Genomic DNA, 71,501 nt, shown 5'->3' with positions numbered 1-71,501 from the left:
TCCATAATTTAGATATCACTCAAATATTTTGCTTCATTCCAAGGGTTTCTTTTTTATTTTATTAATATTTCCTTTGTTGTGCAGAAAACCTTTAGTTCAAATTCAGTTCCTTAGTGACATCTGTTCTCAAACATTTTTATTTTTAGTTGTTGTAAATGGACTTGCTTTGTCCTTCTTTTTGATAGTTCAAGGTTAACATTTGAACATGGAACTACATTTTTCACAATAATTTGCTGTTTGGATTAACCTAGAACTAGAAGTCCTTGCCTGAGGTAGTTGACCTTTGGGTGTAGATTAAGGGAAGTCCTGGTAAACAAAATCCTCAGATTCCTGAGAAATGCTGAATTTAGGCTCCTGTTTACCTAATAACAATTCTTTTATTTATCCAGACAGAATCCTCCTGTTTAGAACATTGTGACCAGTATCACCATTCTCAGAGCCTGATTTGGACCTAATATTTGTATCCTAAGACTGAATTCAATTATTATATTATTTAATTATAACTCATACATTATCTCTGCCCAGAGAAATGAGCCAGTTCAAACCAAATAAAGACAGGTTTACTGATCTCTCAGGAGGAGGTCAGGGACGCCTCCACACAGATGGGAAGAGTGGGAGGGTAGAGAAAGAAAGTACATGCACAGAAAGAGAACAGAGGAGAGAAGAAACAAGAGGAAGAAGGAAGATGGGAGAGAAAGGAGGGAGGGAGGGAGGGAGGGAGGGAGGGAGGGAGGGAGGGAGGGAGGGAGGGAGAGATGGGGGATGCTGGGAGATCCTAGAAGATGTTAAATATATACCTCATCCGTTTGCCCAGGGTCTGAAACCCTGCATTGATGACTAGTTTAAACATTTTGTTCAAGGTAGACCACTTTAATTTTTTCTATCAAAGACTATTTTATTTAAAGAGACAGTAACTTTTCTGAGTTGAAGGTCCAGGATGTATTGATTTGGGGGTGGGGGGGTTACCTAATTGACCTGGCAGTGAATTCTTGAATGACAAGAATGAATAAAAGATCATAGATGAATAGATTCATAGACAGACAGACAGGAAGATGGATGGATCGATCGATAGAACTGGTGATCGGCAGTTGAGGACTACAATTTTTTTAAAGATTTGTTTTTATTTATGTGTATTTGCGTGCTTGTGTGAGTTTATGCTTATCCTGGGAGGGCAGATGCCTGCGAGTATTGTGTTTTATAAAAATAAAGAGAAAAAGAAGAGGTATATTTGTTGGAGGCACGGTAAGGTGTGGGGGGAAAGGGGTGCCTCAGCAGGCCATGCTGAGGCATCCCTTCTCCCTGTGGTACCAGCCATGTGACAGTATAGTATGGAATAGAGTTTATTTGGGGCGGAAGGGGGGGAGAGGGAGAGGGGGAGGGGGAGAGGGAGAGAGGGAGAGGGAGAGAGGGAGAGAGGGAGAGAGGGAGAGAGGGAGAGAGAGAGAGAGAGAGAGAGAGAGAGAGAGAGAGAGAGAGAGAGAGAGAGAGAGAGAGAGAGAGAGAGAGAAAAGGAGGAGGAGAGGCTAGCCAAGAGCAGAGAGAGGAGGGAGAGGAATGGGGAGAGAGGAGAAGAGAGCAATAGAGTGAGGAGAGGCAAGCAGCCCCTTTTCTAGTGAGTCAGTCACACCTGGCTGTTGTCAGGTAACTGTGGGGCAGAGCCTAGGCAGAATGTCAAGTGCAGGAGCCAGGTTACATCCATAATTTCTGGACCTGGAGTTCTGGGCTATTGTGTCCCACCTGATAAGGGTGCTGGGAAACCAGCCTGAGTCCCTACCTCCCAACCACAGTTTCCCTTTTCTCCACTCCTTCCAGTTCCAAAATAACAAACATAACATATACACAAAGGACCCAACGTAGACCCATGCAGGCTCCCTAAATTCTCTTAAACACTGAGTCATCTTTCTAGCCCCTTGCTTTTAAAAACAAAAAAACCTTTCAGCTTTTCACTATTGAACATATTAACTGGATTTGTAATATATGACTTTTACTGTGCTCAATTTTTGCAACCCTTATATGATAAAAGGATGCTAACTTTTATAATGCTTTTTTAATCCATTGGAGTAATCACACTGTTAATTCGTTGCTGTTATATAACACACCTATCAATTTGCATATATTGAACTATCCTTATGTCTCAGGATAAATTTCATTCGATCATGGTGAATGACATTTTTAATGGAATATTGAGTTCAATTTGCAAGTATTTGATTGAAGATTTTTTGCATCTATCTCCACCAGGAATACTGATTGCTGATTTACCTTCTTGTGGTTTCCTCTGCTGGCTTTAGTAGGTCATTCTCATCTCATTTTTCAAAGGTTTTAAGATACTTTCTTTTTTAGTATCTTGGAGGAGCTAGAGAGACAAGGATCAGGGCTTCTGAGTCTCCCTTCAGTCCTTCACAAAATTTCCAGTGATAACCTCAGCTTTTCTTCGCTGGGAGATTTTTAATCACTACTCCATGATTATGCTTGCATGTTTCTTTCATGGGGGGTTATGTATGAACATGTATTTGTATGTGTTCATGAATATGAGGATACGCATAGCTATATGTGTGCACGTATCTGTAGAGGCCAGAGGACCATCTCTGGCATAATTGTTGTTCAGATGCCATTGACCTTCTTTTGTTTATTTTTTCTGAGAAGAAATCTCTCACTGACCTGAAATTGACTAGAGAGCTCCAGAGATTTGCCTCTCTTTCTTCCAGCCCTGAGATCACATGAGTGGACGGTGACCATTGGCTTTTCTCTCTCTTTCCAAATATTTTCTAGAGAATCAAACTCAGGTCATCAAGATTGGATTTGTACCTGCAAGGTAAGCATTTGACCAAATAATACGTCTCCCCAGCCCTAGCTTCATGTTTCTAGGAATCTATCCAATTTGTTGGTAAGCTATTCCAATTCATCCAGGGCCTTTGTACCTACTCTTAACACCTATCTGAGACATGCTACCAAGATATTTTCATGTCTCACTGTAGCCCTTCATTCAAGTCTCTGCTTAGATGCTGCCATCAAAAAAAAAAAAAAAAAAAAAAGTCTTTTAATTACCCTGCCAACCTTAGGTAAAATGAATGTGCAAAATCTTTATCTGTCCAGAGACTACCCCACCCAGGGATCCATCCCATAATCAGCCACCAAACGCAGACACTATTGCCTATGCTAGCAAGATTTTGCTGAAGGGACCCTGATATAGCTATCTCTTGTGAGGCTATGCCAGTGCCTGGCAAATATAGAAGTGGATGCTCACAGACATCTATAGGTTGGAACAGAGGACCCCCAATGGAGGAGCTAGAGAAAGTACCCAAGGAGCTGAAGGGGTCTGCAAACCTATAGGTGGAACAACAATATGAACTAACCAGTAACCCCAGAGCTCGTATCTCTAGCTGCATATGTAGTAGAAGATGGCCTAATCGACCATCATTGGGAAGAGAGGCCCCTTGGTCTTGCAAACTTTATATGCCTCAGTACAGGGCAACACCAGGGCCAAAAAGTGGAAGTGGGTGGGTAGGGGAGGAGGGCAGGGGGAGGGTATAGGAAACTTTTGGGATAGCATGTGAAATGTAAATAAAGAAAATATCTAATAAAATTAAATTTAAATAAATTAAAAAAAAATCTTTATCTGACCCTCATGCCACATTTCCCAAGTCCTTTAGCATGCAATATCAAAGAAAAATATTATATTTAATTTCAATGTTTGAAACTTCTTTAAGGACACTATTAAAGGAATGGAAAAGCAGGAACCATACTGGAAAATATATGTATATAAATATACAAAGTCACAACTAATTATAACTTTATCTGAATAGTCCTGACTTAGAAAAAAAAAAAAAGCCTTGTCTCTCAGGAGGATACATGAGTAAAGGGTTTGTTATATATCCACACAATGGCACATCTCAGCAAAAAAGGAATGAGTCACTTATACTTGCCACAGTATAGAGAAAGCCCCCAAATAACTATCATAGACAAAATCAAAGAGACAAAAAAGTACATATTATTCTAAAAAACGTATAGCAGTCTACTACAAGTAAAGCAGAAGTAGAGTGAGAAGAGAGTAAGATTACCAAAGGACACAAGGAGACTTTTGGAAATTCATTTCCTTAGTACTACTGATTAATTTATAGATATTTAATAGGCTAAAAATTATCAAAATATGTTTCAGTATTTCATTACTTGTCAGATATACCTTTAAAAAGCCAGTATATAAAAAAAAAAACCAAATGTAATTAAACATCTAACAACAGAAAACCACCAGCATCATTTGAAAAAGAAAGCCTCATAATGAATATACTATTTTAATTAATTAACCACAGCTCATCAGAAGCAAGAAGCAAACAGGTTTAACACTGTAGAGTTTCCAGAGAGACAAGTCACATCATTTACTGTGTGTGTTACACAGCACAGCCCCATAAACTCCCTCTTCCCCAGGCTTGTTCTTTTGCCAGATTTCCATTCTGGTTGCCAGCCACCTTTTTCTTCTGTCTTTCCACAACTACTCTCAACAACATTATAGCAGCAGACATTCAGCTTGAAATGTGTATCCAGAAAAACAGCAGCACACCAGACCTACGTGACCAGCTCTTATTTTACAGGCTTAATTAACCCTTGTTGCTACCCTCTGACCTACTTGCTATCCACAAATGCAACTCACCAAAGAGTTTTGTGGATAATGAACTTCTCTATTCAGGAAGCAGACGAATCATTTACTTAGACAATTAATTTTCTATCATCTTACTATACATACATACAACAGATGATGTAAAGAGGAGTAAGAATAACTTGACTGAGTAAAATGGGATAGTAAAAACCACTTTATCCTCTGACCTTGGATTCATTGTTATTCAATTTACTAGGGAAAAGTTAAAGTTAATGTAGATTTTTAATGAGGTATCAGAACTAGTGAAGGTCTCTTCAGAGTCTCCTACATACAGCTTGTGCAAGCATCAGTTGAAATATTTGCCCTGATGAGATCTCCAAGAAGCATGTGAAATACAAATACCCAATATACAAAAGCAGGGTTGCTGAGCATCCACAGTTTTAGTCATAAGAGGAAAGAAGTTTTAGAAATAAAGGAGGTAATCAGAGGCAAGTAAATGGGATTCTGTGTTGAAAGTTGTGATTAGCAACATAGAGCAACACATACAAAGATGCATCAAGATGGATAATATTAGGACTGAGAATCATCACTAATCACACTGATTGGAGGGGCTGAGAGTAGCGGATATTGAGCATCCATGCATAAGCTGAGGGATGCAGAAGCCAGAGAACAGGGGAGATACTGAAGGGAATGGAGAATAAAATGCACTCTTTTATGTCAAGGTATTGACCATTTGATTATATTTGAAAGACAAGAGAAAGAAATCTGTGAAGATAGAACATCTGAAGATGCTAAAGGGAAACTATAGTAGAGTATAAAAGAATCATGAAGAAATGATTTCTTTGAGAAGGGGAGTTCTACCTTTGAAGTAGGATGAAAAGAAGATTACACACACACACACATACACACATATATATATATATATTTTTTTTTTTTCACTGAAGGAGACCAATAAACTCCCAGAGATGCTTTATCTCAGTGGAGTATGAATTTAAAAACTGGATACAAAGATTTTCAAAATTAAAAAAAAATCAATAATATCTGAGTTGGTACGCACGTGGGGAACATTTTCACAGCCAGTGGGAAAGAAAACTTCAGCTGACTTTGTGGAGGGAATTGAGCAATGTTCATTAAAAACGTACATGCCAGTTTTCTCTACAACACAACGAAAGAACTCAAGGAAGCATATATACATTTGAGTAATTAACAGAATTTAACCTATAGCATTATTTATAAATGACAAGGTATATGGAATATGTATGTATCTGTCAGTAAATAAATGGACAGATAACTATCCATGCCATGCAATATGGGAATTAAAATGAATGGAACAGAGCAAAGTGTGGTAATATGGAGAAGTTCCAAAGATGTATTATTTAGTTGCAAAGGCAAGTTGCCAAAAGAGCATGCATGAAGCAATATGGTTTCTATAAAAATATGCTAAAGAGTACAAATGTAAGCCAGTCTATATGTATATATATTGACTGTGGATGTGTATATATATTGGATTGTATGCATAAACTTATACATTTGAGCATATGCACTTTCATTCATTCTGTCTACAGTGATGAGCAATTTTACATTTCTGTTTTACTTTCTTCGCATGGAATACTAAAGTACATAAAAAGAAAGGCTAGAAAAATGTACACCTATCTGATAATGATGATTATTTTTGAGTAGAAAAATCAGAAAAGGATATTTCCAGAAGAGACTCAATTTCATTTATAGTATGTATTCTTGAGTGACATAAAATAGCAGGCCTAAGGAGCTACTCAATAGAGAGATTGTCTGCATAAATAGACAACGTTCAGAGAGAGGAAAATAGAGAAAGGAACGTGAATTAGGGACGGAATCATCCTTGGATGTAAAAATGGGTCAGCAGAGAGTGCAGAACCGTCCATTTCAAGCAGGCGGTAGTCATAAAAAGAAGAGAGTTCAAAGAATGGCAAGCAGAGAAACAGAAGTAGAGATGACCAAACATAAGATTGGTCTGCCACCTGCTGTGGTGCTGCCTCCGTACTCATTTTGGAGACCTCTCAATGGGAAAGTAATGTGTTTGATGCCATATAAAAAGCCAGGCTTTGGATTGCACAAGTTGGAAATCTAGAAAATGGTGAGAGAAACAAAGAACCATGTGTGCAAAGAGCAGGTGCTGACTGCACAGTAAGGATAATCCTGTATGCTACATACAGCAGGGTGGCCATAAGAGATAGTCACAGCCGACCAGGCAGAGGGCGGGTTGGTGAGTGCTGGGTGTGGTTAATTGGGATAATAATAATAATAATAATAAAATATTTGAGCAGGCAGCAAGGAAGAGGGCCATCGGGGAAAGTCAGAGTGAAACCTAAGCTGTCTGGTTGCTCTTACCCCAGCCAATGGTATGTCAAACAGGAAAATCATGTTCGGGAGGCAAGAGGCCAGCAGACACAAACATGTGCACACATATTTTTTTTTTCTCTTATACACACACTCCCTAATATTCAAATGCAAGGCTCCTAATGAGTCACAGTAATAGCGACAATGACCTGACCTGTCAGGTATGTTTATTCCTGACTCAATAAAAGCAGGCAGGATGAGAGGGTTTCATTTTCCTCCTCCCTTTGAAGTCTCTCCCTGTGCTCCCTTCAGAGTTGGTGCTAGATTCTAATTGAATTAATCTTTCACTAACGGAAGCTGAGACACAGCAGCTTGGAAAAGTTTCAGGATGGTAAAGAGTTGCCAAAGGAAGCGCTTATGAACAAAGGAACCAGCTTTATATGCAGATTGAAAATAAATGACAAAGAACCTTTCAAAATAAGTATTAAAATCATGCCCATAAGAATCAGTATCTCTCTCTCTCTGTGTTTCTTTCTTTCTCTTTTCTCTCTCTTTCTTTCTTTCCTTTCTTCCTTTTCTTTCTTTCTTTCTTTCTTTCTTTCTTTCTTTCTTTCTTTCTTTCTTTCTTTCTTTCTTTCTTTCCTTTAAACAAGTGGCATGAGTACTTGCTCTGTCCCCTGAAATCAGGCTTTTGTCAGACCTTCCCACCCTTAAAGTAAAGCTCCAAAATGCCAGAGGCAGTTGGCAAGCCTCCCAAAATGAAGGCATCGAGGCTTGAAGAGACAGAATTACTTGCCTAGGGTCACACCACTCAGGCGGCATCTGGGTCCAATCTAATACCGACTGACTGCAAGGCTCAAGTGTTTAATCTGCAGAAAGCCTTATTTCTCATCACGGTGAGAGCAGTAGGGAGTCAACTGCTACTGTGCAGAGGCATTGCCTTTCTCCGGCTCTATTAGAACTCATTGCTCCTCAGGCACAGTTCTTAATAACTTTATCCTGACAAGGACCATGTGACACAAGAGGTTTTCTCATCACCCTAACTCCACAGACAAGAAAGAGAGGGCAGATGGGTTATACATTTCTTCCCATAGTCACATGCTTAGAGAGTAGTTGAGTTGAGATACCAACCCGGCTGCCGTGAGCTGTGCTATATTTGGGTGGATGTTTGTCTTTGATTCAAGAATACAGAAGAATACTAATTCATTTTCCTGTTCACAACAGTGTTGAGCAGACAAATCTACCACAAAACAGGGCCTGGTCTTTGTCTGTACATTCTAGGTCTTAAGAATTGAAAATAATTTGGAGGGCTAACAGGCATCTTATGGAAATTTAGAGTTTCGAGATTCTTAAGCATCTCTGTGTTGAGCAAGTGATCCAAAGACAGTTTGTAAAGACACCAGGGAATATGGGAAACAAAATTTAAGAAAAGGAAACATAACTGAGTTGCAAAATCACAATAAACATATATGGGATAATTACATGTCAGACACTGCACCACAGAGCACCTACTCCATGCTAGAACAATTCCTGTTTTCCCCCTTTATAAAGGAACAATCAGACTCTCTTCCAGAACAATGAGTTAGTGAACCAGTGGATAGAGGATTGGAACCCAAGACCAAAAATGTCTCATGAGTCACAATTCTCTCAAACTTGTCATTAACACAGGTCAGTTCTTTAGACCCTGAGATTCTATAAATCTAGAAATAAGATAGGCTTTCTGAGAATATAGCTGCTGGGCGGTGGTGGCGCACGCCTTTAAATTAATTAATTAATCCCAGCACTTGGGAGGCAGAGGCATGGGGGTTTTCTGAATTTGAGACCAGTCTGGTCTACAGAGTGAGTTCCAGGACAGCCAGGGCTACACAGAGAAACCCTGTCTCAAAAAAAAAAAAAAAAAAAAAAAAAGAATATAGCCAATAAAAAAAAAAAAAGGACAAGAGAAAAGAAAGAAGGAAAAAGAAAAGAAAGGAAGGAAGGAAGGAAGGAAAGAACAAAGGAAGGAAGGAACACAGGAAAAAAGAAAGGAAGGAAGAGACAAGCAAACAAACAAACAAACAAAGAATGCTTGAAGACTTGTCTATTAGAGAACTTAAAATATAAGGAGGGGGAAAAACAGAAAATCAGAGAAGTGAGACACCCATGCTGTACTAACAAAGAATTAAGGAACTTTCAGGTTTACACCATGGAGAGAAACAAAAAGGTCCAAGAACACTGTACAAGTGATAGCTGCTGTAATGTATAAGTAATGAAGTAGATGTCAGTAGATAATACATTTGGTTCCATCTAGGAACCAATAGAGAAATGCATTGATAGTTGGCTTCATCCTTAAGCTATATATATATATATCCCAAAGATGCTATTATTTCATTTGATCACAGTGGTGAAATGGAGAACAGTGCAATGATGTGTCTGTGGGGCTTTAGTTTTTAAAATTACCATTAAATTTAATGTATATTTAAATCAAATGTATCTCTCTATTCATAAAGAAATGGCCTATTGCTACAAGAATACAACGAAGAACAATGTGAACAATTCAGTTGCTCTGCACAGCTGGCCAGGGTTTGTGGAGTGGTGCTCAATCTATCCTGTGAAGTTTGAAAGCCAGGCAGGGTAAAGTGGAGGGGAGTTCCTGCAATAGGTGAATAAAGGTGATAGGAAGATATCAGCAGTCAGTTCAGATTTTCAATAATTTATGTCTGAGGTGATGTAGCTGAGGCAAGCACAGGCAGAGTTGTGTCACTATGTACATATGTCATATATATATATATATATATATATATATATATATATATATGTGTGTGTGTGTGTGTGTATAATGTATATATATATACACACACATATATATACATACATACACACACATATATATACATACACACACACACATATATATAGCGTGTGTATATATGTGTGTGTATATGTGCATGCATACATACATACATACATACATGTAGCTGTGGGCCAGCCATGGCATCCAGGTACTGAGGCAGCCAGCAAAAAGGTGGGATATGGAGTCAACATGGTTAAAGCCGCTTAAAAGCAGCTTACTTTGGGCAATTTCTACCTTCTTTAACTCTTTGCTATTCCTGGTCAAAACCCATTGGATTCTGGTAAATTCACTCCTGCTGATAGCAGCAGGAGATTAAGAAAAAAAGCTTAGTTATCTGAGCTCTTTTCTCTCTGGCTCAAGGGCCTCTTGTTGGCCAGGTGAGAGGCTCAGAGATTGTTAACTCTTTGTGAGACAGAGAGGAAAGAGTAGGGATAAAGGAGAGAGTCAAGCAAACACATAGACACACACAAGCCCAACCAACCACCTGCTTCATTAATTCCACAAGTGTTCATGCATACTTACATACATACAAATCTACCTACATATGCATGTATATATATACATACATATAGACACACACACTTGGTGGATGGAGCAGAGCCCCAAAAACCACACTTTATTTTTTTTCTTTCTGACAATTTATACCTTTTTAGACAACAGTTCTTTATAAAATTATATCATAGATAAAATGCTACATAAAAGAAGAGTTACAGAAGGATGTTGATAGTAAGTTCAAAGCAGTGTTTCATTCTGTAAGCTCATTAAAAGTTAATAGCAACTCTTTCACATAGTCTTGCTTTACCATAGTGCACATCTGTGGGTTCATCCTTGGACTTGACCTAGAATGAATGTTTTTCCTTGATCACAAAGCCTTTTTCTCTTCTTAGTGCAATTTATGAAAGCTTATTTTATTCTTTATTATGCAGCCTTTACTTAGCTATGCTATGAGGAGGGGCCACATTCTATTCTTGATTCTAACTTTATTACATTTTTCTGGCAAAACAACTAAATCCATCTCCTTAAACTTTCTTCCTAAAATTATATTATTTGAGTTAGGAATTCTATGAAATTATCAATTCATATAAACAGCATTAATTCATGAAAGTTCATCTTCATGTTGATCTACAGGAAATTTGCTCAATAGAGTGGGCTGATGTCCAGGAATCATTAAGCTATGTGATAGTTGGCAGGAAAGGCATATCAGCAAGAAGTAATCCTGGGACAAAGTCTTTGGGGCTATGCCTCTCCAGAGTGCATCTATCTCAGCCATGTAAAATAATAGGCCATCTCCAGAAAACATGCTTGCCATAGCCTTTCTAGATGGCTTCTGTCCAGAAAGAGAAGAGAGGAGAGAGAGGGAGAGAGGAAAAGGAGAGAGAGGAAGAGGGAAAAGGGAGGGAAGGAGAGAGAGACACAGAGACACATGTGTGTGCGCGCGCACACACAGAGAGAGAGAGAGAGAGAGAGAGAGAGAGAGAGAGAGAGAGAGAGAGGAAGAAGAAGAAGAAGAAGAAGAAGAAGAAGAAGAAGAAGAAGAAGAAGAAGAAGAAGAAGAAGAAGAAAGAAGGACAGAAAGGCATTCTTCATGGGCCTTAAAAACCCTATTCTGGAAAAACAAAACAAACACCCTAGTATGATCTAGATTTAAGAGTGCTGTAATTTTTAAAGAAGAAAAGATTACAAACCAGAAATATTTTCATCATCAGCAGAGAGAAAGGAGAAAGCTGCACAAAAGCCAAACCAGATGAACATTCTTATTCCCTCCTAACAATGCCCACATGTGAGAAAAGGAAAGGATCAAAAGACCAAGTTTGAAGAACCATTGTTACATGACAGCTGGCCTAGAGTCTTCAGGAAAAAAAAAAATCAATACAGTGTAAAACCAAGGGAGAGGGAATTAAAAGATACTTTCCCTATGTGTAGGTAGTATCATTTGAAACTGTTAGATCGGCTACAGAGAGAGCAACAAAGCCTGTATGGAAACAAGCAGCTTCTGAGATAGGAGCAGAATGACATGACATTAAACGCAGATAAAGAGAGAAGCCGGTGGCCCCGAAACATGCGCAGTAGGATGAAATGAGATCTGAGTAGTTCAAACATGGGCGAAGGAGGGGGCAAAAATAGGAAGCAGCTGCTGTCAGTCTGCCTGATCACATTTCCAGAGGGTAGAAAGCAGAGTCAGGTAGCAGGGAGCCAGGTTGAGGGAGCACAGAGAAAGCTTGGGGGAATAAAGAGCTAGCCTTGGGGAGTAGGGGCACTGGAGGAACAGAGCCAGCCAAAGGAAGCCAGTTCCTATCACAGGCCAAAAGGACAGCAGACACTGGCAGACAAGTGATGATAAAAACACACCTAAGGTGTGAGAACTATTCAGTAGAGCCTGCAAGCGGAAGGACACTGCTCTTGGCAAAAGAAATTATATTGTTTTTAATCTAAATTTAAAAAATGCTATCATTTTAGAGCCTTTGAATTATTGCATCGTGCAACATGTCTCTTCAGCTGAGTGTAGGGAATTAGGGTTTCATGATTATTTCTACCCCATGTGAAAGCACAGACACATTGTTTGCCACCGTGGATGTCCTTCAGTTCATGAAGAGCAATTCACTGCATTTATCAGTGAAAACAATGACTCTAAAACATGATAAGACTTTTCTTTCTTTCTTTCTTTCTTTCTTTCTTTCTTTCTTTCTTTCTTTCTTTTTTTTTTTTTCTTCAAACCATACCTTGGTCATGATAAAAGAAGGCTTTGAATAATCCCAGTGTTAGAAGGAGAAAGGAAAAAAAGAAAGGAAAAAACAAAACAAAACAAAAACAGAACCTGCTACTGAAGTGAGGAGCTGGACGAGGAGGGACAGCAGTGAAATGTATTTATCTTTGAATATGGCTTGGGGTACAGAGAATCAGTAATTTTTTTTTCAGGACCACAGTAAAATGACATAACCAAACTAACAGAATAAACATTTGTTTTGGCTCAGTTTCAGAGGGTTGCAAACCACAAACACAAGGAAAGGGTTGCAGGGTTCGTATCAATGAGAGTATGTGAGAGACATTCCTCACACCACCACAGACGAAGAATCAGTGAACATGACAAGCAAGGTCTGGATCTAATGGCCTATTGCCTTCAACTACACCCTACTTTCTAAAGGTCCTACAGACTCCCAAAATAGTATTGCCCACTGGAGGACAATGTTAAAAACATGAACCTATAGTTTGATAGCAGGGGATGGGGGGACTTGAGGAGCAGGTAGTGTCATTTCACATACAAAGCCTAACAGGTTGTGTAGAGTACAGTGCAGTAAGTGCATGCAGTTCAGTTCATAGAATTCAGAGGTACTTTTTCCAAGCAGAGTGATTCGGTGAGAAGCCAAGAGAAACCAGTTTGACTCAGTCAACTTGGAGAGGAGTTTTGAATCAGAACAGCTAAGGTGAGCCAGGCAGAGTTCAGAAAGAAATAGAAAGAGGGAGATTATTCAGCAATAAGCCTCTGAGATGACAACTGCATCTGGTCAATACAAGTTACCTTTTCAATGATGAGTATTAAAATGTCCAAAATATACAAAGGGTCTGCTGTTTGATGAAAGAAAAAAACTTCAAAGAAAGCTTCCTGGAGAGTAAAAAAAAAAATCAGAGTTTAGATCTCTTGGGAATACTTCTATAGAGAAGAAGACAATTTAAAATGTGGTCTACAGAGTGAGTTCCAGGACAGCCAGGGCTATACAGAGAAACCCTGTCTCGAAAAAAACCCAAAAAAACAAAAACAAGACAAAACAAACAAACAAACAAACAAACAAACAAAAAGGTGGTGGCATCTTGAAGGTGGCTAGTTAAAGATTCCTCTACACACACCTGACTGAAATCATCATAGGTCTAGATATAATTCATGTTTTTTCTTCCTTGGTAGTTTTGTTTTTCCTTTCCTAGAAAAAGTCCATCTATCTCTCATGGTCTAGTCAAGTTCAAATAAAAGGTTGCTATGTGATCTGTATGACTGTATCTAGATTTTCCTGATTCATCCAGTTTAGGAAGAGGAATTCTCCAGCATCAAGGAATAGTAATCCATCTATCTAATTAATTATATAGTCCTCTATGCTTTATTGTTGTTTGTTTGTGTTGTTTGCAACAGGCTCTCATGTAGTCTAAGGTGGCTTTAAACTCTTTCCCACATACTGGGAATATATATTTATACCACCTGCCTACTGTATGCCTTTTTATACAATCCACACCAATCATGATTGCAATTCCTTAACTCTCTCTCTCTCAGTGTACATATGTGTCTTCTCCATGCCCACAATTATACTGAACACTAAGATACTGCCTCACTGGGAAGGTGGGTCCAAGAACAGTGTGGTGGAATAGAGCACTCACAGTATTGAACCTTCTCCTGGCTAAGCTCCCATACTCCCATGTGGTTGTTTTACTATTTACAAAATTACAAATGAATTATTTTTGTACCTCAAAGAAATATCCCCACTCCTCACATCCTTACACTATTATTCTTCAAAACTTCAAGAAAAAAAAAAGGTCTAGCTTCTCTTGGCTCCTTTACTGATAATATGGTGCTATTGGTACTGATATCCTCTCTCTTTTTTTTTTCTTTTCATGCAAAAAAAAATTGGTCATCTTCAATTTTATCTTCATGTTGTCAAGGCTGACAATATTTACATTCTATTCTTTAGCAAAATCAACTCTTTTTCCATCTTGTTTATAACTTAACTCTATAAGTTTAAAACTGGTACTTATTAAATATTCATAATTGATTTCTTACTACCAAGTACTACAGATCACTAGAGCTACATTCTCTCTTTTTAAAAAGATTTATTTATCATTATATGTAAGTACACTGTAGCTGTCTTCAGACACACCAGAAGAGGGAGTCAGATCTCATTATGGATGGTTGTGAGACACCATGTGGGTGCTGGGATTTGAATTCAGGACCTTCAGAAGAGCAGTCAATGCCTTTAACTGCTGAACCATCTCTCCAGCCCCAGCTTTTATTCTTATTTTTTTTTACTGTGCTCTATAAAGTAATTGATTTTGTCATATTAAATTAAATTAAGATGGTTTTTATTCCAAAAATTCAAAGGAGACTTAAATGTACAAATGAGTAAGCATAATACATTACGAAGAAAATTTAGCATTCGATCTGTATGAGACTTTACCATATTCTTCATATATATTTCATATTCCCCACTAAGTAAAATATTCTTTTATAGCAAAAATTACTAGTTGCCTCCAAAGGCTTGTTCTCTACTCCTACCATTACATTTAGTTGAACCCATGGATATTTGGAATAAGAATGAAAACCCAAAACACCTTTGCCTAGATGATCATATAGCTAGGTACATTTTAAAGTCAGTTCTGGTCATAGGATATAAGAATGGTGACATATTTTATACAACTTTCACTTGGTATCCAAAAAAAGAAACTCTGTAAGCCTGTTTTCTCCTCTTTATTCTGCTTCTTAACATTCAAAGGGGATAGCTTGTGTTCATTTTTGGTTCCTAAGGAAGGCAAAGCAGAGCAGGGACTGGATCGCAGAACACTCCACAGTGGCACCAGTTACCCTAACTACTTATATTCAGACTTTTATATGGAAAGAAAATGCCTAGCTTACCCACACTTCCACCTGGCCTGTGTGCTGGCCTGGCACAGCCTCGCTCCTTACTTACTTTCCTCTCTTACAGATAGGTAAACAAGTTTATTCCCTTCGTTCCTCTTATGTTTGTGAGCCATCCATATTTGACATCATGCCCCACCAGAAAAATGGACAATCTACTGAAACAAACCCAAAATAGATGTCATTGAGGTCCCCCCCCCACCCTTTGGAAGGAGATAGGGTTATTTAGTTGTTTGCATATTCATTCTTTTACAAATGAAAATTTTGAATGTAAACTTTGCGATATGAATTTTGGCATCAAAGCTGTCCACTGTCTAGGTAGGCACCGTGACAAAATCCTAAGTGCCACTACTTGGGAGACTGAAGCAGAAGAAAATTGGGGACAGCCTGGACTAAAAAAGAATGTGTCTTGATATTTCATAACACTTTTTAAAACAGACAAACAAACAAAAAATCCACTAAAATGATAATATCATGAAATTTTCAGTTAAAAATTTTAAATGGTTTTCTTACTTTGTGTGGGGGGGGGGGCGGGGGGGCAGGTGCAAGGTCCCTGTCCATTTGCATACATGTCAAAGCCAAAGGTCTACTTTGGTTTTCTTCCTCAATAGCCCTGTGCTTCATTGTTTGAGGCAAGGTCTCTGACTGAACCTGGAGCCCATCAGTTCAGCTAGACTGGTTCATTCACTTCACAAAGGAGTAAATACATGGAGGATGCTGAGATTTCAGAGCACAGATGTGACAGGTAAAACAAGACACAATGACTACTCGAATGGGCTTAGTGCTGTTTACTCTGAACCAAAACACTGTTAGAGCTGAAGAGCAGTATAAAACAATTGCTTCATGTAGCAGGCTACAGTGTACTCTAGAACATAATGCTTAGGAGAAGAAAAGATGGCAAAGAAAATAAGATTCTAAATGTAAGCTATTCTTCATAACCAGTGTTTCATTCTTAATTCACAGAAAAGGCCAGGGCAGGTATACAGCTAGAAAACCTATCTACCAGTTAAACTCAACTTTTCTTTCATCTCATAACTTCAGAACCTGGTTCTCCAATATTTTATATCTGTCTTTTCATCAGACAAGATTATCCATTTAACTACTCACAACATTTATCACCTAAGGTTTTTCCCCCCTCTTTTTCTATTCTTTCCATAACTTGTCCCTTCAGTTTTTTTTATCAAAGTCTCTAGCACTCTTGACAGCTAGAAACTGTCCTCAGTGTTCCATGTTACATTCACAATGTGTCGCTCTCCCACTTGCTCCTTTTCACACAGGCAGGCACACAGTAAAAGGAATGCAGGGGCAACAGAAAGCTGCTGAAGCACAGAACTATGAAAGGGAAAGTGATATCTGTTTTGGGAATGGTGTGCCCATAAGACAGATGTGTGGATGCATTCTGTAAATGAGGGGGCTTGGAAAGCTTGATCAAAAGGAAATGAATCCCCAAAGGTCAATGCTTTGTTGTCCTCTTCTATCTTCATCAGTGATGGATTAAGTTTATTGCCCAGAGCTCAGATGTTACACACATGATTGTTTGCTATCCCTATGTCCTTTCTAAAATAACTTGAATAGTCACTTAAAGGAGCTTAGTAGACAAATTGTGGAATAAACAGAATGTGTTTATATTTTAAAACTTGTTTAGATTATTATTTGTATAGAACAGACAGAGTTATGTAGCCATAGCAATTGATATACTGCTAACTGAAAACAGCTTTTAGTTAAGCACAGAGATGAAAAGGTACTTGTACTCATTCTATTTACAATCCAGCCTTGATATGAGGGTTTGTGCCTAGTCTTATTGTAACTTATTATGCCGTTTTTGGTTGGTATCTCTGGGAGGCCTGCTATTTTTTGAAGGGAAACAAAGAAGGAATGGATCTGGAGGAAATGGGAGCTGTGGAGAGAACCGGCAAGAGTTGAGGGAGGGGAAACTGTGGTCGGGAGGTAAGGTATGAAAGAAGTATTTAAAACAACAAAAACAACAGAATACAAGTTGTAGCTTAAAAGGTATATGAGTATATGGAAATGTCAGTGTTATTAGTAAAATAGATTATGGGTTTCTGAAGACTACTGACTATGTCTAAAGTGTTATGCAAATCAGAGTGCAGGGATATGCCAGTTGATGCAGATACAGGAGAGAGGAGCAGGTAAGGTAGGGCCCTTAGAGATAACGCTAGAGCCTGGGAAAGGACCTAAAGTGTGACTCAATACATCAGAGAATGCTTCCAATGTATGCTGAGTCAGGTCCCCTTTTGACCATCACATCTGTGAGTATATCTCCAGAAGCCTCTGAATAATGTGACTGAGCGAAACAGCCTGAGAGAAAACGGCTTCCAAAGCAGAGGCTGCTTATCTTTGAGCAGGGCCTGCCAATCCACTCACCTCGCCCACCATCAGAGAGCTTGCAGTGAGCCTTTTCACTCAGGCAGGACAGCACTGCCAAAGGAAATGTTAGTCAGTCATGGGTAATAAACAGCATATCTTTTTATTTATAAACACATTGGACAACTGAGCATCAGCAGATACTTGGTTTTAAATACTGTGGCAAGAACAAGTCTACAGATTTATAAAAATCATTCTGTTATCCTTTTTTGGATACAAGAGAAACACATTGCACCTAGGGCCAGATGATTAGTTCTCCATATTGGAGTATGAGTAGATATCTACTACTCCTAGGTGTGGCACAAACACAAAATCTCCTCTGTGTTTATCTATCTCCCTCCACTCTCATGGCAGCAATGAGGAGCTGTGTAACCTCTTATGGAGAGCTTCAACTCAGGAAGGACTCCTGCCTGAGATGACAAGCACTTGCCTGTCATGAAAAGTAAAACCAGCTTCCATTTGGCTAAGAAGCTGAGGAACTGGGAGTTTGCTATAACCAGTGGTGTCATTTTCCCTTACTGCTACAGCAGCCCAAATCACACAGGGCAGGATTATCCAGCAAGATGACTCCAGAGGAAAGAGAGATGATTGACAGGAAGACAAGAACTTCAGATGAACCCTAAGGCTCTTGTGTTGTATTTCCTTTGGCTTTCTTTTAGACAAAATCTTACCCTATAAGGAGAATTCATTAAGTAACTTCATTCACTTAGTAAAATTCACTAAGTCAATGTTTACTCAGATGAGAATTTTTGAGGAAAACTAAAAATGATCAAACACAGGCAAACAACAAACAAATAAGGTAAACTAACAAATAATATTAAGAATAAAATATACACACGATTTCATTAAAGTATTTAATAATACAAAGATAAAATAGATTTTAAAAAAAAAATTGTTTCTAATCCATTTGAACTGAAGTTTTCCCTCCCTCCACTCCTCGACCCTCCCCCCACCTCCCATTTCCCCAGAATGATTCTTCCTCTGTTTCCCTTCGGAAAAGAGCAGGCCTCCCAGTAATATCCATCAAACAAACCCTCATATCAGGGCTGGGTGAGGCAACTCAGTAGGAGAAAAAGAATCCCAAGAGCCAGAAAAGAGTCAGAAACACCTTGATTCCCACAGTTAGGACTTCCCATAATAATACCAAACTACACAACCATGTGCAGAGCACCTAGCTGCAGACCCACGCAAGCTACAAGATTGCTGCTTCAGTCTCTGTGAGCCCCTATGAGCCCTGCTTAGTTGAAATCTGTGGACCACGCTCTCCTGATCTCCTTGACCCCTTAGGCTTCTGAAATGAAAAGTTCTTAAAAACAAATTACAGGACATACTAAACCAGGTACAAGTCACCTACAAAGGATTGTGAATCAGAGTGTGAGCTGAATTCTCAGTGACAGTATGATTACCAGAAATAAAAGACTCTGGTCTTCCATCAAGCTACAGAAGAAAATCGTATACACCCCACACTCTATACCTAATCAAAATATTCACCAAGGATAAAGGTAGTAAAAAGCCGATTTCAGATTCGTGAGCATTGTATTATTCTTGAAACAAGTGTCAAAATAGGTACCACAACAAAGTGCAATCTTCAGAAAGAAAGCGGGAGCATGAGAAATCTGACAGAGGATGAAACAAACTCAAAAATTCACTGAACAACAGTGAATAGATAGCTTAAGAAAAAAAATGAGTATCTTTTAAACATTTCAAGAATTGAAATATTAAAGAAGACGAGCAATCATTGGCAGAATGTTAACAGCTATTCCACCGCAGGACTTTCTCAGTGAGCTCTGTGTAAACCAGACAACAACAAAGGCATCAGTGGAAGCTGTGCGTTGATTCATCAGCACAGGCTTCGGTTGTCAGTACTGATTGGAGTCCATCAAGAGCGGCAACTACAGGTGCCAATGGTTAGTTCTCACTGTATAACATTCCCCAGGGTTTGGAAGAGACTACCTAGCAACCTGGTTACTGGTGACCCCCTTTCATCATCAGGAAACCAAATTCAACTTCAGAGTAGAATGATATATTTTAAAGGAGGACAGTCTTTTCTTTTCTATAGTGGTTCTATCAGTATCTATGTCATTGACCTTTTTTTTTAACAAAATAACATTTCATAGTTTTATGATTCACATCCATAGAATGTTCAGCTTTTATCACATACCTCTCGCCCCTCAGAAGCAACTTGATTAAAAAAAAAAAAAAACAAACAAACAAACAGTGAAGTGGCTTGACCATGCAAAGTTTCACACATGGCTAGACTAAGAGGCTGGAACAGTATGCTAGAAAGAATGACATATGTCTCATCATGGCAGAAATGTGACGCTTTAGCTCTTACTGAGGGCTGAGAACTCAAGGAACAGAAATAGGAATGAGCCTTTCACTATTACACCTTACAGAAGAGCAAAGAAGTTTTTTTTTTTTTTTTTTCCAATACCTTGTTTCATTTCTAGTCAGGAGAGAATTATTTTCACAAAGAAGTTATTGTTTCGTTAAAAAGGAAGTTGATAGTGGCCTCTGACATTTGTTGTTCCTCCTGCTACTAAAGCAGCAAGCAGCAAAGGTGGACAAATAGCTTGGAATCTCATGGCCATTCGTGAGAAAGTTGATGGCTGTTATATTATGGTAGAAAGCAGATCTATTCCAATATTACCCAATATTCCTAAATAAATTTATCAATTCACAACCTAAAATGATCAAATACTCAGGTTCTTTAAAAATGAAGATATAATTCACTTTAAGAAAGAAGAACTCCCTCCATGTGAGATGTTTGGAGAGAGGAAAAACTGAATGGGTGGGGAAAATGGCTGTAAATATTTGTTCTAACAAGTAAATAAGCATGGACTACAGCAGGCAGCAGCCAGGTATTGCATTATTTAATCCTCTGTTTTTTCTCCCTATGTTACAGCAAACACACACTTTGAGATGTCTGGGATAGTGGCTACAGCTTCAGATTTCAGGTGGATTCAAATTAAATTATTGTTCTTTATTCCCTTGTTAATTTACATAGCTCAGACACCTGCTCCTTTTGATGCTGGGCTCTTGCTTCATGCAAAAACAGTCTTTATTCAATCATGAATCTGCACATAAAAGACATTGGAAGGCAGTATCAGCTGCTGTAACCAGCAGGCGCCAAGCTGTGCACCTGTAATGAAAATGTTTTTTCTTGGTTGTGGAAAGTCCTAAATGTTTGATTTTGGCTGATATGAATTATCTCCCTAAGGAAAAATTCAAAGACCCAAGTATGATTGTTGTTTTCCTAACTGCCCTTTAAGAGAATTTAAGTTCCAAAATCCTTTTGTGCACCTGAACGATCAGGAAACAGAAAAGAAAACATAAAGTACACTATGCTTGTTGACCTGGACTCTTGACAGGTCTTCAGTACTGCCTCTGACAGCAAACACTAGAAGTCAGAAGAAAATCAATCTCTCTCTTGCTCTCTTCTTCCCTCTCGGTTCTTGCCTTCCTCCCAACTTCTTTTCTACTTTTTCTATACACTCCTGTTTTATAGGAACCCTTATAAAATCTCCAAGCAGTCCTCCAGGCAAAATCAACTTGTGATATTTATAACATCCATATCTATATCATATATATATATGACAGAATTTAATTATGATAAATTAAATTACATGACTAGTTATAGTAAACAATGAACATTATCTAAAGAAAGAGAGATGGTGTGGCTGAATGAATTCCTAAAGATACATGTCCATGTACCCCAAAGCCACCTATATTCAGTACAAGTGAGCATCAAGACTTGTTTACTTCTACTTCATTAATAAATATTGTGCCTTAATTCAGTAAATGAGGCAAGTATAACTGCTAATGAATTTTATCACAAAATTCCTAGAAATCATGGTGAGTGTCCTTAGATGAGTGACATTCTAACTATTCTAACCACAACCTCCCTCCCTCCCTCTCTCTCTCTCTCTCTCTCTCTCTCTCTCTCTCTCTCTCTCTCTCTCTCTCTGGAAGGACAGACTGTATAGGGCAGTCATAAGACCATCCTGAGGTTCTCAACAGGCATTACACTCCTTGGCCCCAGCAAAGTCACCTAGGAAACCTAAAGAGCAAAACTAGAGAGCCGATTTGCAAGTCTCCTTTGATTAATGTTTTATTGAGAAAGAAAACCAAAAGGATGTCCTATTTTGACATCTTTGTCTTTGGCTCCTGGTACATTGCCTTTTCATCTAACTGGTATTTTAAAAAGAAACAAGAAGCCTAAACACCTCTTTGTTATTATGAAGCATTTTGGCTCTGCCTAATGGCAAATATGGAAGTTTGCAGTTGTGTGTTACATTTAGTACAAAACAAAAAGTTTTTAAAAGGAGCTGACTTACTTACTGTACTTAAAGGGCTATTTAAGAGAATATTAGACCATGCCATGTGTCTCTCCCCTTTGGGAGAGCTGGTAGAGCACACTGACCACTTTCTTAATCACATTCTACTCACTTTTACCACAAGAATGGTTCAGAAATCAGCTTTCATTTCTGCTTGCCAACTCCTTAACTTAGAAAAAAAGTGTATACAATGTCATTTAGCATCTGAAAAAAACTATTAGATAGTTGCAAAAAGCATACATCATAACCATTCACCAACTCCTTTGAGTCCCAACAAAACCCTTTTAAAAGACTCTAAAGACCGCTTACAAAGACATAAAATTGTTTCTGGTTGGAAAAAAAAATAGACTAAATTATACAATTCAAAATCAAACTTATTACTGATAAAAGAACTAATTTGGAGTAAACATTTGACGTACAATCAAATAACTTCAGTGTGATTAATTTAGATCATAGACCTCCCATCTTCATTACAGTCCCTGTCTCTAGCACCACCAATATATATATAAAAGACTTAATTGAAGGAGAATTAATTTATAAAACTGTTTATAGAATACAGTTTTGTCAATATTCTTCTGATTGTTCAGAATGAAACGCATTCATCAGAGAAGCCGTTCTAAAATCTTAAATTCTCTAGTCTGAACCAAGGAGAGAGAAAAAAATTGCAAATCCCATCCCTCTTTATCTGTTGGTGTTTATGCCTTAAACGATGCGTATTTATCTAAAAAACTTACTCTAAATTATAAAACAGAAAAGAGCATAGTACTCTACTAGCTTATTTGAAGATTTGAGGCTCTCACAGGGGAGTTATTTAACATACCATCATTATTAGTCTTCAGAATGAATTATGGGAATTTGGAATGCATTGCTAAGCTCCTTCTTAATCAGCCACCTCACTCAGTTCCTACTGCATTCAAATTAAAGAAAATGATAGCTCTTGGAAACCATTAGGAATAATTATCCCTTTTATAATCTATAATTTGATCATAGATAATTATGTGATGTAACAATAGAATAATTAGACTTGTTTCTCTATCTGTGTTTGTGTGTGGCCTAATCATGCCACAGTTGCCAGATTATATTTGTCAATGTTTTCAGATTATAATAAAATCGCATCATTTTCCCTTTCTTCCCTCCAAACCCTTCCATGTACCACACTAGCCTTCCCAGACTTGCTCCCTTCCAAATCCATGTCCTATTTTTCTTGTTACATTTTGTTGGTGGTGTGTGTGTGTGTGTGTGTTCCTAAATGAATAAATACAAGCTGCCAGTCTTTATATTGTTTCTTGTACGTACATGTTTTCAGGGCTGGCCATTTTAACACCCTGTGAAAACTGGTCAACTCGATCAATGTCACAGATACAAAAGGTTCAGATGGTTGCAACGTACATTGTACTCAAAGTAGTGTTTCATTTTCCTTTCTCAAGACTGAAATGAAGACAAATTCAGCAGAAAAGTATATACTAGATTATTTCAATGGGCAGACACTGTTAGAGGAAAAAAATAGGCAAACTGACTCAGAAATGGTTATGGGATGTTGGTTAGTCTAGGAGAGGAAAAAGGCATTGCTAAAAATAGCCAAGTTTACAATTCAGAAAGACTATAGCCTGAGCAGATAATCTCAGGCTCCTCTGTTACAACAACATAAGAGATGAAATACTTTTTTTTTCACTCCAGAAAGAAATAGACATAATAATATGTATTTTTTTTTCTCCCTTTGAGACAAGGTTTATCTTAATTAGCCAGATTGGCTTCTAATTCAAGATTTTTCTTCCTTAACTTTGAGAGTGCTGGGATTACAGGCATGTATCACCACACATGGCCAATATTTATTATTTTAATTACAGTTCAGTGTATTAAATTTATCCACAAATTGTACCATCATTACCACTATCTGTACCCAAAATGTCTTTGCTAACTTTAATTAAAAATTGTATTATTAAATAAAAACTTCTCACCTTTATTCACTTTATATTGCTGTAATAAATACTGTGCAAATGTACCTTGGGGAGAAAAAGGATTTGTTTCAGTTTATAGTTTACAGTCCTTCCTGAAGGGAAAGAAGAGAACATTAGCAAATGACCTGCAGGCAAGTACTAAAGCAACAGCAATAGAGGAGTCCTGCTTACTGACCATGGAAAACTTACTGTTCTCCATAGTTTGCTCTGCCTACTTTCTTATACAACTTAGGACAATCTGCCTAGGGTTGGAGCCACCCATGATGGGCAGAGCCCTTCCATATCAATCATTAATGAAGAAAATGCTCCCACAGACCAGTCCAATAGAGGCAATTCCTCAGTTGAGATTCCCTCTTCCCAGATATGTTCTGATTTCTGAAATATTGACAAAAATCCAACGAGTACAATTCTCCTCTATCCTTGCAGCCCTGATAGCCACGATTCCATCTTCTATGTTTGCTAACTTGTTTATTCATGGTACATGATTGTTATTATGATCCAAATGTTTGGCTTCCCCCACATTTTCACATATTGAAATTGTAACATAAAATATTGATGTCAGAAAGTGATGCATTTGGAACATAGAATCATCATAAATGAGTTTGTTATGCCATGAAAGAGAAGCCCAAGAGAAGCCAATACATCCTCAATGTGAGCAAACAACAAACACATGAACCTGGAAGTCAGCTAGGGCCAGATGCTGAATCTCCTGGTGAATTCCCAAGTTGTACAATTTCAGAATTGAAAGAATTATATTTACGTTGCTTTTAGTCTATGGCATTTCTTCTCTGAAGCACTCCATGAAACTATAACATTCAGATAACTGGAATTGTATACTATTTGCCCCTCTTTCCTTGGATTGTGTCATTAAAAATAAGAATTTCAAGATCCATTCAGGTTGTGGCATATTTTGGAGTCTCAAACCTGTGGAAGAGTGTGATAGCACACATTTGTAGAAAGAATATCTTGTGTATTGTCTGAATGCAGCACCTGTCATTTAAAAAAACCTATGACCTGTAGAAAAGGATAGATAGAAGGTGGAATATCTGGGAGGCAGAAAGAGTTCTGGGATAGAGCCAGGCAAGAGATGCCGCTGGGAAGATTTAACAAGACAAACACATGGGACCTAAGCACAGGTAACCAGCCATGTGGCAGAATGTAGGTTAAAATAAATGGGTTATTTTAGTTATGATCTATTAAGAGAAAAGCCTACCAATATGGCCAAAGTATTTGCAAATATATTTTGAATTTTTATTATTTTTCTTTCTTGAATGAGTCCTATCTGTTGCATTTTCGATAATCCAATGACAAAGTTTTCTCCAGTGCTTTCTTCTAGCTTTTTTTTTTTTTTTTTTTTTTTTTTGTAGTTTAGCTTTAAGTTGAGACCATTGATCCATTTTGAATTCCCATTGGTTTTTGGTGTATAGTGAGAACCCAACTTTGGTCTTTAACAGATCAATATCCAAGCACCATTTGTTGAAAAGATTTTTTTTTTTTTCCCCACTAAAGTGACTTGGCACACTTGTTGAAAATCAATTGGCCACTTATGTGAGGGTTATTTCTGAGCTCTCAGCTGATATTTTGAGGATGAACAGGAAGTAAGTCATGGACCAAAAAGAGAAACACCTCTCAAAGAAGAAAGACTGATTTGCACAGCAATAAGCATTGACTTCCTTTTCTAGGTGTGAAGGAATGTAGTATTGATGAATCTCATTGCATGCTGTTCATAGAAAATGTATTAAGTTATTCCGACATTTAAGTCTCTTGCAGAAAATTTGAGTTATTTACTTTACTTTGGTGTCTCCAGCAGAGAAGGGTGTCACTTAATTCATTGTTCTTTGTCTCACAACCACTGTGTCACATGCATGCCTCTTTTATCTTTTTAGAAACCAGCAGGTATCCGTGACACAGAAAACACATCTCTTAAATAAACTGATCATTTCCAACAGCATTGCAGAGGGGAAGAGCCTAATTATCTTAGTCTGCCCACTTTGCCAACAATAAAAGTATTATTCTATGCTAGTATGAAGAGTAGAACTAGAATAGCTTCATTCATCTATCTAGAAGCTATTAACATGGGAAATTGCTGCAGTGTATGCCAATTATATTTGTGAGTCTATATTCTCTGTCAATTTTTGCCCATCAATTCCCTTTGAACAGAATTAATAGATGACATATCTAGTTAGGAATGTACTGCTTTCTGATATAGAAATAAACAATTTCATGTCATTTATTTAAGATATTTAAAGTATCTATGTATATAGGCTTTTATTCGAATATGTGTTAAATTAACCATGATTTTTTTTTTTAAAGATCTCTTACATCCATACCATATCCTTTTGGCTTTATAAAAAAAGAAAATATTAGCTAATTTCTGACAGGTTATTTCTCCACCACCAGTGAAATGAGCCATTTTAAACCAGATTAGACTATATTAAAGGCAGTTTTATTGGGAAGCTGCTCTCCGATGGGCAAGGTCACTGGGCTCAAGGATTGCCTGTAACCCTCCTCCATGGGGAAGGGTGGAGGTGGAAAGAAAGAGATAAAGGACACAGGGACAGAGAGAGACTGAAATATCTGGGTTATACAGGGAGGGGCCTCTGGGGGTGGGGGGAGGGCAGCTCAGCCCCTGGACTAGAAAGCTTAGGGTTGGGGTCAGGGTATGCCAGGTAGGAACTGAGGGATACTGAGGAAACCTGGAGGTCAAGTCTGCTTTGGAATGTAAAATATGCACCTCAGTCCCTTGTCCTGGGGTGGAAACCAAACAATTTCTAACAATATGGCTGGCATGGCTAAGCAAAGACTCAGATGAAACTTTGAAAGCATTGCTTACAGGAGCCTCCTCAATTCCTTAGACAGGTCACTGTCATCCTCCTATAGCTCTTAGAGATGTGGATGTACAGGAAAGCAGGGGGCGGGGGTGTTGGGGTGGTGATGGAATGGGGAGAGGAAGAGGGGACAGGAGGGAAAGAGATAAAAGACAAAGCCACTGTTCTCCAAGTATGTGGGCACATGTGTGTGTGTCCAAAATTTATGGTTCAACTGTTTCAAATTATATACATCTAGTTTCAACAAACATTCATTTGTACTGTCACTGATGGTCCTGTTGTTGTTTGAGAAATCAAAGGGACATATACTCAGAAACTATTGTCGTTTTTATAAATATTCCCAAGAATGTAAGACAACAGCAATGCCTTTGTATATATAATAAAATAAGAAAGAGCTTTTGTTACTTGCTACAGGAAATTTCACAGTGCACTGATTCTGCCAACTTATCACAGAAATTATTCTAGAATATTGTGTTCCTTAGACATTGTACTGTGCCTGACACCTGTCACAATTACGCTCTTTATATTTTTTTGTGTTTCTTTGTTAACTCTTATGTATTTTGCCTTTAGATGAATGAATTATGTCCACTTGTCTTTATCTTTTATCTATCACTTGAAAGGTTAACACCCTATTTTAGAGATAATCTAACATGTTATCTTAAGTCATTAAAATTCTTTTAACCTAATTATGCCAACAGTAACTACTGGCTTCCTCTGATGGATGTCAAGGAATTCAGCTCAGGTGACGTTCCATCTTTGCTGTTCCTTTTCCCTATTTTACATTATATTACCTGGAGTTTAAGATCTTTAAAAATAAAAATTTGGAGGGCTACAGAGATGGCTCTGTACTCATGTACTTGCTGAACAAGTAGGAGGACTTGAGTCCAGGTCCCCAGCATCCTCTTAAAAAGCTGCTTGTCACCCTATGTGCCTGTAACCCCAGTGTTTGGAGGGAGGAGACAGGAAAATGGCTGGGGCTTGCTGGCCAGTCAGCCTAGTCAAAAGGGGCATGCTCAAATTTAGTTACAGCACACATGACACATTCATGTACACACATGAATACACATGAACATGCACTCACACACACACACACTCACACTCACGTGCACACAGCTTTATGTTTATATGGACACTTGATATTTTGTGTTGCTACAATTACCCTCAGTTATAATATTTTTCTCCAAGTACAGCATAGTGATTTTTCTGACCTACATTTTGTTTGTGTTTTTTTTTATCCTGTGATTTTAGACAATTTAAGTCATTATAAGCACTTTTTCTAGATCACTATTTCCATAATGAATAATCTAGTTATTCATCTCCTAGTCTTTCAGAGTATTACAGCTTCTAGTTTTACAGTACACATTGTTCAAAAATTGTCTTAGGTGACAAGTTTTCTAAACACCGAAGCTCTGAAAATAACCTAATGAAGTCTTTTGAAAATAATAATCCTGTAACTGAAGACAAAATATTTGAATTTGCATATTAGTAATCTTTGGGTTTCATGGAACAAAAAAATATAATTACTGGTAGCCCCACCTTGCAAGGTGTGTGTGTGTGTGTGTATGTGTTGTGTTGTGTTGTGTTGTGTTATTTTTTTCTCATAACAGAAGTCTGCAGGCATATGGTTGCTAGTTTTGACTCAGTTACTAGTAGGGTTTTTCAACACTTGTCACCAGGTCTCTAACAGGTAGAAGAATGACCCCCTCCCCCCCCCCCCCCAGGATGTTCATACCTTATTCCCCAGCACACACTTTGCATGAAAGGGGATTGAAGCTTGCTAATTAGCAAATCTATGGAGGAGAGGTTTTCCTGGATTATCTTGTTAGACTCATTACAATCCCTAGAGTCCTTAAGAATAGAACAAGGTGAGAGTTAGAGGGCCAGCAGGTTGTTTTTAAAGGTTCATTTTCTGGGATGTCACATACCTGGTTTGGAAGACACAAGACAGGCCCATGAGGTAATGTCCCTCTTAGAAGCCATACTGAGAAAAGCAAGGAAACAAGCTCTCCTTATAAACTCCAGATAACAGCTGCCCACATCTTAATTTCAGTGCTGAGAGAAGGACTTCAGACTTCTGACCTTCAAGAGTATGAGATAATAGACTTGTGTTGTTTTCAGCTGGTAAGTTCATTGTGACATTGACAGGAACCAATATGATGTCCAAGTAATTACATAAAAGCCAGAGAGAAAGGACTTACTTAGTCAATGGAACCTTCTGCCAGAGATTAAAACCTTTCTCAGAAATGCCGTTGGCAGAATTCTCTTTTCTTCTGCTGGACAACAGTCAGGTCGTTTTGTTTTGTTTGGTTTTTTGGTTTTTTGTTGTTGTTGTTTTGTTTTTTGAGACAGGGTTTCTCTGTGTAGCCCTGGCTGTCCTGGAACTCACTTTGTAGACCAGGCTGGCCTCAAACTCAGAAATCCGCCTGCCTCTGCCCTCCCAAGTGCTGGGATTAAAGGTGTGAGCCACCACGCCTGGATTCAGTCAGGTCTTATAACTACTTTTACTTAAAGGAAAGATATAGAAGACAATTATTTCACTTTTTAGTTTCAGTATTAGGACAACCTACAAGATAGCTGGAAATGGCTTGTGAGTGCCTTGATTATGTCAAATTACTCTTTTCTGCTAAGAACCTGCAGACATCACCCCCATTACTTTCTCACTTCTTAATGTCCCCTGAAAGGAATTATAAATATGTCACAGCTAAATATAAGATCTCTGTGTGTGACCTTACAACATATGGATTAGAAAGTATTTGCTAATATGTGTCTGAAATAGATATTACTTTCCTATCTGATGTAGAAGATGGGACAGTCTCCTATTTTTTTTTTTATTTCTTCAAGTACTTAATAAGTAATTGTTAAAAAATTTTATTAAATTTTTAATAATACACTTCAAATATTTAAATTATTTTCTTAAATTTCCCTTTTTGTTTTCTCTTGTGTATTTGATCTTCCTTCTCATACCGAAATTATTTCCATATTAGACGTTTATTGTCTCTATTGCCTCATGAAGAATGTGCTTCACATCCTTTCTGAGTTAGGGTCTCACAATATTGTTATTGTAGCCTTGAATTTGATATCTTCCTACCTCATGGTAAGATTACAGGTATGTGCCACCGTGTCTTGCTTTAGTGTTTCACGTATTGAATGCTTTGCAAATTCATCTTATATTGCAGTGGCTTGCTTTTCCTACAGTTGTGAGTCATTCTGTTGTCCTCACATGACAGTTTATTTTCATTACTTTGTTTCCTTTTTTTCTTTGTCATCATTTTAATGTTCTAATCTTCAAATGTAGCTTCCACATCTGCTTGTAATCCATTACAGACACAGAATAATGACCTTTCCTGTTAACTCTTTTATCTTTGTTCATTGTCTACTTCATCTCCCAGAACCTTGACTGATTGAAAGTTTGGTTTACTCATTCCCAGCAGTGAACAGTCCACTTAGTTACTGGTGCTTGAAGTTGTAACACAGCGGATTTCTAGAATTGGTGAGCAAGATTTACAATTTAGGGTGAGGGAGAGCTGAGAAGGCTGAGCAAACATTCCCATCATATCTAGATCCCGAATGTAGATCCCACAGGAATACAGGTCTACTTTCCTGCTGGGCCATGTGGACAACTCAGAAGTCACTTCCTGAACCAGAGAAGATGATGAAACTACATGTGACTGGAGGAGCAGGCCTTCAGACCACTTGGTCTATGTGAGTTATTATCCCATCACCCACATGGAACTGGAGACAAGGGAATGAACAGAGCGAGAGAGGAAGCATTTATCAATCCTGATCTGCGTTTGTAGTGTGCTAAAAACATTATTAAATGCTATGGTCCTTTCAACTCTTATTGTATGCATGAGAAATTGCCTACTGCTTTTCTTCTGAAATGGTGGCATGCTTATTTTACTGAAAGAAAGCTCCCAACACTTCCATTCACTCAACCTATTAACTTTCAGGGATACACACACGCACCCACATTAACTTTTTTTTTTCTCAGAAGGAATAAACATTGCACACTGAGCTCTGGATAATATGCTGAGTCCCTGCAAGCAAGACTATACCCTAGAAATGGAGTTCTGTTGAGCTGACAACTTCCTGACACTCCTGGTCATATGTATCGCTGAAGTCAACTCCTGGGACAGCATCTGATTGTTAAAGAAGAACCATTCTCCTCTCCTTGCACAATGCATCAGTCTTGTTACTATTGTTTAGTGAGAGCAATATCAAAGTGTAAGACTGTGATGGGTAAACATTGAACACCAACAGTCAATCAGCTTTGGTTTACAAATTAGTCCTCCTCCAGGTTTGCCTTTTAAACAAATTGGTACCTTAGGAAATACCCTGAAAGTTTCAAACTCAACAGTTTTTCTTTGTATAAACAGGCATTTTGCACTTTTATTAGCAAAAATCTTTAGAGGGAACACACTTCAGCTTTGAGGAATTAAGAGTGTAACTTGGGGCCATGGACTCTCAAGACAATTCTGTGAAGAGCCAGGCTTTGGGAACTGTAACTTCTGTCTTGAAATAGCAGATCTGGAAGCTTAGGAAGGGTTCTTTTATTGCTTTTTGCTGGATTTCTTATCACTGAAATTACTTGTAAAGCTGTTTGTTTATAATAACATCAACTTGCATCAGCTGTTCTAAGGGGAAATAAGGAAGCAGAAAATTGCATATCTTTGGGGAGTGATAGATATTGGAGAAAGAAAAGCTTAAGAAGGAAGAAAAACATCAGCAGAAAAGTGGCAGAGCCAGCCAAGGAGTCATGCCATCTTGCTGAAGTTTTCTGCTCAGGAGACCGCTTAGGCACCACATTTACATTAGAAGTGGTGTGCGCTGGAGATAATGAATTCTGTGAGGCATATGCTTTATTAAGTTCTGCTTTTCAGCTTTAAAAATGTTTAAAGATTATTATTCTTTATTTATCCTTTCTAAAGCACCCCTAAGCACCTAATATGTGACAAGTATTGAGCAAATTACAGCAAAGATTTATGCTAAACTTCAAATGGTACTCATTGCTTTGGTTATTCATAGCTGCAGACTACGACATACTTTAGCCGATGTACTATTAATACCTGGTTGAAGACTGGAGAGATGGTTCAGTTGTTAAAAGCATATCTTTACCCAGAACTGATTCCCAGCATCCACATGATGGCTCACAATCAGCCATAATTTCAATTCCGGGCGTTCCGATGCCCTCTTCTGACCACTGGCACCAAGCACACTCACAGTGTGTGCCAAGGGCCAGCCTTGGCTTGGTTAGGGGAATCCTGAGGGAGGAATGTTTTGGAGTGGTGGAAGAAAAAAACCTCGAAGTCAGTGATGAGTGTAAGCTGACAGCTCTGTAGTCTGCTCAAGACAGCTTTCTCTTGATAGGAAAAATTCTAAACACATTCTGGATAGTTCATTTATTTTCTGACCCAAGTCAGAAAGAGTGCTAAAAAAATTTCTCGTGTTTTCTGACCAAAGTCAGAAAACTTGCTAGGAAAATTCTAAAAGAGCTCTGTTAGCTCGCTAATTCGTTTTTTTTTTTTTTTTTTTGGTTTTCCAAACAAAGTCAGAAAACTTCCCAGACAAATTCCAAACAGGAACTACAATAACTTTCCAGACAGTTCATCTTTTATAGACCAAAGACTAGTCTTTGATGTATATATCAATTCAGTCATTTGCCCTAGGTTTCCTTTTGATTATCCCATGAATCAGCATTTTATGACCTTAGCCCCTTGATTCTTAAAATATAACAGCAAATACATTGTTTTTAACATAGCAAACGAATTCAGAAATCTGTGTGCCTTTGTAAGCATAAATAATAAGCTAGCTGAGTGGGATCCTGTCCTAAGATCACCACTCCCACCATTCCTGGACCTAAAGCCGCTCTATCCCAGGCTGACCTTGAACTCAGAAATCTATCTGCTTTTGTAAGCATAAACACTAAGTTTATCTGGGTGGGATCTTGGCCTGAGGTCACCTTTCCCTTAGTCTCTTTATCTCCTTAATATCCTTCTGATAAGGCTGCTCAGAGAAACTTCGTCTCAAAAACAACAACAACAACAACATATCCATCTGACAAGCTGGCTCGTTAGTGCAGCTACCTCTGCTCTTTTAGGTTCATGAAGGCCCTCATAAATTCATGTTACATCCTTATATTTTGCATAGGTGCAAAATTATACACTCTCGAACCCACTTTTCAGAGTTCTTTGCCATAGCCTTAAGGGCTGTCTTGAAAGTCTCAGTGTCACAGAGACATATTCTCATTTCCTAGGATTGATCTGTTCTTAATTATCATGGAGTCATTAACCTTGGCAGAGAAGACTTTCCCCCTGGTGGGGGAGCATATATTTAATATGTATGTGTTTGTATGTATATATATGTATATACATATATATATACACATATGTGTGTATATGTGTATATATGTGTGTGTACATTATATGTAAATACTATATAGTATACAACTTTATATATATATGTATATATATATGTATAAAGTTAAATATATGCATTATTATACTGTCCAAACAAGCCTTACACCTAGCACCATCAACACTTGTGGAAACCCACTCCATGTTGGCTGCTCCAGCAGGAACCTTGTGATGTGTTCCCTTCCCTTCCCTTCTCTGCCTGGGCAAGACTCAGCAAGTGTGTATACATACATTCAGGCAAAACACTCATACACAATAAAATAAAATATAAAAACTTGGTTTGAAATCATGTAGATTAGGATATAAGGCTAATTGTAATAATAAATTGAATCTTCTATGCATTCTGGATACAATAATGTTTTTTTTGAAAACCAGACATTCATATTTTCTTAACAAGAAAAAAATTGGCTGATTACATAAGTCTAAATTAATAGAAACGGAGATTGTAATCTGTCATACAATAAAAAGAAAACAAAGATTTTATTGTAATCATAATGCAAAGTTATACTAGAATTTCTGGGCTTCATAAAGAAATATCTATATTTTGGTTTTGTGAATATGTTTAAACATGCTTTATGTACTTTCTTACTTTTTAAAGTTTCCAGGCATGTAGGAAAGGCTGGAGGTACAGGGTATATGTTTAATGAGAGCACTAACAGCATTCCAGATGGTAACAGGAAATACATAGATGCCCAGATAGATGTGATGATAGATACATGGTAGAATTGTCTAATAATGCAGATGTTGCAAGATCAGCCCCCCCCCCTTCAGTCGTTGAAAGCATTGGAAAGAGTTAACCACAAATAAAGAAAGCTCTTTATCAGGAAGCTTAGAAACAAATGGAAGAAATACGAGTTATAGGCACACCAGTGTAATTGAAGTTTTAATGAGGTCCAAATGCAGGTCATTAAACTTAATCAGGCTTATTAATTGATCCTCGATATTATGAGCGAACAACCTCCTGTCCAAGTAGGGACTCGTTATTTGTCTTTATCTTTCTATCACTCATTCAGCCAATTCATTAACGACCGTTTCTCTCTCAGTACCTCAAGGAGTTTCATTGTTTGGTTTCTTGTGCATGTTGGCTCATAGTCTCTTTCACAATTTTCATTGGTTTCTAAATGTTCTTTAAGTACCAGTTATGATCAGCCCATATGCAGCTAGCTAGTACTTTCATAAGGATGCCTTTGAATAAGTGAAAGGGGGTATAAGATGGGACAGGGAAATAGGGGAGAAGGGGGTAAAGGGGCGTGCAGAAGAATTCACAGGATACCTGTGCTCCCTCAAAGAACCAGCAGGTGGTAGCAACACTTCGTGCGAAGGCTGCATTCCTTGCTCCGCGGGACCTAAACAATAGACCCCCCAAACCAGTACTCTAGTTTAGAAATGGTTAGGGCTGGGTAGAAACGCTTCTCCCTAGTAGCAAGCTCGCTCTGTTCCGCCCCTGCATCCAGGTACTGACTGAGTGGACCTTCTACGGCTGTGGGAAGGTACTCTGCGGAGCGCGCACCAGGGAGGTGGCACCCAGACTGGGTGCAGCGACTTGTCCAAGCCAGGTCTGCGCCAGGCACAGACATCGGACTTCCCGGACTCCGCCCCAGGCTTCCCTGCCTTTGAGGCGGTTGAAGGTTCAATTCAGAAGCCCCATCGCTGACCCAGATTCAGGCACAGAAACAGATACAAGTCTGAAGCTAGCACAGGGACCTTTTCCTTCCCAGACGCTTGCACTGTCTCTGGCTGTTCTGCCCTCCCGTGCTCCCAAGACTTGTTTCTCCTTCCACCTCCTCCTTTTTTTTTTTCTTTTTTCTGCTCACGCCCACCTCAGTTCAATCCGGAGTAGAAGCCCCACTGGTTTAGTTCCTAGAGTTAAAGAAGAGAGAGGGAGGAGCCATAGGAGCAGCGCCTGGGCTTCAGCCTGGCCATCAGCTGCCAGCCAGTAGCGCTTTGCTCCGCTGATGCTCGGGCGCGAGCTACAGGGTTTTAAACACGCCTCGCAGCGGCGCCCACTGGCCGCCTCCTCCCGGACCCTAACTCGTGCGGTCCTCCTGCTCACGTCCCCTCCGCCCGCCAGGACCCGCGGGAGGAGGCCGACCCTCCTTGGCACCCGGGCGGGCCCAGGGCGCGCCCAGCGTCTCCACTGCACGCCCCGCTGGGGATCGCGCGCCGCGCACTTGGGTCCTAGGCCCAGAGGGCGGGCTCGGCTCCCGGAAGAGAAGAGCGAGAGCGGCTGAAGGGGCTGGAGAGGGGCGGGCCAGGCTGGGAGAGACGAGAGGGGGCGGGCCCGGCTGCGTTCGCCCAGCCAGCGCTTGGGAGCAGCGGGCGTCCGAACCCGAGACCACAGCTCAGCGACTCCGATCGTGACACCGGCCCCCGCACGATTCCCCAGGGCCCCGCCTAGGGAGCAGTCCCTGCTTGCAGCCTTGGGTCCTCTCCCAGAATCCCAGAGACTCTAAGCTGCGAGCAGACGTGGGCCCCTGGGAAGCGAGGTCCCCAGACCAGAGAGGACACGCGCGACGCTAGGAAAGATCTGCGAGGTGCAGATCCACCGCGGGGGCCTCGGGGGGCGCAGACCTGCAGAGCTGGAGGCCGGCTGGAAGGTGAGCCCGGGATTTGGGAGGTCGGAGGGTACTGTGTCTGGAGAGTAAGGGATTAGGGTTTGCAAAGTAGAGGATCTCTCTAGCATGGGCCTATGCACACCCTGGATGGGGATCTTTTATGGGGGAGTACTGGGTATAGCTCTCCAAGGCGAGAGTAGGTTCCTGAGAGACTGCCCCTTCATCCATGCTCTTTATTCTGTGTGTCCTGGGTATTAAAATTCTTCCATCACGTTTCCATCGACCCTCCTGTGCCTGTGACTTGGGGTGTGTGTGTGTGGGGGGGGGGGGCGGTTAACCTCACAAAGGTCAGGCTCCCAGCATTCAGAAAAGGTTTGACCATGCCTCTGACTCCTGTGGCATCTCTCCAATCCCCTCGCTGCATGGTGGAGCTGGCAGGAGCAAGGGGCAATCGACATCTACAGCCCCCTTTAAGCCTGGAAATAGAGGCTTGGAATTTGAGCCCCAACCGTAAGCACGCCCCCTCCAGTTGGAAACAAAGTCTCCTGCTTGCTCCTGCCCCAGCTCCACCCCCTCTATGCATCTGGGTGCTTGGCCCAGCCTGCCTCTGCCCCTGCCCACTGATCTTGGCCGTCTGGCACCCTCTCTCCTCCCATCCCTGGGGGAACTGGCAGGGGACCAGCATAGCTGATGTTGTAATATCCCTGGCAGTGCCCATGTAGAAGTGCTGCCCAGCCTGTTCCCAATCAGTTAACTCAGGCCCTCCACCCGTCAGGGGAACTTGACTCAGGTGGTTCTGGAAGGGAAGATGATGCTTCTCAAAGGAGAGACCAGTGGGAGTGACTGGTAGGGCTGTTGAGAGTCCTTGGAGGCTGAGCCAGTAATAGGACATTTAGGGACTGAATCTTGCTCATAGCAACTATGGACCCTTGAAAGCTGTGAGCCTTTTGTCTTGAAGGAAGATTGCCATGAGTGCCCCAGTGTACCTACCTAATGACATATGGATGAGTCTTTTCCAGTCTATTGGCCCATTCATCGTACAAGAAGATGAATGATAAAGACCAGGGAGTTACCAGCATGCTGGGAATAACAGGCCATGATGGCTGAGCATGAGAAAGGCAGGGCCATTCTCTGGGATAGTCTTTCCTCAGCTCTTCACCTACTCATGAACATGTCCATATGGTTTCCTATCATTCTTCCATGCCTCACTGCAGGTAGGAGGACTATGGGAACATCTGAAGATGCAGGAAGCCTTGATTCCCCATCCTCTACCCAATGCCCACCCAGTGCTTCAGCAGAAGCATCTTGCTAGAGAGCAGCTCACAGCCAGTGAGGATGGAACAGGGTCCATAGCAAGGACAGCATTTCATTAGACCCCTGAAACTCAGTGCTCTGCTGCTGTCTACTGACTCTCATGTACATTTCCTTATACTCCACCAGTCATTTGTGGATTCAGGAACTACTCCAGGCCCCCAGGGCTTTCTCCCATCACCTTTCAGGACTCATTGCTCCCATATATTTTCCCCTAAGCCCCCCCCCCCCTTATATTCTTTCCCAGCACTGTTATGACCCCAGTCAGTGAACAGCCAACGTGATTCATTTTCCATGGCTGTCTGGCTAGACCTAGACATTGCTTGCATCTTAAATGCCTCTCCTGTCTACAAAGACTGGGAGTAGGAGGTACAAGTGCTTGAGCCAGCATGCTTCTAGGGTACATTCTTGGAGGCCAGAGATCTCCAGGGACATAGAACTGTCCTCAGGTAGGTAATCCAGAAATTGGCTCCTCCAATTTGGTCAGCAGAAGGTCAAGAGTCAGATGATAGCTACCTCCTCCCTGTCTGTCCTGAAGGCTGCCTTGAAGCCTCATGGGATCCTTTTCAAGGCACAAGGCCAGAGCACGGAGAGAGCTCACCAGAGAATCTCCAGGGTGCAGATTAAAGGGTAGAGACTGCAGCAGTCAGCTGAACAAGGATTATATTGGAATTTCCTGGGTGTTCAACAGCTGCAGAACAGGACAGAGGACTAGCCTATAGTACTGACCCCTCCCACGCTGACCCTGCAGCTAACAGGTGTGAAAACCAGCTGAGCAACCACAAGTGACCTAAAGCCACTGGTCCCTCGCTTTGAGAACGCTCCCCATCCTTGCTGGACAGCAGCTAACCATACCTCATGAAACTCTCTCTCCTAAGCCTCCCTCTGTTGCCCGAGAGGCCCCTCCTGACACCTTACCAGTATCCAGTTCCCTCTGTTCCCCCTCTTTCCCTTTGTAGACATAGTCTTTAGCCCAGCATGGAGAGAGAGGAGCATGCTGACAGCTTAAACTTCTTGGGAGAGAAGCTTAAAGAACACCCAAGTCCAAAAGTTACTTCGCCTTTGTTGCTGACATCCTTTGGCTCCATCACTGCAGTTTTGCCTCTTGGGTCTTATAGTTAAAAATTCCTAGTTGTTCCCAAAACTAATGGGGAAAGGGGAAAAAGAGAGAATAAACATACAAATATAACATATGCTCTACGTGTGCAGTTTCAAAAGTATCCCGTCATATATCCTTGCTTTGTTTAGACTTTAATTTTGAAAATAAGGTGTGCTTATTATAGTAAGAACAAAACAGTTGAGGCATGTACAGAGTTAACTGTCCCCACCATGCATCCTCCACTAGCACCCTCTTACAGTAACCAGTTTTAATGATCCAATATATTTCTTTTGTACCTTGATTTTGCTTACATCTTTTTTTTTAATTTAGAGTGAGATACATAAACTATCAAGTAAGCTGGGTTTGTTCATGAAGGTATCACATTTAGTATTTCATTTAAGCACAGTTAGTTTCTAAAGCTCTTGCAGATTTGCTGATTTAATTTCTTTCAAATCTTTCATTCTCATAGAAGACAAAAATCACAATCGATATCTGATGAGCTAAAATGTTACACGTCTCTGGGTTTTGGCAGTTTCTGAAACCAGACACAGTCTCGATGGCTAAGACCCTGCCTTATTTTATTTTATTTTATTGTGATCTAGTATCTCCAACACACCCAAAAGGTAGATGGAAAAGAAGTTGAGGAAAAGAAAGATGCAAAAATCATGTCATTTTTATCACATGAAACTGTCCTGTTGGTTATTTTCTGAGCTACCATTTACATCCACATTTCAGCCACATTGGGTATTTTATATTTTATAGCTTCATGTACAACTAACATATGAATGTTTCCCTGATTAAGATCTACTATAGCCCTTGCTCAAGTCTAAGGACTTCCAAATCCTGGCTAGTTCCCTGCTTGAGCTGCAGTAGAAATGGGGTTGTCAGACAAGCTAAGAGGGCCGGGCTCACAGAGGCTCCTAGCTGATCCCTTCCCGTTTGGTGACAGGATGCTTAGCTGAGCCCAAGACATTCCTCCTGGATGTTGTGGATACAAGCTGCAAAACAACCTTTGAAAGTCAGGTGCTATGCCCTGGCTCCTTAGTATTCCAGGCAGGAGGAGCACTCCTGTCTTGTCTCTTGTTGCTCTCCTTTCAGAACTTGCTTCAGAGGAATCTGCAGTGCTATGACATAGTTGACAGCAATTACTTCATATCTCAAGGTTCCTTCTTTTTTTTTTTATTCTGGCAATGGAGATACACTGTGAATCTTTTAATTTATAAATAGGAGACTTGGTTGGTTGGATTAGCAAGAATTGATCTAACTTCCTCCTCTGACTCAGCAACATTTTCCCCCCTGAATATACTTATTTTTAATCTTCTATATTCTGGGTCTGAATCTGAAGATTTTTTTCAAACATCAAATTATATTTCTGAATATTTTAAGATCATCCATTCTTTAATTTTTTTTTTTTTTTTTTTTTTTTTTTTTTTTACTAAAGTAAAATACCCAAGCACTCAAATAACAATCCACATTGGATATCTATATTTTATTCTTCTGGGTTCCTGATGACAGGACCTGTGCAGCTTTAACCTATTTCATCATTGCTTTTGTTATTTTCTGGATTTTCTGGAGATAGGCCAGCTTTGTGTAGTCATCAAGCTGAATGCTAAGGCTATACTAGTAGACCTTATCCAAGCAAATATTTTTGTCATTCATCATCTTCTAGAATATTCCATATTGCACAACTGATGCTATCTTTTACATTTTTTTTCTGCCTTGCTTTTCTTTTCCAAACAAAAAGTCCTGTTAACAATGTTAATAAGCTGTTATTTCTTCTCCATGATTGTCCAGTTATAAGCACAAGAAGGCTCCGCCTTTACTGTTTTTTCTTTGTACAGAATCAGAACCCACTCATGTTCTGCCTGAAAGAGACTATTTTGAGGAATATCTTCAGGGCACGTAGTAAAGTAGCCTTCACTGTTTAAAAGCCTGCCTCTGGCATCTTCTGTTCTTGATAACAATGAATCTAAAGACAGTGCCTCTGGATGGGACCTGGGTGGGTTGTTTTGACATTATGGCCCTGGGATTTGTGGTGGGGGTGGCTACACGTCCAGCATATATTACTTTGTGGTATTTATGGAATGACTGTTGATGCTGGAGCCAGTATTACAGAACTTCAGACAGCTACATAAGCTCTGAAGTTTTTCTCTGAGCATTTATTTGATCTGCGAATGATCCTGGCATCATTCAGAACAATGTTTTCAGAGAATCTATGCTTTTTACCAGCTTTTTAACCACATGGAACTGCTTAGTACTTGCCTCTCTCTACAGGTCGTGAATTGTCTATTTCACAGACAGGATATTAGTGGTAATGAGGGAAGAATTCACTGGCTACTTGATTGCTACTCATCAGTCCTCAGGTGTTTTCAAAAGGTGTCCCTCTGGGATGGCTTCATGGGGTGACACTAAAGGCTTTATATTATCACACAGATAACAATTTTCTCAGAAAAGAAAATCAGATGAGCAGGCACAACAGTGCTTCAGTTGACCAAGTACAGTTTAAGTTTAACTTCCCTTCACTGGGAAATGTGTCGTTCTCTGTCATTGGGGACAACCAGGCCAGACTGAGGCTGCCTTTCCAGTTGGCTTCTGGTTTTGCTTTTTGGTTTGCTCATTTGCTTCTCTTTTAAGTTCACTCAGTATTGTGAGCAATGTGCATCTCATTATTCTCCTCAACTGAAATAAATGGATCCTGCCAATCTTTTCCATGTGCCTCGTGAACTTTTGTGACCAAGTTACAGAGAAAGGCAAGAGCACCACCAATAGTGGATGTGGTCTTCCCTGTGGCCCTGGAAGCATCCATTCGTTTTCAAGCTATTGGGTGTAGAACTGCATTTACTAATGGTTATGAAAGTTTCCCGTAGGGGATGGCTCTAGAAATCACTCAGACAGCATAAGCACTATTTTGATTCATTTTACTAGGCAGGTGTTAGCTACAGCTTTAAAAGGGAATCTTAGTTCATTATTAAGTTCAAAACATAATTAATAGTTGTGGAGGATTATTTTGCTATAAAAGTTAAGAAGACAATGAAAATATCTCCCCAGCCTCTGTCATTTTCTTTCTTCCCAAATTTCATGTATCACTTCATAATTTCCTTGTACATGCATACATATTTGTTTACTTTGTATTTGTAGTGCTGGGATTGAATGAAGGGCCTCACATGCTAGACAAATGCTCTAACAGGAGCTAAACACCCAGCTCGATAGCTATTCCTTTTAAGTTAACAAGTAAGAGCTTACTTAATACCATTCTGCATATTCTGCTTTCTCTTGGAAAGCATTTTCATATCCTTACATAAACATCTCACATTGTTGCTTAGGATGTGCCATAATTTCTCAACCATCTTCCTACTGATGTTCAGTTTCTTTACAGATTTTTTTTCCCTTACAAACAATTCACAGTGGCTAAAGACAAAGCTTGGTAATAGAACTCTGTCCAATCCCCTGCATTGCTCTACACCCCCCACCCAACAATATCATAAATGCTGCTATTTAAGCAAATATCATGCAAGTCCATGATACTTGAAGTACTTCTAGATGTCAAGTTATTAGATGTTGACAGTCATTATCCACATGTATATACAATATGAGTTTAACAGTATAATAGAGACAGGACCCTTATCATATCATGTCCAACACTAGGTTCTAAGTCTCATAGGCTAAAATGATAAGGTAATTATTTCAACTTACAACAACAAAGGTCCATCAACTGGACAATGACAGCTAATAAGAAATACAAGTGTGTTCCTCACCATTCAGAGGACGTTCAGAGATCTTGGTACCAACATGTCTGGATTCTGGTGAGGATCATCTTTGTTGCAGACTGTTCTCTACTCATTGTACCTTCACAGCATGGAAAGAAAGCTAGAGAGAGTGCTTTGGGGTCTCTTCTGAGAATACTAATCCACTCATGTAAATCCTCCATGTAGAATTACCTCCCAAAGGTTCTACCTCCTAAAATCATCACACTGGGGAGTAATATTGTAACATATGCATTCATGGTGAAGGCACAAACATCCTTCTGTGACAAATGGCATTTCCCTGTTGTTTCAACATGCCTTCCTGCAGTTATGAGCAAATAAGAAGCATCTTTTCATGTGTTTATGCTATCTGCTTAGTTTTCTGTAGCTCCAAGAGAAAACATGCCCCTTGGGGAAAAGAACCTTTGTTCAGAATGAGTGCCAGACCTACATAGCTTTGTCCTCTCCTAACACAGCCTCATTTATCTTTCAGAGTCGCTATGCCTGTGTTCTTTTTACATCTGTTCTCCCACCTCTCTGCCATTCTTACCCCAAAGCCATTTTTCTTTGTCCCCTTTGCTTCGCTGTCTCTGTGAAATGCCTAGAGTATTCAGGGTGCAATTGCTGGGTCCTAGTGAGAACCCACGTGTCCATAAGGATGAACTGCTTCTTGTATACCTGCTTTTAATGAGAAGAGACTTCTAACTACCATACAGGTTGGCTGCTGGAGGAACGGTGCAGAGTAAATGAAGAGAGCAAACTGGAATAACTCCTATCAGACAAGAAGGGTAAGACTGAATCGGCACTTTGTTATGCTTCCTCTCCAAGAATGAGGGCATTGAGACACAGTCACGAAAAGGGTTAAGATGGAGGCTTGGCATATGTCTCTACAGCTGTGATTCTCAACTTTCCTAATGCTGTGACCTCTTAATGCATTTCTTCGTATTATGGTGACCCCAGCCATAAAATTATTTTCACTGTTTACTTTATAACTGTAATTTTTTTATGAATTGTAATGTAAGTGTCTGCTATGCGGCATATCAAATATGTGACCCCTGTGAATAGGTCCTTCAGCTCCTAAAGGAGTCAGGACCTACAGACTGAGAACTAATGCTCCACAGAAAAGTAGAATTTGTATAACAGAGCCAGATAAATCAACCCTTACTGGCTTCTGCCTAAGGTTTGATCAGGGGCCATGTGAGTGTTATAGAGCAGGCACTATTGGGCCCCTATTATACAGTGTGTGAAAATGACTTCTCTCTGTGTCTTTTCATCCCATGTCCTCCCAAGGAAGCAAGCTTCGCTGTAGACACCAGGTCTTCTGAAAGCCATAGCAGTGCCTCAGAACAGGGCAGTGGCCGAGGCAATGGTGGGAGTGCCGAAGAGACCGCATGGCTACTGAGGGCACGACTGGCTCAGGGAGCAGAGTGGTGGCGGGCATGGTGTGCAGTCTGTGGCTCCTGGTTCTAGGGTCATCAGTTCTGGCTCTGGAAGGTAAGGAGGGGAGGCAGGAGAGTCCCATCAGCCAATGGTGTCAGGTGTGGGGAGTGGCAGGCAGGAAGAGGTCGAGGGGGAGACGGGGGACATGACTCAAAAGCAAAAAAGAATGACGATGTTAAGGAAGCAAAACTATGGGGAGAGTGGTGAACAGAACTTGTATCAAGTATTTTAGACTTAGGATCCTCACCAGTACTGAGCCCCTGCTTGGCAAAATTAAATTGATCTGGGAGAGACAGTATTTGGTTTTCCATGGAATCGAGTGGGAGTATAGCCTTGCCAGCTGGAGGCTTTACACAATGTGTCCCATTATGTCTGTCGGAACAGAGGTGCTGCTGGATACCACAGGAGAGACCTCTGAGATTGGCTGGCTCACCTACCCACCAGGTGGGGTGAGTGCAACCCCTCACTCTGAACCCATCCTCTGGCCCACACTATATACCAGAAAGGGGAACTGAGAGAGAAAATCCCAGATAAGACTCCAACTATTGTAGGGAACAGAGTTTCAGTGTATCCTCTCTGTGCTTTGCTTGCCATGAATGCTAAATCTCAGTGTAACAGATACAGCCCCACAGTGACCCCCTGTCACCTCCCTCTGCAAACTCTGAGCAGTTATTGTTTCTCCTGGTCCCCTTGCAGTGGGATGAGGTGAGTGTTCTAGATGACCAGCGCCGTCTGACTCGGACCTTCGAAGCGTGCCACGTTGCAGGGCTCCCTCCTGGTTCTGGCCAGGACAATTGGCTGCAGACACACTTTGTGGAGCGGCGAGGGGCCCAGAGGGCACACATCCGCCTTCACTTCTCTGTACGAGCCTGTTCCAGCCTGGGTGTGAGTGGGGGTACCTGCCGAGAGACCTTCACCCTTTACTACCGGCAGGCTGATGAGCCAGACGGCCCCGACAGTATTGCGGCCTGGCACCTCAAACGCTGGACCAAAGTGGACACAATTGCAGCAGATGAGAGCTTCCCTGCCTCCTCTTCCTCTTCCTCATGGGCTGTGGGACCCCACAGGACCGGTCAGCGGGTGGGACTGCAGCTGAATGTCAAAGAGCGCAGCTTTGGTCCTCTCACTCAACGTGGCTTCTATGTGGCCTTCCAGGACACAGGGGCCTGCTTGGCCCTTGTGGCAGTCAAACTCTTCTCCTATACCTGTCCCTCCGTCCTGCGTGCCTTTGCCTCTTTTCCTGAGACACAGGCCAGTGGAGCTGGAGGTGCTTCCTTAGTAGCAGCTGTGGGCACCTGTGTAGCTCATGCAGAACCAGAGGAGGATGGAGTAGGAGGCCAGGCAGGGGGCAGCCCCCCAAGGTTACACTGTAATGGCGAAGGCAGGTGGATGGTATCTGTGGGAGGCTGCCGCTGCCAGCCTGGACACCAGCCTGCTCGTGGAGACAAGCTCTGCCAAGGTGAGACACTTTTCCATAGGCCTTGGCCTTGATTGCTCTCCTGAACCCCCCAAATCTGGCTTTGTCCACAAAGTATCTGAAATAAGCCACCTCAGGAAAAGTCCCATTCTCCTCAATTTTACTTTCTATAGCATACAGACTTACTCACTGTTCTTCTCTGAGATTTCTGTAGTTTTCCGTATTTTGTGCCCTGAGACCATGGGCCCAGGAAGTGACAGACAGCAAAAGTTGCTCCATTCTTGGGCTATTTTATGTGGGCTCCTCTGGGCTCATAATCCACCTGACTGGGAACGGTTCATTGTAGGCTGGTGGCTGTGAGGCAGGCAGGCAGGCACTAGCAGCAGATTGGCTAACAAGACCACAGAGAGTTTATGTATCCTGGCTAGTAACACCTACTCCTGAACTTGCCCTGCCCACAGCCCCCAGCACACCCAACTATTCATAAGTGGAAATGAATTCTGTCCCCGGACTGACTAAATAGATCTATGCAGCCCAAAACAGGAGGTGGAGACTGGGTCTCAGGACAAAGAACCATCTCTGGGGAACAAAGGGCACCTTATACAGATGTCTGGAAACTCAGGGTGAGTGGATGAAGTAAACATGACACCTTATTCTCCCCTTTGCCTCTTTAGCCTGCCCTGAGGGATCCTATAAGGCCCTGGCTGGGAATGTTCCCTGTTCACCATGTCCAGCCCGCAGCCACTCCCCTGACCCGGCAGCCCCAGTTTGCCCATGTCTCCAAGGCTTCTACAGGGCCAGTTCGGACCCACCAGAGGCTCCCTGCACTGGTGAGTCTCAGTTCAGCTCAACACATTAAATCAGGGAATGGGTGAGGATTTAGGGGACCTAACTTAACACTGGATGTGAAAGGTCTTTGGAGTTCATTTGAATGACTTGGATTCTCCTGTTTTCTTGGTCCCCTCCCCTCATGACCTACTCTTCCCTCTTTCTCTATCCTTCTTTCTGGCCCTGTTTTCTGCTCTTTTGACCACACCTTCTGTCTTCCTTTATTCCTAAATCACCTACACCTCACAATCCCCATCCCCAAAACACCCCTTCCAGGTCCTCCATCTGCTCCCCGGGAGCTATGGTTTGAGGTGCAAGGCTCTGCACTCATGCTGCACTGGCGCCTGCCTCAGGAGCTGGGTGGACGAGGGGATCTGCTCTTCAATGTTGTGTGCAAGGAGTGTGGAGGTCACGGAGAGCCCAGCAGTGGGGGGATGTGTCGCCGCTGCAGGGACGAGGTGCATTTCGACCCCCGCCAGAGGGGACTGACTGAGAGTCGAGTGTTAGTTGGGGGGCTCCGAGCACATGTGCCATACATCTTGGAAGTGCAGGCTGTCAATGGGGTGTCTGAGCTCAGCCCTGACCCTCCCCAGGCAGCAGCCATCAATGTCAGCACCAGCCATGAAGGTGAGCTCTTTTCCTTCTCTTTAAGGACAGCTTGCTTCAGCTCCTCGGATCCCCTCTTCCCCATGCCTGCTTTCCAGGCAGCCTGCATTAGACATCATATTCTGAACTCTATCCCCTCCACCCTTGGGTGCTGCTGCTTGCAGAGACTCCAGAACCCCCCCCCCCCAACAATAATCCTCCACCCTGCACTTTAGTCCCTTCTGCAGTCCCTGTGATGCACCAGGTGAGCCGGGCAGCCAACAGCATCACAGTATCCTGGCCACAGCCTGAGCAAACAAATGGGAACATCCTCGACTACCAGCTGCGCTACTATGACCAGGTGGGCAGGCAGTTGGGGCACCTCAGCAGAACTAGTGAAAGCTTTCAACCATTAATAACCCCAACCCTGCAGGGGCATGTCTATGGAGGAGGGCACTAGGGATATCACAGAGGAAGAGAGGGGATAAGGCAGGGGAAAAGTGAGTGAGTGATTGTTGTCCCTAGGCAGAAGATGAATCCCACTCCTTTACCATGACCAGTGAGACCAACACTGCCACTGTGACACGGTTGAGCCCTGGCCACATCTATGGCTTCCAGGTGCGGGCACGGACTGCAGCTGGCCACGGCCCCTATGGGGGCAAAGTCTATTTTCAGACATTGCCTCAAGGTGAGAGGAAACCTAGATGGGCATTTGGGTCCCGAGACACTCAAAGCCACAGATCTTGTCCCCTTGCCCTCCAGACCAAAGTGTCTGAGAAAGGAGGATGCTGTGGGTGACCCCTGACTTTAGAGGTTGGATGAGGCGAGCGGGAGGCTGTGAATTAATATGAGTGGGGTTGTAGGTCTGAATGCATGGAGTGTGGACAGTTCTTGAATACAGAGAACTGGAAGGATGTACAATTGGATGAATGTACACGTGGCATGTATGCATGTGGTCCTGTGGATGGCCAGGGGCATCAGAGGCATGTGAACACAAAGCAAGCCTGGCTCCTCCCTGTGACCCTACCACTGATCCCTCAGGTGAACTGTCCTCCCAGCTTCCAGAGAAGCTGTCCTTGGTGATTGGTTCCATCCTGGGGGCCTTGGCCTTCCTTCTACTGGCAGCCATCACTGTACTGGCTGTCATCTTCCAGCGGTGAGGCCCCTGTCACTCCTATCCAACCTACCCCAGTACCATTCAAGTCCTGACAAACCCAGGAATCCCTGCAGCACTTCGCACATCCTTCTACTAGTTCATTGCAAAGGTGGGAAGGAGGGGCCTAGTAGAGTCCTCTCAATCCTTAGACCCACGGGCTGGAATGCTGTCTGCTTGGCCAGGGTGGTTGGGGACAATGCAAGCAGATAGAAGCAAGTGTCATTCTAGGCTATTGGTTTGCCTCTCAGGAAGCGTCGTGGGACCGGCTACACAGAACAACTGCAACAATACAGCAGCCCAGGTTGGGAAGGGGAGAGGGACTGACTGGGATTTGTGGGCTTGGAGCTAGGCACTTGCCTGGTGAGGAAGGAGTTCTTCCTCACCTTCTTCCAGAGGTAGAAGGGTATATCTTGGGTACTTGGGTACTCGTGCTTACAGCATACCTTCATAGCACACTGCCCTCTTCAGGACTTGGAGTGAAGTATTACATTGACCCTTCTACATATGATGACCCCTGCCAGGCCATCAGAGAGCTTGCTCGAGAGGTTGACCCTACATATATCAAGATTGAAGAAGTCATTGGGGCAGGTATTTAAGGGGAAAGAGGTGTCTGGGAGGGCCTTGTGATTCCTTCATAGCACAGCTAAACACATCAATACTTTTATCCATGTTGGTATCAATTCTTCCAGGTTCCTTTGGAGAAGTGCGTCGGGGCCGACTGCAACCCCGGGGAAGGAGGGAACAAGCTGTGGCTATCCAGGCCTTGTGGGCAGGGGGTGCTGAGAGCCTGAAGATGACCTTTCTGGGTCGGGCAGCACTGCTGGGCCAGTTCCAGCATCCCAATATCCTGCGGCTGGAAGGTGTAGTCACTAAGAGTCGGCCTGTCATGGTGCTGACAGAACTCATGGAACTTGGTCCCCTGGACAGCTTTCTTAGGGTCAGTTCTGCTCTGGTGAAGGAAGGTCCATGGGTTGAGGAAAGAAGACAGAGCCTTTGTGTGTCTATCCCATCTCCTGTCATAGGATGGGCCATTGTCCATCCTGGTCTTTCCATACCTTCCTCCATCATGATCTTCATCCTTTATTCATAGGCCATTTTGATTCCCAAATTTGCCCCCAACTGCCATCGTTTGCTAATGTGTGTGTGTTGCAGTATGTTTACCCTGCTGGTGACCTCTGTTCTCTGCTCTTTAGCAGCGAGAGGGCCAGTTCAGTAGCCTGCAGCTGGTGGCCATGCAGCGGGGTGTGGCTGCTGCCATGCAGTACCTGTCCAGCTTTGCCTTTGTTCACCGAGCACTCTCGGCCCGAAGTGTGCTAGTGAATAGCCACCTGGTGTGTAAGGTGGCACGTCTCGGCCACAGTCCTCAGGTGAGCTCAGGGCCTTGGAGCATCAGTGCCCTTCAGCAGGTGCTGGGGGAAAAAGCTAGAATATGGGATGGGTGCTTCAGGTAGGATATTCGGGGAATTAGGGTCTTTGTCACCCGATGAGGAGATGTCTGGATCAAGAGCAACTAAGAGGCTTAAGAATCCAAGAAATAAAGGGGGAGTACGGGAGACGGGTAAAACTAGTACCCATTCCTCCTTACTGTCAATGCAGAGGCCGTGCAGGCTGCCGAGTCAGCAGAGTGATATTAAAAATCCACATGCTCCACTCAAGCCCCATGACCTTGTGCAGTTTTATATTTTCTAAGCCTTGATTCTGTGTCTTGATGTGTGTCTACTCTTCAGGATGGTTAAGGGACTTGAAAGAGATGCTGATGGGAAACTCCCAAGACATCTAAGCATTTAAGTTGCCCAATGAATTGGTCACTCACTGTGGTTATTAATTAGTTTACCTCTGGTTCTGCTCTCTAGGGTTCAAGTTCCTTGCTTCGCTGGGCAGCCCCAGAGGTCATTACACATGGGAAGTATACAACATCCAGCGATGTCTGGAGCTTTGGGATACTCATGTGGGAAGTGATGAGCTATGGAGAACGGCCCTACTGGGACATGAATGAGCAGGAGGTGAATGTGACATAGACCTTTGCTGATGTCCCTCTCTGGTCTTATATCCTAAGCCCACCCTTTTTGGGCCCATTCTATTCTAAGAGTTTGCGACTGGAGCATTTCGTATTTTTCTAATTCCCTTTCCACTTCAACTCCATGCTGCAGCCAAACTCAGCCCATTCTCCACTTTCCTAACACTTGTACTGGTACTAGCTTCTCATCATATGATCCTCTTGGCCTGCAGGTACTAAACGCAATAGAGCAAGAGTTCCGGCTGCCCCCACCTCCAGGGTGCCCCCCTGGACTACATCTACTGATGCTAGACACTTGGCAGAAGGACCGTGCCCGTCGGCCTCATTTTGACCAGCTGGTAGCTGCATTTGACAAGATGATACGCAAGCCTGATACTCTCCAGGCTGAAGGGGGCTCAGGGGACAGGTCTGAAGCTTGGGGCAGGAGCCTGGGAAAGCCAGGGAGGGTGGATAGAAACCAAAAGGAAAATTGAGCAGAGAGAATAAGATGAAGAGGAAACCTGACTTGCTTGCTCCTCCCCATCTTAGGCCTTCCCAGGCTCTTCTGAACCCTGTGGCCTTGGACTTCCCTTGCTTGGACTCTCCCCAGGCCTGGCTTTCAGCCATTGGACTAGAGTGCTACCAGGACAACTTCTCCAAGTTTGGTCTTTCCACTTTCAGTGATGTGGCTCAGCTCAGCCTGGAGTAAGCAGAGGGTCGGTGAGGTGGGAGGGTGACCACTCTGGGCCCCAGGCAAGGGGGTAGGTACATCTGGGATCTTAAAGACACTGGTCCAAGTCTGATCCACTCCTTCCCCACCAGAGACCTGCCAGGCCTGGGCATCACCCTAGCTGGCCACCAGAAGAAACTTCTGCACAACATTCAGCTCCTCCAGCAGCACCTGAGGCAGCCAGGCTCAGTGGAAGTGTAAAGCCTGCTCGGGAGTCTGTGAGCCGCCGATGCCCCAACCCAGTCCTGGCCATAGGGTGGAGAAGGGGCGTGTGAGACTGAGTCAGGCTCTACTCCAGCTTCCATGCCTGTCACATTAAACCCAGCCCTCTGGACATTGCACCCCCAAATCCTGCTCTTCCAACAGCCTCCCCCATATTAAAAGGAAAGAAGGGAATTTACAAGTTGAGGTGTGTCCATGCCTCAGTCTGCAAAGAAGGGTTAGGGAGGCCTCGGAGGAGGAGCAGAGCGGCATGACAGGGTGGGCCAGTGCTTGAGTTCACTGAAACAGAAAGGGAGTTGGGTGGGGATCAGGAAATGACTTTATTGGAAGGTGGCAAGGCTCAGCCTAGCTTCCCCACCCCTAGACTGGTGCCTGTATCTGTCCATCACACACCTTCCCACAATCTCAGTGTTCTCCATCCGTCGTCTGGAGCACCCTGGGAAGAGTTCTGTGCCCTTCCACTTATTAGACCTGGGAGGAGACAGGTGCCTGAGATAGGAAGCCTGTCTTTAAAGTGCTCTGGTGTGCAGGGGAGCTTCCATAAGAGAACAAGGAATGCTTGGCTGAGGCACGGACCACAGAGTCATCTTCCTTTTGCTCCAAGATAAAGGAGTTGTGGAGCCCTGGAGCATTTATTCCCAGTGTACATCCTTTGCATGTTCCTCCTTCTCCCTTGGACTCGCAGGATGACCTTAGCTGTCTTTCTTTCATTCTGTTCTGATGCTTGGTGAGAGCCAACATTCAGATCTGGTACTCCCAGCCCTCCCCATCTTCTAGGCCTCGGTTGATTATCCCCCGCAGGTCCTTCCTCAGGGTCCCTTGTCGAAGCCTTTCCCAATTGGTGCTGCTTCGGGAGGTACTTCGAGATACTGAGGGTGTAGGAAAGGACAGATAGGCACCAAAGGGATGTGCTGTCTCCAGTTTTTCTCCTGAATCTTTTTCCAAGTCCTCAGAGTAGAGGCCATCTTGTTGCTGGAAGGCCTGTGCATAGCGGCGGATGCGTTGTCTGTTGAGATCTTGCCTGTCTTCCACCCTAGGGAGAGTGGAAGAAGGGATTTCTGAAAAGAAGATCCAAGTTCAACACTTGTCATCCAGCCCTACCAGAGTTGAAGGTTCTGTGCAGCCAGTGTGGGAACACAGAGCACCAACCCTTCAACAGCCAAGCCTCTGAGAGCTGCAGGCTCATCTCTGATGATGCTTAAGGGGCCCAAGCTCAAAACTGAGTCTTGTCCTCAGTTAAGACAATGAACACGGGTTCTAGAAAGCATACAGGCCTCCACAGAGCTTCTAGGAACAAGAGAAATCATCTAAAGTGACTGCTTAAGGAATACCACATCACTTACCTCAAGAACCAGCGGTCGCCAAGACCATACTCTCGCCCACATATCCCAGAGCGAGGCCACAGGCAACGAGGTAGCTTCCGCTCTAACATCACAGTGGTGGCCACAACCTTTATTTAGGTAGAGAAAGGGAAGTGAGAGCAGGTCAGGTGCTTACTGAGAAGGGCCGGGAGAGGAGCAGAGTCTAGGCAGAGAGAAGACAATTTAGTAATGGAGAAACTCAGGGACTTGTGGCTTTCTAGAGATGGAAACAAGCCCCCAAACCGAGATGGCAGTATGAACTTAATAGAGCCTATTCCATGGAAGAGAATGGCTGAGACTTGAACCCACAATTCTTTATCTTGTAACTTGAATGCCATGGTAAAGTCAGGTGGCATATAAGAGGTTCTCAGGAGAGACCTTGATCCCAGGTACAGGTAAGAACGGGGAAAGCATAAAGGAGTTTCACAGGTTTCAGAATGTTTTGACCCCACCCCACATGCATAAAGTGATTTCAAAATATAAACATCCTACTTGGAAATCTAATATCCACAGATTTTTTTCAAAAGATTTCTTCCAGCAAACCCTTCTTCTTAGCCAGCTTAGGATTTTATTCCATTTCCTAACATCACAGTTAAATGCTTTCCAGGGTTTTATAGTTCCATTTTCATTTTGCTTAAATTATTTTTGGGGAGATAAATTCTTTTCCAGGAATATCTTTAAATGGGGGCCGGATTCATCTCATTGTCTTTTATGTATGCCCATCATAATGATCTGACTTAAATAGCTTCTGCTGCTAAAGAGAGGTCTTTTTTTTTTTTTTTAATGTCATTTATAACACATTCAATTTTTCTGGGTCAAATTTTGCAGGCTTCAGTGTGTTGAAGAAGACTAGATCATTCTGTTCTTACTTGGGAGCGAAACTGACCAAATATAGTTTTAGCCATTTGTTCACTGCTTTTCTAGAAAAGACCAAGGGTTTAATTAAGAAAACTATACAGAATCCTTCCCAACGTTTCCAGAAGTGCTCTTTGTTACTACTTAAATCCCCCTGGGCATGTTTCATCATTTTACAATTTGTGCAAAAACCTATCCAAACACACATGGAGTACAAATGGCTCCTTTTATCTGAGCTTGGCCAGATAGATGCAGTAATCCTCCTAGCCACCAGAGGGCTCACCTGTGCTCTCCAGAGCTCATCTCGCTCATGAGCAACTCTCCAGTGAGTGTCACCCATCATGGCAATGAGGAGGTTAAGCATCAGCAGTGTGGCGATGATGGCAAAGGCAGCGTAGGTAACGCTGTACATGAAGGGCAAATCCACGTCATAGTTGGCAGGGCCATCAATGATGGTGAGGAAGAGTTCAAAGGTGCTGAACAGTGCCATGGGGTAGTCATAGAAATGGCCCAGCTCATCAGGATCCTCTGTCTGGAAAATGATATAGAAGGCTGCTCCACCCAAGGGGTGAGAGTTGCCATGGCAACTGTGTCATGAATAGCCCACCACTTGTCCATTCTATTCCCTTCATCTCATATGGTGGTCTCAACTCTAAACAATACATTTTAAATTATTTCTTTAATTTTCTGAGATGACAAAATTATTCCCTCCCTTCACTTTCCTCCTTCCAAACCATCCCATAAATCCACATATATATATTTTTTTTCATAATTCAATAAATATGGCCAGCTCAGTCTTACAATGTTACTTGTTGGTAGGTTACCCTTTTGTATAGTTCTAACAAATTGGCATATTCTTTCCTGGGGAGGAATATTTCTTCTCTCAGTATTCCTTACCTGTCTGTAGGTTTGTGTTTTGTTTTGTTTTGTTTTATGTGTGTGTAGGGCTGAGCTTTCCCCTGTCCACATTAGCATGTTTATTGCAGTTGTCGTGATCAGCTCAAAACTGATAAATTTTAAGTAATATATTATGCTTCACTATTTTCTACAAGACTCATGTTCCTATTCTGACCATGACACTACAGTCAGTCCTTTACTTCTGAGCAGCATTCCATCTTTAGACATTTCCTGGCCTCTTATCACATCTGGCCTCCCTCCAAGTTCAGTGTGAAGATTTCTGTATCCTCTAAGCTCCTTGCAGCCCTTTCCTCCCACAGATTGCATCCTGGTGACTTACCTGAAGCAAATCCTAGAATTACCACAGCCATCAGCCAGCAGAATCGCATCAAGTCACCAAATATCATCTACAAAGAGGAGGAGGCAGAGAACACTACCTTCAGAGCAGTTACCCACCTGACACCAGCAAGTCTAACCCCAAACATCAACCCATACCAGGATGGGCTGGCAAACTACAGCCTGCCAGCTAAGTCTACCTGCCCTGTCTTGGTGAGGTTCTTAAACTAAGGAGATTTAAAAGCTTGTAAGAGGATTTTAAATGTTTTCAAAGAAAGACAGTGAGAAAAGTATATAAAAAGAATGATGTCAGGGTCACAGCACCTGCAATATGTACCGCCTGGCCCTCTGGGAAAGTCTTAACCTTGGTCTGAGGCTCTTTATTAGAAGCGTGGGGGAGGAACTGACCTTCTGAATCATGATGGTGAAGGGACCCAGCATCTGGAATCCTCTGGCAAAGTACATGACATTACACCAGCCCAACACCAGAGCAAAGGACATGGGCACCACCTCTCCATCTACATTGGTGAGTCGCATCACCATGGTCACCAGCACCATGAAGGCATAAGTGATACTGGGGGGGCAAGAAAAGTGGGTCTAATGAGAAAGAAGCCAGGCTCATCCTGGGGACCTAGCAACAAGAGTGCAGCTGAAATACACCTCATAGTATATCAGACTCAGTCTTGACAACATACAGTACTCTGAAGTTACACATCACAGAGAGAACTCGGAGATAAGGGAAGGTGGGAGATGCTCTAATGAGATGAAGGATGGAAATGAGATGAAGGAGACACTCACATGATGACATGGAATGGCCCCCCGAGAATGGTCTGTCCAAAGAATCGAGTGACCCCCAACCTGAAGATGTCTGGAATCTGGAAAGAAGTTAGAGACAAAGGCATTTGTAGTCCAGAATGCAGAATGGACCCCTGGGTCAGATGGCCTCCAGCAGGATTCTATCCACACCTCACCTCCACCAGCAGGATGATCACAGCCCCAACGATGCTCACGAGTTCCCCCACCAACCGGAGGTCATCCTTAGGGGTCACATAAGCCTCCTAAGGAGGAAAAATGTTGGTAAATCACCTGTCTTTAACATAATCTAGTTTCCAAGGTCCCCAGCTCTTTCAGTTTTTTGTTTGTTTGTTTGTTTGTTTGTTTGTTTGCTTGTTTGTTTTCTAGCCCATCAGATTCAGCTAGTCTCAAAACTCTGCTCCTAGAGTAAGAATGTATGCATGTCTCTGTGTGTGCATGTGCACTCTGTGCCCTCTTAGGAGATCTAGGTGAGAGGGGAAAAGCTGGTGTGGAGTCAAAGTGGGACAGCGCTATGGAAAACAGATTCCTAGTGTACTATCTGTCCCTCCCCAGGTGTCACCTGAAGGAGCTTCTGCTGCATCAGAGTGTTGTCCCGGGGGTTGGTGCGGTTAGTGATCCTGGGCTTGAGCGGGCGGTAGACACAGCACATGGTAAAGCAGATGATGTACAGCACATAGATGGCACCCAGCACACAGAAGTAGGGCCGCCCATACCTCTTCCACTTGAGGCTCACCAGTTCCTTTACAGGTGTCTGGTCCAGGATCTGGCGAGCCTGCAACAGAAAGAATAGAAAAGTGTCTCCATGACCCTATCACCCCTCACCAAGGCCTGTGCTGTGAAAGACTGTACCTCCCGTTTCTTGGTAGTAACAATAAGTTCCAGTAGGGATTGATCATCTCCTGAGGAGTCAATCTCAGTGAGGTCATACAGTGTGGAGGTCAATGGCCCATATGTCCACTGGATGTGTTTCCGCTTCTGCATCAGGTGTTGGAACATCTGAAAGAGAGGTGAGATAGTCAGGACTCACAGCTGCATGGAATAGCACAGCCCAGAAGGAAAGGACTAGAGGAGAAGGGATTTTCATTCTCTTAAAGAACACAGCCTTTGGAAAGCCAAATAATGCATGCCACCCAAATCCTAGATTTATCTTGCTCCAGGAATCATTCCAGAGCCTGGAGCTATGAGGGAATTGGCAGATCTCTTCTGGAAAGGACAAATTGGCTTGGGCATTGCAGAAAATCTCAGCATGAGGTCTAGACTACATGAATTCTCAGTACTTCACTAGGAGTAAACATGCAGGGAAAAAAAAAGCAGGATGGTGGTGGGGAGCAGGGGCATGAAAGACATAGGCTGAAACAGAGCCTAATTAAAACTGAGAATGGGATCTAAGGCGTGTTTCAGTTTTCTTTCTTCCCAGAAAAACAAAACAGAACAACCCTAGGGTAATTAAAGACCCCTTAGGGTATGGTCTCACCACAATGTTGCCTTCCACCCCAGCCAACTTGAAGGGGGTGAGTCCCTGGTTATTGGGCACAAGTTCCAAGGACTTCAGGTGGTCTCCCCCATCATAGGACAGTAGCAGGTTGTACATCTGGCAGGCAAAGGTTTTGTTGGGCTGCAGGATGAGTATGTGTAGTACTGTATTTCCTGGGGAGAACGGAGACTGTCATCAGGTTCCCTAATGACTCATTCTCCATCAGAGAGAGAGAGAGAGAAAGAGAGAGAGAGAGAGAGAGAGAGAGAGAGAGAGAGAGAGAGAGAGAGAGAGAGAATCCAACACTTTCCCCTCATCCCCACTCTTACCCAGAGAGTCCTGGGCACGGATGTCAGCTCCATGCTCAATGAGCAGTCTAACAATCTCCTCACTACCCACACAGGCAGCAAAGGACAAAGGGTGCTCTCCTGTGGACACAAAGAAATCCATGGTAGGAAACAGCAGGATTAGACAATGAGAGTGATATCTGCCCCCCAGGCCCACAACTATCTCTTTGCTCCCACATCTCAGCTTGTGGCTTGGGGTCATTTGGCCAATATAAACCTCAGGAAAGAACCATACAGAAGGTTATGGGGGAAACTGGCCCCTGGCCCTAAGTTTTAAACACACCACTCTCCCAGCCTCCCAGAAGATATAACCAAGGAAAGGGTCCTCCTTACCCACTGCCCCACTCTCTACCTCTGAGCCTGGTCCTGGCTCTTACCATAGTAAATGAGGTTGTGAGGCCTGTAGTGGAAGACAGAGCCTGTAGCTCTGGCAGAGACACTGGCCCCTCGGGCAAGCAGAGCACGGACCAAGTTTACATTCTGGTTTATTACTGCAATGTGCAGTGCAGTCTGACCTGGCCAAGAGAGAATTATGAGTTGCATATCTGTTCCCAGGACCCTGAAGGAATCCCTTCTGTGTGTCCCCGTAGTTTCCTTTGTGCCACCATCTGGGATGGATGAGAGAGACCCTGTGGGTATTAGAGGTTCCCAGGAGAGCCTTTTGTTTCCTCCGTCCAATTCAGCTCCTTCTCTGGGCCTCTGGACCAGATGTAACGAGTTGTCATTAGGACATAGCAAAAAGACAGCTTGGTGACTAATAATAAATATTAGAGATCTTCGGAAAATTTCTCTGGTTCCCCAAATTATCGACTTGAAATTGTTGGAAAACAGCTTACCATCCTTCTTTGGGCCTCACCTTCATATAGCTCCGAAGTCATGGGCTCAAAGACTAGTTCTGGGGCAGCCTCCATTAGCACCATGGCAGCCTCCAGGCTATCATAGAGGGCTGCTATGTGAAGTGCAGTTTCCCCCATGGCTCCTAGCATTAGAGAGGGGGGAAGAACATATAATGTCTTTGGGGCAGTCAATGGAGAAAAAACAGGCTCTAAGTGTGGAGCTCTCTTAGGATAGTCTGTAGGATTGGGGAATAACCTACAGACCAAGGCTAGAATTCTGCTGCATACCTCTCTGGTGCACCTCACATCCTTCAAACTTGAGCAGCTTGCTCAGAGCCTGGACATCGTTTTCTTTGGCAGCTAGAAGAAGAGGTGATTCCCAGATCCTACCAGGAAAGGGGAAAACAAAGATGATAACAGTAAGCATACCCAGCTGCAGGACACATTATAAAGACTTCACTCAGAGGTGTGCGCCTCAACAACAATGAATGGTAAGGTTCCTTCCCCAGGCAGGAGGGTTCATTACAGTGTAAGTGTAACCAACTATTTTCTCCCAATTATTCAGTTCACCTAAACTGAATTTGCCCATTTAGCCTGTGTAAGAGAGTGCACTAACTAGTTTTCTATCCCGTAGGACTGAAAATACTGAAAATAAGAAAATGCAGGATATAATACAGGATATACTACTATACAATATATTATAGTATGATATATAACATATAATATAATGTTATATATAATACATGCATTATATAATATATACAATAATATAATTTATATTACATTATATATAATTATAATTTATATTTCTTAAGTATATATAAATACAATATATTAATATTTATATAAATACATAATTAATTGTATATGATTTTTATATTTATATATAATATATATTTATGTATTATATACTATATATAAAAAGTCTGGGCACATGGGACCAAGAAAGAGGAGTTTTGTTCAAGTATACATTCACCCCATGACCTCATCATGCCTGGAGTGGTCTTATTCTGAACTCAGAAGTGCCCTAAGATTGCCCTGAATGATGAGATTGTTTTCTATGTACTGGAGGTATAAGGAGTTCCTTCCTCACATTTGTGGAGTAAGTTGACATGCAGAGACTGGTGGGTTTCTTCTTTTACAAGATGTCTTGCTATTTGACCTTCAGAATGGGACATTTGACTCCCCCATTTACCCTGTTCTCTGGCAGTATCTTCAGGACTCAATCTAAAACCAGCAATGGCCCTTGTGAGAAATCTTGGCTCCAGGCAGTGGTCACTCATATCCCCCACTCTCTTTTCTCACATCTTAATGTCTACATTTTGTCTTTTGTAAGTCAGGAATCCTATGGGTGATCAGCCATCTTATGCAAATTAATATGAGATTTCAACTCTCAGATTACCCTTTGGTCTGAGTATGTCCAGGTCTGCAGTTTAGGAAGAGTCCCAATGGATTCTTGTGAGAATGAAAGTTCTGGAAGTCTTTCTCAAGTCAAAGTTATTGAATGTGGTTCATGCGTGTGAAATTGTTGAAGTCATAAATCCAAGGAATGTCTTGGAATAGCAGCCTCTAAAGAGCACACTTTAAACCTTAGGAAGTCAAGTTGTCTGTCATTCTCAGACACTGTCTCTAGGCTGCTCCTGTCTTAGGTGCTACTTTATTTCTACCATTAGTATCTGTGAAGATATAAATGGAAGATGAAGGGGAAGGGAAGAGTCTACTTTAGAGAATCCATTTCTTGAATTTCATGTGGATGTGATGGCTGTCCTTTTCCCCTTCCATTCCTTCTCGAGTGCATCCAACTTGGAATTCAGATCCTCTCTCAACTCCCAGCTCCCACCATTTCCTTACTTATTATTTTACTTTTATATGTTATAGGCAAAAGTATGTCCTTTGACTCTGCAAATCACCTCTGTAGTCTTACCCCAACTAAAACACATGGCTCCAATTTTACTGGGTTTTTCTTTCAGCTTGGAGTAATTTGGTCTTTCCACAGGAGTAAAAGCAATTGTTATATTTATGCATAGATAGCCTATTACATGGCATACAAAAGCATCTGTACAAGCTCCCATCCTAAAGTGTTGGCAGTGGTAAGAAGCTTACTGCAAAGCTGGGGGGTGGAAAAGTGATAAAGAGTAGAAAGTGACTTCTATCTCCTCCAACCATAACACGCAGCTCCATCATAAGCCAACAGGTAGCAATCGGTTCAATCAATCATTTAAGATTCTGACAGACACCATTTAGTTCTTCCTCTTTTGTTGCTACTAAAGCTCATTGATTCACGTCTTTATTCTCTGGCCCAGTATTAACAAGACATTCAGTTGGTTTTCCTGTGCCCTACTTACCTCTAGTCTTTTCTTTTTTTTTTTTTTATGCTGTCAAGATAGTCTTTCTAAACGGTGATACAGTCACAGCTTACAAAAAGCCGACCGGTCTTTCAGTGCCCAAGGATAAGGAACACAGAGGCCCTTCACGGTCTTTGTGCAACTATTTTTCCATTCTGTGATCCTCCCCCTCACTTCTTACACCTGGCATTTAAGTCTCACCACAGGCCTCAGCCCCACAGAGCACACCGTTCTCGCTGGGCCTGTGCCCACAAGACTGCTTCTTCCTGAATCCACTCCCCTAACCCAGTGATTGTCCATTGTGAATTCTGCACTTCTGTGCCCTGCAAAATCACCTAGTGTGCTGTGGGTGCTTACTCTGATTGTTGTCGAATGGATGAATCAGCGGTGGTGCCAAGGTGGCTTTACACCCCCTCCTTGTTGACTTTATCTACCACCCCCTAAGTCAACCTTAAATAAACACAGAATCGAAATGGGAAACGGGGTTTGACTTGAAGATAATGCTGCAAGTTTTCTATACTCTTCACCACAATGATGACTCCAACCATTTTCCCAAAGCTCTCTTATGCACATGTTTTAGAGTCAGCACTAGAATGTAGGGGAAACAATGCTTCCTACAAAACATACACACACCACCACCACCACCACCCTCTAATATTTTTACTCTTTCCATTGGTCTCATATTTATTGTAACATATACTTAGTGTTGTAAATAAAATATGTTTCTTCCTCTACACTTGGAAATCACAGAGTTTCGTTTTATTCATGACACATCTCAGAAACTGGCAACTGTCCCCCATGAGCCTCTAATGTGTATGTAATCTGTTCTCTTTTGTCTGTTGCTATTCTAGTAGGCCCAGGAAAGACCAAAGGCTGCTATATATACTGGGAAAAGTTATAGGATGTTCAATTAAGATCGAACCTTAGTTATACAACTATTTCAGTACTACTTCATGTGTGTTCTTTGAAAAAATTAATGCATTTATACAATGTATTTTGATTATTCCCATTCACAGCTACCTCCCTCTAGCTCTATAAATATATCCTATGAAATATTTTAAGACATCCCTAGAGTAACAACTTATCCATTATTCATCAGAAAGTCAAATCAAAAGAAGTGCCCCGTGTCTTATCTGTCAACTTAGTCAAACCACACCCCTAGTAAAGAAACAACTAATAATCCACCTCAACAATGTTTATAAGAAATGACCTTCTCTGGCTGCAAACTCCAGAATTCAGTAAAATTAAGGAGAAATGGTCAGGGAGCATGTCCCAGATTACTTTATTACTTGTAGTAACTATATAGGGCCACAAGGTGAGAGCAGAGAAAGCCCTAATTTCCTAACATAGTTTTGCCTCACAATTCCTGGGCTCCAAAAGAAGTAGAAGGTATACCAAAGAATCCTGTAGATTCTCTAACAGCAATCAATTGTAGAAGCTTAGAGGACAACTAAGGGACAGGGGATAAAGGGGAGAAGCAACGCTAAACATGTCACACAGGACCATCTACAAAGAATTACAAGGTGAAACCATACCAGGATAGAAAAAACCCGATTTACAGGGGGTAATGATTCATAGCTTATTAAGAGAAAAAATTCTTCATATGAAAAGCAATTAAATGTCCATGGATAATATTTCCTAGTAACATACAAAATATTTTTAAATAATTAAAGCAAGAAAGAAACAAAAATGTGAAATTACATAAACTGTAGTGACAGAGTAACAAAAGGAAATAGAAAGTATTAAAAACATGAAGGATATTTTAAGGTTCCTCAATATTTTGTTTTACTTGGGAATTAAGTATAAAATTGAACAGTCCAGTTCCATGATGGCTTGGGAAAAACTCAGTTAATGGTGTTCTTGACACAAAAACCGAGCATGTTGTTGTTGTTGTTGTTGACATAAGATAGTGTTCACTTGTTCAATCCCAACACTGTGTCTCCAAAGTAAGTAAGTAATGGCTTCCCTTCTCTATGACTTCTGCTTCCCAAGCCCTCTGTTTCTGGTTCTTATGCACATATAAGTCTATGTGTGCCATGTACATGAGTCATGTTCTGTCGTTTATTCTGGGAAACAAGGAAGGATCCACTGAATTTTAAGAAATATTCAAATCAGAAAAGCAGCAATTTGCAGAAATGCAATCTAATCTGTTCATGTAACAGATGGAGCCTCAGGGTGAGTACTCTGAAGTGCTTCATCCAAGCAGGTCAGAGTCTGAGCTGAGTGCCTTGTTAGCTATTTCTCTGTCCTTCTTTGTGTTAATTAGAGCTGGAAGTGGAGGGTCTCTGAGGATATACTTAAGTTTTCCTACAAATACCATTACAGATGACTGTAGGCACCAGTAAATCTTTAGAGATAATACTATATGGTTGCCAGGAACATACATTTTCTAATGATATATATATATATGAATACACTGTCAGTTGGTGTCTTCAGACACACCAGGGGATTCTATTACAGAAGGTTGTGAGCCACCATGTTGTTGCTGGGAATTGAACTCTGGGTGCTGGAATTGAACTCAGGACCTCTGTAAGAGCGGTCAATGCTCATAACCGCTGAGCCATCCAACCCCGGTACATACATTTTCATTCTGACTGGATTCATTTCTGTTAACAAGAAGGTCGCTCATAGCCTCACTGATTTTTGTCATCTTCAGTAGTTGCCTTTTTAATAATATATTTTCTTTGTTGTGATCTCATTTGTTCAATGTGCCTTTCAGTTTCCAAAGCAATGTCACTTAATCCCATACTTACTTTCCATAGCCATATACCACCAGCTGAGTAATTCTCTCATTGTTTTTAATGAAAAGGAAACTGAGGCAGCAAGGTTAAACAGTTGCCAGAAGATCACAGAGGGTTAAAAAGCAGACTCGATTAACAAGAACATAGCCCAAGGCACTTTCCACTAAATTATGTGGTTCTTCTAGTTTTTATGGCTCTTCCTGAGTTTTCTTGGGAGGTGGGGGTCAGGCCCAGAGCAATGACCACAGATGAGAAAGATCAGTCATGTGTGGTAGCATGGCATACACTGGGCACTCATAGGCCACCTCCCTCCACCTGAGATAAGATGAGGGAGTCAAAATCTGGAGAACATGGCTCTTTCAAGACTTGGAACCAAGCTGTTTCTTAACTGCCACAACTCCTTCCCTTGGGCAAGTAAACAAGTGTGTGTGTATGTGTTTATCAAGGCAAGAACTGAGGTCTACAGAAGAGTGTCAGAGCTTAGCTTGTATAGAAACTTTACCTCATACACATTATTTATACAGGTATCTATGGAACCCAACTCAAGCAAGAATCTCTGTCTTCCCAGGAACTGAAAATGCCAGCACTGTAGGGGTGGGAAGTCAGGTTGGGCAGCCTCCGTGAAGTTCTCAGCACACCCCACACTATCAGAAATCAGATACCAGATAGGACAGTTTCTTTCTGTACTCCCTCAACCCTTGTTTAAACCTTTGCATGACCTTCACCCATGCTTACCTTTAGCCTAAGTATGATCATTCTTCCAGAATCTGTAGGGCAGTGGTTCTAGAAGATCCCACTCTCTACCATACATCATGTAAACTCAAGTCCCCTCCATACAGTGATATAATATTTGCACGTAGTTTATACATTCATAATGCACTTTAAGATTATGACTATACTCTGTGGCCCAGGCTGGCCTGGAACTCACTGTGTATTTCATTGTAAACTTGTGGCAACACTCCTGACTCAGTCTCCCACTTCCTGGGGTTACAAGTGAAAACCACAATATTCATCTTATTTACTAACTTTTGGATTTTTGGAGACAGGTTTTTACTATGTTATTTAGACTTGCCTTGAGGTTTTCAATCCCCTGTTTCAGTATTCTAAGTACTGAGAGTACAGGCATGTACCACTTCTGTGACTTCAACCTGTGTACTTTAAACAATCTCTAGGTAACCAATAATGCCTAATGGAATATACATGCTCTATCAGTTGCTATTGTACCATATTGTTTTGGAATGATGACAGAAAAAAAATGCTGTACATGTTACATATTGATGTAACTACCATGAACGTATCTATATAGCACATATAAGCAACAAAATAACTTTTTTGTCTTAGTATTTTCTCTATGAGCTTGATTTAATCTGAAGATATGTAGGGACAACATGCACTTTGGTACACTTTGCTCATCAAAACACAGGCTCCTTGAGAAGCAAGAACTATATCAGATTAATTTCCCACAAACCTAATGGAGTACGAGTTATGCTCAATCAATGTTTGATGCATTAGATATACAGAAATGAGAAATTCAGGCCAGAAGAAATAACTTAGTAGAAATGCGAAAGAGTTGAGAATTCAGTTAATACGGCATTAAACTAGGGAGCTGCATAATTAAGACCCAAGGGAAGTATATCACAAAGAGAAAGGCTGACTTCCCTTTCCTCATCTTACAGAGTTCCTTAAAAAGCTTTGCCTTATTGAGAGACCATCCTCCGTGAAATCCTACCTGGTCCTGTTCCTAGAATTTCTCTTTGGGCCCCCTCTCTTGAGCTCTAACTTGCTTTTGTGGGGATGGCAGAATCTCCTTCCCTCCAAAGCCTATGTTTGACTTTATACTGGATAAACCAGGTGATGGTATTATAGAGGAGGAGATTCTCTCACAGTTCATGATGCTCATTTAAGTGTTTATCCCCTGGCTTGTCTAATTTCTGCCATGTCTTCCTTGTACATAGCTGATCTCTCAGGCCAAGAAACTATAGGAAATTTCAGTTCCTTCTGGGAAGTACCATCCAAAGAAGGCCACTACCATAGACACCAACTGTCTGGGAAAAAGAGAGTTTAAGAAACTCTGGAAACAGATGTGTTGGGGTGGGGGTGGGGGCAGAATCCTGTTACTGATGGCAATAGGCCTTTCTAGCCTAATACTGCAGAGGAGGCCCATTAAAAGGAAGGAAGAAATGGATGCAGATTAGATGGGTGCCAATAGCATATGTTTAACCAGGCTGCCTGCTCAGGCCCAATTCCTTTACTTTGTTCTTCCTGTGTATGAGATGTTGGAACCTCACCTGCCCCTTTCAAAGCCCATGGACTTTCTGCAGTCTGTGTCTGATGCCCCCAGCGACAGGGTCCTGAGAGTGGGAAGAGGAGAAGTGAAACCAATGAGGAATTATTCTCTAACAACAATGCTATTCTATTGTCCTAAGATGTCATCAGCCAGACATGTGCCCTACCCCCCACTCTCCCAGGCCTGGGGGGAGAGAGGTGGGTGGCTGCCATGAGAGACAGGAAAACCACAGCTCCAAGAAGGGGCACATCCCAGCAGGGAATGTTTAATCAAAAGCATAGGAAATCCCAGGCAGCCTTGAGGCCAGGCTAAGACAAGTCCTGCATTCAGAGATGGAGAAAAACCTGAAGACAAAAACTTTCTGCCTTTCCTCTGTGAATACACATGCTACCTGTCACTGAATTGCCTTGGAGGGAGGCCACAAAAGCAGGACTTCCTTTTAGCATGTCACCAAATGGGTGGGGAACCCCAATGGCAATGTCAGAGAGAAGAGTGCTCACAGGTTGGGCCCAAGATCCAGTGGATCATCCATTTTTCTGCTCTCAAAGCCAACGCTAAGATGCCATGAGTCAGGAGTGGCTACCAAGTAAATAGAAGGAACTCTACTTTTAGCAGATAGAATCAAAATAGGAGATTTTCTAAGAGCTTAAACTCCAGACTCTCTCCCAGTCCCCCTAGCCTGAAAGATAGCATGGTGAGCATCTTTGGCACTGAGTCCAGGAGTCCATGCCAACCCATGAATAGAGAGGAAGATACTCCAGGCTGCAACCGAGCATTGTTGGTTCTTTAAACTCCTCAAGTAGCTGAGACAAATGCACAGGAATGATATGTATTTTCATATTTTAGGCCATCTTTTCTTACTGCTTTATTTATTCAGTCACTCATTCATTTCCACATGCATGCTTCTATATAAAATGTGTTTCTGTTATAGTCTTCTGTAGGGGCATGGAGTACAGATACATAAGATATTACGCTGCCACCATCACCTTTTGGGGAGATGGCTTACAAGGGGGTAGTGAGATGCCTGGCTACTGGGGAAGTACTCACAGGAATCCTGCAGAAATGAATGGTACCTTAAAGGAAACTAACAACTGTGCCCAGGCAACTTCCCACCTGACATTCTGGCCAGCTAGGCTCACAGGCCAAGGCTCAGGAGAAGGTGCTAACAAGGGGCACAAACTGTCCAGACAGGGTGCTAAGAGAAGACTCAAGCAAGCCAGGAGGGGTGGGGTGTAAGCCCTGCTCCTGCAGAGGTAGAAGACACAGAAGCAGATGGCAAACTTACCTCTTCTGCTGCAGCAGGTTCTGCTCGTCTCGGCTCTGAGCCCAGGACTCTCGTCTGTGGAACCACCTGCAGAACTTGTTCCATAGGCAGAGTATTAACCCCTTCTCCTTGGGCAGGGACCACCCCATGGGGTGGAAGGCAGGTTCCTTGGGGGGCTGAGGCTGATGCCAGACCCCAACTGGGCTCGATCCTGGGGCCACATTGGCACCCCCAAGAGCCGGCCTGCCCTCTCTCTGTAGAGGTCCCGTCTCCTGTCTTCTGTCTCCTACTTCACCTGTGGAGCTGGTGAGGCTTCCCGTGGCTGCCCCTAGGAGCCAGAAGAGGGCTCCTGCTTTGTTCCTCTTGGCGGAGCTGGAAATCTGCTAGGCTTCTGTCTCTGGAGCTCCTGTTGGGAGTGAGCAGGAGCTATGTGGGCACTCCCTCCCTCCTCCCAAATTACCTGAGATTTAAAGAGACAGGCCCCAAAGTCCTGCCTACTGAGACCATGCGTCAGCTACAACTCTCTCCACCCTGAAACTCTTCCCCTGTTCTTAGGTCTTCAAAGAGATTAAAGAGCTGGCTCCTGGACTTTGGGATACCCAGTGACCTTTTTCTAGGAAGGCTTGAACAGGTCAGGCTCATTGCAGGATGGAGGAACTGCTGTCTGTTTTCACTGAAGGTCTGGGTTTTAAGTTCTCTTGAGTCTCAGGGTTAAATATCTCACCTGGCCCTGAACAAATATATAAATAGCAAAAAATCTCACCCACTTTGAGTTAGCACTGGTTTCTGTAAAGTACCAGACAGTACATGTAAGTATTTTAGGCATTATAAACCCAGTATAGTCTTTGAGAGACACTTTTTCTCTTTGGCTGTGGGTTGTCTCCATTATCACCATTTAATGATGTAGTATCCATCCCCAAGCTAGTGAGTCAGGGTATAAAATCTAGCGGTGGAAGATCGGGATTTTTCTAGGGGTAGGTGGGTTACCAAATAAGACACAGGTTGGTCCCAGTGAGGTGGCACCAACCTGTAATTCCAGCCCTATATATGTAGATGCAGAAAATGGAAAGTTGGAGGGCAGCCTGTGCTACACAGGGAAACTTTGTCTGGAAATTAAAGCTGTAAGAATGCCTAGATAATTTTTTCAATAAATATAAATATTTTATATGCTCTAGAGCATTTTATCTAGCAACTTCCCCATAAAGACATTGGGTCATTGCCACTGGCACTAGGCGCAACAATTGAGTGTGTCTCCACAAACTCACGTGGAACCTATAAGGCTATATTTTGCCCATGGAGATAATGGAGGTTCCAAGTGCTAGAGCGAATTCTCGAGGTCTGAGAAGTGAGCAGTGAAGCCCAAACTCACCCGGTACTCTGTAGTCTGCCTTGTTTAGGATTTTCCATGCACTCACTCTAATAGGCAAAATTCTGCAGAGTTAAGACTTCCTCAAACATAGTCACAGGCATCCTGGGTCATAGCAGCAGGAGCAGCAGCAGCAGCATTGGACTGCAGCAGGGGCCAACCTGCAGATAAATCTGGCTTATTTGCCTTACATGGAAGAACCTCTGCTTCATTCAAAAATCTTCTGCCTCCCAGGGGGCTCAATTATCTGGGATGGCAGCTGGCTGTTGAAGACACAGGTGTCTGTATGTCACTCTCCAGCTTCAGCTTGTTGTTTTCTATGTCTGATCCAAAGATCAGGAAGGCTCAATAAGAGAAGCGTGTGTGTGTGTGTGTGTGTGTGTGTGTGTGTGTGTGTGTGTGTGTGATTTGCCTGCGCTCTGGGTGCTATATTGTGCATACAACATGTGTTTGACATATGGTATGTATATTTCATATGCACCTTTGATCTGTTTGTGGTGCTTCCTGTGTGCAAGCTTCGTGTTGACTATGATACTGTATGGGGGTCTTATGTATGTGTATGTAGGATATGCAATATATTTTATGTTTATTGGCATTGTATGTATTGCATGTTTAATGAATGATACATCCATGGATTATGTGCTTTTCATGTAATGTGCACGGTACATGAAATACGTGTGTATGTTTTATGCTTAATATGCATGTAATAATGGTATGTTGTATGTATGTGTTTAGTATCTAGGTGTGGCATGCATAATGTAGTATGTGTTTGCTTGGTGGGGTGTGCCATATGTATTGTGTGGGACTAAGTTTGCATGACCAAACTCAAGCATGTGTGTGTGTGGGGGGGGGGGGGAGGGATTCTTGGGAGCAAAAGTAAGGTAACTGTGTGGGTGGGGTATGGAAAGGCCACCTTCAAAAGGAAAGCTACTTGTGTTCCTGCTCTTGGGCCTAAGGCCAGGCCATACAGCCCTGAGCAAACAATGCACTTCGATTAGCTGCCTTCCCCACCCACCTAGGGTCAGTGAGTTCGAGCTGGGTGGGGGGAAGGCTAGAATCCAAACCTTGAACCCAGGACCTTTGTGCCCATTAAGCCAAGTGTTTGTCTGACGCTGACCAACTCCACCTTCTCTGTCCTCTTCAGCTCCAGGAAAGGACCCCAGTTTAGTCACCAGTAGGAGAGTGGATAACACAGCCAGGCTTCTATCATGCTGTGGAATGAAATGATAGAAAGTCAGAAGAAATAAGTAATTTTCTAATTATCTTTCCTCTTTTTGCTTGGCTTTCTTCACTTGGCTTTGTTGTCAGATGGGTAGTGCTACAGATGGGACATTGATAATAGTATCAAAATGAGTAGAGGTACAATTGGGGTGACTTGACAGTCACAAATTTGGACATCAAAATTCTCTCTTTTTGTAGCCCACATCACGATCTTGGGGCAGGATGAGTCTGTAGACTGTTGTCTTTATCCAAGGTCTGACACTGGCACCCCCATCAGGCCCTTCCAGTCCTGCAGTTGACAGGTATGTCCCCCTATACTTCCTGGACTTCTGGTTCTGAGGGGACAGAAAGCATCTGAAGATCACAGTAGCTTTGTCCAGATGCCACCACTGAGAGAGGAATTAGTTTGACCTCCTAGAGCCAAGGGATGTTCTCATGTTGTATGCTGCCTGTGTTTGAGTGAGGGGCACACACAGGCTATCACAGGGATTGGCCTGAAGTAGTGAGACTTGTACTCTCACTATTTCTAAATCTATTCCCCTGATGACAAGCCTGAGGAGACTTGTGACACCGAGCCTGCTATTTAGCTTCCTCTACCATGGTCAGCAGACGACAAGTCTAGAACAGGCCAAGGCACTGCACAGGAGCAGTTCATTCTGTCTGTTTCTTTTTGCTTTGAGCTTAACCTCCACTCCCATTATATGCTGGGGTGATGGGGAGGCATCAAAATATTAGTGGCCCCCTCTAGGGGTCACATGAAGTGGGGCTAGAGATGTTAATGAAATTATATGTGTCTATCTGGGCTTCTGTGTGAGAATGGGCCTGAAATACCAGATTCTGCATTTGGTATGGTTGCTGAACCTAGGTACCGTGCATTCTGGAACAATTTGTTTTCCTGTAGGACCTGATGCATGCATCTTTCAATGCTTAGCAACTTCTGAACCTCTAGTCCCTAAGTGACAATAGTCTCCCTTGCCAACATCATAGTTTATGAAGTGTACATAAGTTGAATGAAATATATGTGGGGGTGGTACATATTATATTTGGGTGTGGTGTGTGCAGCATGTAGAATTTGTAATAGGTGCAGTGTATATATATATATATATATATATATATATGGGATATGCAGTATTATGTGCTATGTATGTATTTAACATATGCTTGCTAATATGTATATGTTGTAGCTATGATGTATTGTTAGGGCATGTATGCATTTGGCATATGTTGCATGTATGTTTATTATATGTAGAATGTACATGTGTATGTGGTACAGTTGGCATACATATATGTAGTTTTACTATTATGTAATCTGTGGTTTGTATGCAAATATGCCTTATATGTGTATGTGTTTGTTGAGTATGTATGTATTGTGTTATATGTATATGTAATGGATAGTTTGTTCACATGTGTGTGTTGCACATGTATGGTATATGGGCATGTGTATCCATGTCTAAAGCTCTTTGTAGTCTCTGCAGAACTCTGTATTTCTGGCTTCATAGTCCTCTCCAGTTCTTCTTCTTTCCCTTTCTAGTGACTCTCTCTGCCCATGCTTCTTATTTTGGGCCCTCCAGGAAAATGTTTATAGGCAGTTTGGTCAGCAGAAGATCTGGCCTGCTGATGGCTGGCAGACAGTGGGGTCTTTAGGGATGAAGCTAGGGCAGGACAGGGAGGAGAGAGAGGTCAGAACCAGTGCTCACTGAGAGTGGAATTTGTTCCAGTCACTGGGTTCAAAAGCCCTGAGTGCCAACTCATAAAGCCGGTAGAAGAGCTTGACAGGTTAGCAGGTGAACAGGCACATACCACACACACACACACACACACACGCACACGCACACGCACATGCACACGCACACGCACACACAGCACCACCCAGGGGCCACCATATCTGATTAGGAGGCTGGCCAACTGGGCTCTCATGCTAACTCTGTTGCGTCCCTGTCTGTGACTAAAAGACAGTTTGTGCCGAAACTCTTCAAGGTCCTTTTCAACTCAAACATCCTGTGATTCTGAAGAAATAGGAGTCAGGTGCAGTTTCGTGTGTACATAAAGACACTTCAGTTTTCACAGGTCAGGAGGTCTAATTCCTTGCAGAGCTTTTGTGCACCTTTTCCCCAGATGTGCCTTTGTTCCCCTTCTCTTCCTCCTGTCAACTGCCATTGTAGCTCCATTAATTTGCCCAACAGTAAATGAATGCTGTGATCATTTCCTGCTGTGTCCTGTGCAGGCCCCATGGAGCTTTACAACAGGAGAAGCCCTCTGGAGTTTCACACCCTGTGTTTCTTTGGAAAGTTCTAGACAAGAGTCAAAAGAAGGATGATTGAAAGGCCAAGGTGCCAACTACTGGCCCCTGGAGAGGCAGAGGCTGTGGTGAGCAGTTCCAGGAAGCTACTTCTTTCCAGAAGTATGCACATTTTTAAAAGTAGTTGATGCATACTTTGTGTGGAAAATGTATCAGTGTGTTAGAGCAATGTTTTGTTGTTGCTGTTGTTGTTTGATTGGTTGGTTTTGTTTTGTTTTTGGCATGGGGCACTGTGTAAGTGTGCCCATGTCTATTTTCTGGTGCCCTATGACTAATCTGTATATTTCAAAATCTACCCTGCCCCATGCTTTGCAGGACTCACCCAGGTCATATATGGGTAGATGGTCCCATCCATCCTATTGTCCTTTTTCCTGTGCTGGCTTCCTTGATATGATTCTGCCACCTTTCTAGCCACATTACTCTTGGCGGTCTGTTTGGCTCCACCTTGATGGGTACACTCATTCCAAGTGCAACAGCTGTAGACTTGTTCCACCTTGAGAATGCTTGTGCTGATGTTGGTGCCTGCCTAACCCAGTCAATGAGTCAGGCACTTGTTCCTCAGTATCCAACTCAGAAGATATCTGGGGAGGGTCTGAGCTTTGTTTTCTGTGGAACTTGAAACTATCTATTATGGATTTGTGAGAGAATTTGTTACTTTAGGGACCCCACAAGCTCTGACCTCACTCATTCAGCACCAGG

At 42.3% G+C, this 71,501-nt stretch overlaps 2 protein-coding genes and 1 non-coding gene across 5 annotated transcripts; 1 reads left to right on the top strand and 2 right to left on the bottom strand.

Moving 5' to 3' along the window:
- Positions 1 to 32,303: 32,303 nt before the first annotated feature.
- On the bottom strand, positions 32,304 to 32,365 carry LOC115031359 (U7 small nuclear RNA). The gene has a single exon (XR_003837000.1). It is a non-coding gene; the product is annotated as a U7 small nuclear RNA (small nuclear RNA).
- Positions 32,366 to 35,530: 3,165 nt separating this feature from the next.
- On the top strand, positions 35,531 to 50,672 carry Ephb6 (EPH receptor B6). 2 transcript variants are annotated; one of them, XM_021165197.3, is made up of 18 exons: positions 35,531 to 35,872; positions 42,700 to 42,771; positions 43,278 to 43,477; positions 43,808 to 43,872; positions 44,120 to 44,882; positions 45,515 to 45,670; positions 45,945 to 46,295; positions 46,490 to 46,614; positions 46,779 to 46,941; positions 47,295 to 47,409; positions 47,658 to 47,710; positions 47,878 to 47,997; positions 48,099 to 48,346; positions 48,603 to 48,776; positions 49,263 to 49,412; positions 49,639 to 49,832; positions 49,955 to 50,110; positions 50,228 to 50,672. In XM_021165197.3, the coding sequence occupies exons 3-18, from the start codon at positions 43,375 to 43,377 to the stop codon at positions 50,334 to 50,336; spliced, it is 3,045 nt and encodes a 1,014-aa protein (XP_021020856.1). In that variant the 5' UTR covers positions 35,531 to 35,872; positions 42,700 to 42,771; positions 43,278 to 43,374; the 3' UTR covers positions 50,337 to 50,672. The 2 variants fall into 2 exon arrangements, with proteins under 2 accessions (XP_021020856.1, XP_021020855.1); XM_021165196.3 differs by having other exon boundaries at positions 43,274 to 43,477.
- Positions 50,672 to 66,310, bottom strand: Trpv6 (transient receptor potential cation channel subfamily V member 6). Of its 2 annotated transcripts, XM_085840662.1 has the most exons (16): positions 65,938 to 66,310; positions 64,654 to 64,716; positions 57,568 to 57,665; positions 57,300 to 57,422; positions 56,821 to 56,958; positions 56,426 to 56,524; positions 56,097 to 56,269; positions 55,472 to 55,618; positions 55,182 to 55,394; positions 54,778 to 54,864; positions 54,605 to 54,681; positions 54,215 to 54,380; positions 53,811 to 53,877; positions 52,857 to 53,125; positions 51,701 to 51,807; positions 50,672 to 51,390 (listed from the first exon to the last, which is right to left on the bottom strand). In XM_085840662.1, exons 1-16 carry the CDS (start codon positions 66,063 to 66,065, stop codon positions 51,099 to 51,101), a joined length of 2,247 nt encoding a protein of 748 aa, XP_085696788.1. In that variant the 5' UTR covers positions 66,066 to 66,310; the 3' UTR covers positions 50,672 to 51,098. The 2 variants fall into 2 exon arrangements, with proteins under 2 accessions (XP_085696788.1, XP_021020675.1); XM_021165016.2 differs by lacking the exon at positions 64,654 to 64,716.
- Positions 66,311 to 71,501: the final 5,191 nt, after the last annotated feature.

The sequence above is a fragment of the Mus caroli genome, unplaced genomic scaffold (assembly GCF_978045245.1).
Source record: "Mus caroli unplaced genomic scaffold, Mus_caroli_1 scaffold_7, whole genome shotgun sequence".
NCBI classification, from domain to species: Eukaryota; Metazoa; Chordata; class Mammalia; order Rodentia; family Muridae; genus Mus; species Mus caroli.
This window is presented reverse-complemented; position numbering and strand designations above follow the sequence as displayed.

Excerpts from the sequence above, each read along its gene's own strand:
- Ephb6 (XM_021165197.3), top strand. The coding sequence starts at position 43,375 with ATGGCTACTGAGGGCACGACTGGCTCAGGGAGCAGAGTGGTGGCGGGC. Across the intron at positions 47,711-47,877 it reads GCAACAATACAGCAGCCCAG|GACTTGGAGTGAAGTATTAC; the intron begins GTTGGGAAGGGG and ends TGCCCTCTTCAG. Across the intron at positions 49,413-49,638 it reads GGGACATGAATGAGCAGGAG|GTACTAAACGCAATAGAGCA; the intron begins GTGAATGTGACA and ends CTTGGCCTGCAG.
- Trpv6 (XM_085840662.1), bottom strand. The coding sequence starts at position 66,065 with ATGGGGTGGTCCCTGCCCAAGGAGAAGGGGTTAATACTCTGCCTATGG. Across the intron at positions 56,270-56,425 it reads CCGTGCCCAGGACTCTCTGG|GAAATACAGTACTACACATA; the intron begins GTAAGAGTGGGG and ends CGTTCTCCCCAG. Across the intron at positions 55,619-56,096 it reads GGGTGGAAGGCAACATTGTG|ATGTTCCAACACCTGATGCA; the intron begins GTGAGACCATAC and ends CCTCTCTTTCAG.